Raw genomic sequence first — 64,676 nt, forward strand, 5'->3', positions numbered from 1 at the left:
CAATGTGCTTCTAGATGAGACTTGTGGACTTCTGTTCTGACAAAGAACTAGGCACAGTGACTTGTAATCGGTGAGTTTTTTAGCTTGCTCAGTGTCCACCATCCCCTTTTCATACACGAGACCCATTAAAGTAGATACTTGCACAATCAGACACAGGAGAACTTAAAATCTCCAACCTGGACTACTCTAGTGACTCTCATATGAAGAAGAAAAGAAACAGAGATGTCACATCCCAGAGAGTTACACTAGATTCTAAGTGAGTAGAAGCAGTTTGGTAGCAAATGTCACACAGTCACAGCATAGCCACCTACTGCAAAGATTTACTGGTCAGTAAGACTGAGAAAGTCTGCTCTGGCTCAAACTAAGCAAATTCTGTGGCCTTGACTCTTGACCAGCAGCAAGCACAGCTCTACTGGCGCCTTTCCTGAGACTGTTGTAATTTATTTGAGTTGTGCTCAGGCCACCACTGAACACTGACAGAGAACAAATATTCTATTTTGCTATTTAAACACCTTGGGCAGAGCATCCTGTTTACATAGAGGACTCATAAATAAGTGGCCCTGGATAGGAGGACTCTGGAAACTGTGTTAAGAAGGAGGACACCATAAGTCCTGTCCTGTCCTTTCTTACCACACCATGTGGAAGAACAGACAGGCTCAGCTGGGCCTTTTCTTAGTTCTTCTGGCCTTCCTGCCTTCTGCATCCTTTCTCAATGGAGAACCGTGAGTATCTCCAAAGCCCCTGTTCTCTTTCACCCCTCCTCCAGTCAACCCCATCCATTTCCTTTCACAGTCCCTTCCCCTGAAAACCTCCCTAAAATCTTTTTACTTTTTAATTAACAAATAATTGTATATATGTTGTCCAACCTTAATATTACGTGATTCTGGGTAATCTTTTTCCAACTCTAAAGCAATCAGTGTTACTAAACTGAGGGGTAGTGTGATTTAGAATAGTGTTTCCGTAATTACTGAACCAGTAGTGTCTCAAATCCCAACAGTTAGGGACATTCTCCAAATATTCTTAAATAGTTGAAACTATTTAATTGCTTTGAAAAACAAGCATTTAAATTGTTCTTATTCGTGGTTGGAAATGTGTAGCCTGTGGTTTAACTTTGAGACAGATAAGACTTCAGGCACATCAGAACCCTGTGGATGTTTGTGTCCTAAAACAATACATGTGTTAAGATAAAAGACGGATTAAACTACCAGTAGATATTATTTGGTGTCCAAAATAACCACCTAATTAGGATTATATTGTTGAGTGACTTGTTTTGTATCTATGATCAGAAAAATGTATTTAAGGTAGTAAAAATAAAAAGCAAGCTAGTGATATTTTTGCATATTGTGATATAGCAGTGACAGGCTAGATTTTGTTGGACAAAAATCTCTAATTATAGGAAAAGATAGAGAGTAATCCCTACAGATAGCCTTTGGCACTTGCTCAAGAATAACATAGGTGAATTATGCAAGTTTGAATTTCACAACCACATTATAAATCTTATGTTGAAGAGTAACAGAAAATGAAAACAGGATATTGAGCTATCTTTTAAGAATTAAAAATAGGTGCTAGAGAAATGGCTCAGTGCTTAAGAGTACTGACTGCTCTTCCAGGGATTCTGAATTCAATTCCAAGCAACCACATGCTCGCTCACCACTATCTATAATGGGATCCACTGCCCTCTTCTCATGTGTCTGAAGAGAGCAACAGTGTACACACATAAATAAATTGAATATATAAATTTTAAAAGGAGTTGGGGACACATTAGAGAGATGGCTCAATGGTTAAGAGCACTGACTGCTCTTCCAGAGGTCTTGAGTTCAATTTGCAGCAACCACATGGTGGTTAATGAGATTAATAATGAAATCTGAGGCCCTCTTCAGGTATGTCTGAAGATGTTTACAGTGTTTTCATACACATATAATAAATAAATAATTTTAAATAAAAGAATTAAAATGAAAAATAATCATGATAAATTTTTATGGAAAGAATAATTGTTCCACTCATATTTTCATTTAAAAAATAAGAACTTTCTAGAACTTGAGTGCTGGCTGCTTAGTGGAGAGAATACATGCTATTCTCACCTGCCTTGGCAGGTATCACTGCAGAAGCTGATAGTTGATGAGCTGATAATTGTCTTGCCACGCTGCTGTGTGGCAAGCTGTAACAGTGGTTACTGTGGTGAAAGTCCAGGTATAGACAATGTCATCTACTGGCCGGAACTCCTTCCTTTCCAGGAAGTACATGGTGCTGGTCCCTTCCCAGCTCTACACAGAGACCCCTGAGAAGATCTGCCTCCATCTCTACCATCTGAATGAGACAGTGACTGTCACAGCTTCCTTGATGTCTCATCAGGAAAGGAGAAAACTGTTTGATGAGCTTGTGGTTGACAAGGACATGTTCCAATGTGTTTCCTTCATTGTGAGTACTAGATGCCTGACCTGATTTGTTTTATATACTTATGAACATGTGAGGTAATGTGTATATATATTATCCATATACATTTCTAAAAAAAAGATTAATCTAGAAGCATATTGGTGAACTCAAAACAATAAGAAACTGAAAACATTTGCACAGTAAGCGGATAGCAGAGATCATGCCACCTCAAAATGAGATGAGCCAAAACTTGTTTGTACACTGCTTTCCCATGGAATCCCCTCAAAAAAGCCCACAGCCCAAAGAAAGGTTTGCAAATTCATTGTACTTTCTGCTGGTGGGTCAATAAACTTTCAAACACCAGTCCAGCTAATTAGGACCACATTGCCTATGCATAATCCTGATATCCTGAATAAGTGCTGGGTTTCTTGTCTGGGACCTTTGTCAAGACATAATTCCTACCACAATTAATACATCACCTTTCCCTCTACCTCAGTTTCAGAGATAAAGCTAATTTTCTTTCATTTCTTAGAGCTAATTTTCAATCAAGATTCTATTTACTCCATAAAAATGACTGTGCTTTTGTTGCTCACATAAACTCACACTGACTTACACAAAATGCTGTGTTTTCTTTTCATCCTTTTTTTTCCTGACACTGTTTTTTCCTCCATGTAATATTTAAACAGAAACCCATGAACCCTCCATCTCTTTCCTGTGTGGTGGAGGGAGAGAAGGTTAGTGAGGTAATCTAGGAAGTGCAGAGAGTCAGATGGTGAAGGGTCTCATGTGCTCCTGTTGTTCTCAGATCCCTAGATTCTCCCCTTCTGATGAGTCAGAGTCTCTCTATGTCGACATCAAAGGGCCAACACATACATTCAGCAAAAGGAGTTCAGTGCTTGTGAAGAACAAAGAAAGTGTTGTCTTTGTCCAGACAGACAAACCTGTGTACAAGCCAGGACAGACAGGTATGAAGCAACACAGTCAGCAAAGGAATTAAGATGCCATCCTGAACATGGCACGAAGAAGGCCTGGGCCCTTGGACCTCACTAGAAAAGTCTCTGTCTCTTTTCCCAGTTAAATTTCGGATAGTCTCTGTGGATAAAAAGCTACATCCCATGAATGAGTTGGTGAGTCTTTTACCTAAGGGTATTGGTGGGGTCTTCAAGACAAAATGTCTCTGTAATATTCAGAAGGATATCGATGAACTCAAAACAATAAGAAACTGAGAACATGTGCACAGTAAGCGGATAGCAGAGATCATGCCACCACAAAATGAGATGAGCTAAAACTTTTTTGTATACTGCTTTCCCATGGAATTCCCTCAAAAAACCCCACGGCCCAAAGAAAGGTTTGCCAATTCATTGTACTTTCCAGCCCCTTCTGAGGCATGAGTTTCTCTTGTTTTCTATTCTGGGAAGGGAGGTAGATCTGAAAGGGGTGAATATCATCAGGAAATACTGTACAAAATTCTCAAAGAAATACTTAAAAACTAAACAGAATATCATTCCGCTTTTACTTAATTTGTTCTTTACAAATAACAAATTACAATGGACAACATTTTATTGGAGAGTCGAAAAATTCTGTTTATCCCAATAATCCATTGTCTAATTGTATCAAGTATATGTTTACCTTTTTGCTATGATTTATTCTTCTCTCATACAAAACATCCTAACCAGAGCACTCCTTCCCTCTGCTCCTCCCAGTCACCCCACAACCTCCTCTTTCCTCCAGATCCACTTCCATTCAGTGGGATGGAGTGGATCAGCCCTCCCAGTGATATCAACTGAACACAGCACAACAAGATACAAGAAGACTAGGCATAAACCCTCACACAAAGGCTCGGCACAACAACACAGTAAGGGGGGAAAAGGTTCCAAGAGCAGGCAGAAGAGTCAAAGACACACCCACACACACTGTTTGATCTCCCAAAACAACATGGGCTAAACAAACACAGAATGCATGCCAACGCATAGCACAGACCCCAGCAGGCTCCCTGATTGTCACGTTAGTCTCTGTGAACTCCTGTGGGTCATGTTTTATTGATTCTGTGAGCTGTTTTCTCCTGATGTCCTTGACCACTCTGGCTCCTTTTTCCCCCCCACTGGCTCTTAAAATCCTTCCTCCCACTCTTCTTCAGCGTTTCCCAAGTTCTGTCTATTGTTTGGTTGTGGATCTCTGCACCTGCTCCCACAAGCTACTGGAGAAACCCTCGTTAATGAAGACCAGGCTGAGCACTGGTCCTATGAGTACAGCAGGCTATCATTAGGAATCATTTCAGTGACCTTTCCCCCTCAGTTAGTCATGTTTGGTTCTACACTAGATCTATGAGCCATCTAGCTTCTCATTCCTGGCCATCCAGGCAGTATGGGGGCATGGACTCCCTCTCATGGCTTGGGATTCAAATTAGACCAGTCATTGGTTGGCCACTCCCACAAGCTCTAAGGTAGCATTGCTTCTGCATGTCTTGCTGGTAGGACAGGTGTGGGTCAAAGGTTTTGTGGCTGGGTTGGTGTCCCAATCCCACCACTGGAAGCCTTACCTGGTTATAGAAGATGGCTCCATGTCCTCCATCACTAGGAGTCCTCACAAAGGTCACCCTCATAGATTACAATAGTTTCCACTGCACTAGTTTCCACATCACCCCCCAAATGTCTCCTATTCTGGTTATCTTGCCCCATACCTCGCTCCTTCCCTCCCTTCCTAAACTCATCCCTCCTGTTTCCATCCCCTCCCTCCCTGAGTCCACCTGTAAAATCTATTCTGTTTTCTCTTCCCAGGGAGATCCATGCTTCCTCTAGAGACCTCGTTGTTACTTAGCATGTCTGGGTTTGTTCATAGAAGTATGGTTCCCTGTTACTTTTTAGTTAATTACTTAATTTACATCCCAAGCACACTTCCCCCTCCCAGAGTCTCCCTCACATATTCCCTCCCTCAGTCTGCTCTCCTCTTCTTCTCTGAGAGGATGTGGCCTCCCTTGGGTATCCCCCCACCATGGCACATCAAGTCTCTGCCAGATTAAGTTCATCCTCTCCCACTGGGACCAGTCAAGGTAGCCATGATGACTCAGCTGCCTGTCTACTACATATGGGGGTAGAAGGGGCTCATTCCAGCCTATGAATGCTCTTTGGTTGGTGGCCCAGACTCTGAGAGCTCCCAGGGGTCCAGCTTTGTTGACTCTGTTGGTCTTTCTGTGGAGTTTGTACCCCTTTTGGGGCCTTCAATCCTTCCACCAACCCTTCCATAAGTGTTCCTGAACTCCATCCAATGTTTGGCTGTGGGTATCCGCATCTCTTTTATTCTGATGCTGGATATAACCTCTTAGAGGACAGAACTTCCAATTTTATTTAGGGTGAGCTCACTTCTATGAAGTAATCTTTTCAGAATTTCATCAACTGCTCCTGGATGTTTTGTATAAATTTTATATCGGGTACACTTCTACAATCAACCTTGTAAATTTGATTAATTGGTTAACAACATTTATATTGATTTGGAAAGAATATGAACCATTTAATAACAAACGTTTCTGTCTAGTGCATACATATCTACCCATTATTTTAGGTTTCTTTTTATATATTTCTAATGGTTTCTAATATTCTTCTTAGGCCTCCTGGATTTCTTAATTAAAATTAAGTTATTCCCCAAATCATAGTTTTCACGAATAAATGGAGTTTATTGAATTTATCATTATTTGCCTGCATTTTCAGTACAATTAAAATTTTTCTAAGTATCCCCTTATTTTTTATCATGTTAATCTTGCCGAATTCATGCGTGAAAATGACTTACTTAGATCCCAACAGTTTTTATGTCCTGGTTATAAAGTGCTCTTGCTACTACTCTTTAGGGTTCATTTCTCTGCCACTGAAAGAATTAAAAGTCAGGTGTTGAATTGGCTTACAATTGACTATGCTACTAGATATTGAGTTCATCACATTTTGGCTGAAACTCCCATTCTACATACATCCTATTCTGCAACTCTATTGCATTTGCTGTGTGTATGAAATTTCCGAATCAGTGGTTCTTGGTCTTCCTAATACAGTGACCCTTGAATGCAGTTGCTCATATTGTGGTGAACCACAACCCCAGTTTTTGTTGCTTTTGTTGCTACTTCATAACTGTAACTTGATAGTTATGAATCACAATGTAAATAATTTTGGGAACCAGTTTGCCAAAGGGGTTGTGACCTGATCTTCTAAACTAACATTGTTTTCCTTGTGTTTCAGTTTCCTCTGGTTTACATTGAGGTAAGAAACTTAAATGTTTTGTAATCAGAGAGAACTCAATCTTATGAAATAACCTGATATTGAAATGTTGTTTAACTACTGTGCAGGGATCAGCAGCCCTCTGCCATTTGAGATAACGGGCTTTGTTATTTCCCACATCACCTATATTTCTTCCCTCCATAAAAGAATATTACCAAGTTCCCAAATGCTTCCATCACCAACACTGTGATCCCAGGTGCATTATTGTACTTAATACTTTATTGATTTAGAAAGTTTACAACCTCTTTCACAGGATCCAAAAATGAACCGAATTATGCAGTGGCGGGATGTTAAGACAGCGAATGGGCTTCAGCAGATGTCCTTCAGCCTGGCAGCAGAGCCCATTCAGGGGCCCTACAAGATAGTGGTGCTCAAAGAGTCAGGGGCGAAGGAAGAGCACTCCTTCACCGTGATGAAATTCGGTATGAACTGAGAAAATCAAAAAGAGAAAGCAGGTGTCATAGGTTTCTGGTTATCATAGGAGGAATTATTTTGAACAAATTGAGTTCCATCTGACTCTAGCTAAGGCTGTCCATCTAGCAACATGGGTCTTCCAGAAAGTTCTGGGATTTTTTCAAAAGCATATTACTTGTTTTGATGTTTATTTGGTTTTCTTATTTAAGTAGATAGCTCTGTGGTTTTCAGGAAGTGATATAATGTATAACCATTCAACATTCTAACTTTATTTGAATGAGACATGCCTTAATAATATGAAATCACCATTTCTGGACAGAGACTGAGCATTTAGACAACTAGACAAGTCATTTGCGTCTGAGTGTCTCCTCTCTCTCCCAATAGTGCTTCCCAGATTTAATGTCGACGTGAAGGTCCCAAATGCCATCTCTGTGCACGATGAAATACTCAGTGTGACTGCATGTGGGAAGTGAGTTACCTGCTTCTGTCCTTCTATCCTTAAGAATGTACTCAGACACAGAAAATCCCTAGGATAATGTCTCATAGAATATGTAGCAATGCTATGGTCGTGTCCTTTTACCCCACTGGAATGTTTCTCCTGCGGTGTTCATTTGTGCCTCTTACTACTCTTCATTGATTACTTCACAGTCATTCAGTGCATACCTTGTTGATATCAATGGATAAAATCAGTTGTATGAGGCAGTAAAGAGTTCCTGCCTTTGCAGAAAGGAAGGGACCTAAAAAGATCCAGTGACCATGTGAAGAAAACACAGACACTAAATCAAGGCATCTCGCTGCCCTCTTATGGGCTGAGAGAAAGAGCAGAGAAACAAGAGCCCCCAGTCTGCCTCCAGCTCAAACCACTGCCACTCAAGGTTAACCTTGAGACACCTCTGTCTTCTGCTTGCATTTCTGTACCTGATAAGGCAGGACATTATACTGCACCAGCTAAAATTTCTATTTAAGTCTAGAACCATGCGAGAAGGAACTTGTAACATGTGCCTGAATCAAACAGAAGACACCTACCATAATTCACAGTTGCTTGTGATTACAATGGGTGTGCTCAAAAACTAAAATGATTGAACAAAGGCAAAGGACGGAGGAGGTTTGTTAGAATACCTCTGAGTCATTTCCCATGGTTCCCATTCAACTCATTCCAATAACTTAGTAGCTGAGGATCCTGGTTTGCTTACTTAATCTTTTTCAGAGCTACAAAAGGGAGAAAGTCATGTCTTCCATAGGTTCTTAATAGGGTTAATTTTTATTATTTATTAATTTATTTATAAGTTCTATTTTTGTATTATTTTATTTGATATATTTTTTATTTACATTTCAAATGATTTCCCCTTTCCTGGCTCCCTACTCCTCGAAAGTCCCATAAGCCCTCTTCCCACATCCGCCTCTTCCCACTTCCCTGTTCTGGTATTCCCCTATACTGCTGCACTGAGCCTTTCCAGAACCAGGGGCCACTCTTTGTTCTTCTTCAACATCATTTGATATATGGATTATGACTTGGGTAATCCAAGTTTCTAAGCTAATATCCACTTATCAGTGAGTGCATACCATGACTGATCTTTTGAGACTGGGTTACCTCACTTAGTTTGATGTTCTCCAGCTCCATCCATTTGTCTAAGAATTTCATGAATTCATTGTTTCTAATGGCTGAATAGTACTCCATTGTGTATATATACCACATTTTTGTATCCATTCCATATTGAGGGACACCTAGGTTCTTTCCAGATTCTGGCTATTATAAATAGGGCTGCTATGAACACAGTGGAGCATGTATCCTTATTGCATGCTGGGGAATCTTCTGGGTATATGCCTAGGGCTCGTCACTTCCGGAGGACCCTGCTACTTATAAGTTCTTAACATGTAGAGTTAGAAGGTACCAGGACGTAATAATAGTGTGTCATGTTTGTTGTCATTATGAAATTACACAGCATCAGTGAGAAGACAGTGGGTCTCTGCTTTAGACAGACCCTTGGTCTCTGTGAATTTATCTCGTGACAGATATACCTACGGGAAGCCTGTCCCAGGACATGTAAAGATAAGCATATGCCGGGAGAATCAGTTCTTTAGCTCTAAGACAGAGACTGGATGCAAAGAAGTCAACTCCATGGTGAGTGAATCTATTCAAAGGCCTGTTTTAAATGCCCAAGGTTAATGAAGAGAAAGGCTGACAGCAAAGATGAGAGGAAGCGCATACCCAGACATTGAAAGAGGATGTTCTGGGACCTGGACTGTAGCTCAGGGATGGAACACTAGCCAGGCATGTGTGCAATCCCCAGAAGGCCCTCACTGATAAAAGTGATAATCCTGGGACCCACTACTATTAAAGGGCTATTTCAACAACTTTACTTGGCCACCAAATTTATTTTGAGTATATATTCATTGTGTGAAATAGTAGGTTTATGACACTTCCATACACGCATGTCATATATTTCAACCATATCCCCCTGTCCCATTGCCACCTCTGCTCTCTTAGGTCCTCACTCTTATATGTCCTTCTGTCTTCCTATGTAACCACCACTACTTTCATGACTTATACACTATTCTTAGAAAGTATATTTCAATTAGCACATATAAAATATAAGTTAGTTTTTCAAAACAATAGACTTCGTTACGATGTATTCATTCATGTGCATTGTGTACTTGGTTGCCTCCTTCATGACCTACACCATTCTCTCCATCTCTCCTCCCGCCAGACCCTTCCTCTTCCCAAATGGAACAACGTCTACATTGTCTTTTGGTTCTGTTTTATTTTAACTCCCATAAGACAAATAACATGCATTGTTGTATGTGGGAATCTGTTATATTTTATAAAAAGAGATAATCTCCATACCCATAACATTTTCTTATTTGATTTTGATTATCAGTTTATCAGCTTGTGGACTCACTTGTCTATGACTCACATAAATGACAAGCCATGTATGGGAGCACATTTTGATATGTTGATATAGATCCCTTTTATAGATTCCTGACAGGTGATCATATGGTACATTGACCTTTCATTTTCTGAGGAGCTTCTATACTGATTTGGGTGGTGGCTGTGCTACATTGTAGTCTCACCCACAATATATGAAATGTAGAGGACATAAGGCTCTTGTGCTCACAGATAAGCATTAGAGATAACAGGAATCTTAAACACACAAGCTTGTCTCCTCAACAGAGGAGACAAGGCCACACCTGAATTGATTCCAGAGTCTTCCTTTCTGACATTTATCTTAAACAGGTTCCTGATCAATAAAATCAATTCTTATGGAAGAAGTCATTTGTACTTTACAATAGCCTGCATGACCTCTGTTATCTGTAAAGCCAGGCAACTCCTGACTCCCACAGACTTTTATATTCATCTCAGTCATTGTCAGCAGCTATTGGCTCCCTGTTGCTCTTGATCTAGGAGTGGGGCTTTGTAAAATTTCCCCTTTTCTCATAAGCAGGTTAACTTCTTTTACCATTATTTAAGTCTTGTTTAGGCAACCACATAGTTGGGACTTTATGGGTGTCTTTTCCCTGTTGTGTCTAAAACATTATTTTTGAAACAGGCATTCTGGTGGTCTTTTACAATTTTTCTGATCCTTGTCCAGTGATTTTCCCTGATCCTTCGATGTAGGGGTTGTTTTGGAGGTATATTATTGAGGTTAAGCAATCATAGTCAGTTCTCTGCATTTTGATGGCTTGTGGATCTCTATAAAGGTCTTCATCTCTTGAAAAATAAGGTTCTTTGATGCTGTGAGACCCACATGCATCTGTAGGGATAAGGACCAGTCTTTGGATACAGTAAGGAGCCTGTATGCAGAAGAATGCAAATTGATCCATCCTTGTCTCCTTGTACTAAGCTCAAATCCAAATGGATCAAGGACCTCCACATAAAGCCAGACACTCTGAGCTAATAGAAAAGAAACTGGGGAAGACCCTTGAGGACATCGGTATAGGGAGAAAGTAGTATGCTCTAAGATCAAGAATTGACAAATGGGACCTCATAAAATTACAAAGTTTCTGTATGGCAAAAGACACCATCAAAAGGACAAATCAGCAACCAACAAATTGGGAAAAGATCTTCACCAATCCTACATCAGATAGAGGGCTAATATCCAATATATATAAAGAACTCAAGAAGTTAGACTCCAGAAAACCGAACAACCATATTAAAAATGGGGTACAGAGTTAAACAAAGAATTCTCACCTTAAAAAATGCTCAACTTCATTAGTCATTAGGGAAATGCAAATCAAAAAACCCTGAGATTTCACCTCACACCAGTCAGAATGGCTAAGATTAAAAATTCAGGAGACAGCAAGTGTTGGCGAGGATGTGGAGAAAGAGGAACACTCCTCCACTGCTGGTGGAGTTGCAAATTGGTACAACCATTCTGGAAATCAGTCTGGCGGTTCCTCAGAAAACTGGGCACCTCACTTCTAGAAGATCCTGCTATACCACTCCTGGGCATATACCCCACCATGTAATAAGGATACATGCTCTACTATGTTCATAGCAGCCCTATTTATAATTGCCAGAAGTTGGAAAGAACCCAGGTATCCCTCAACAGAAGAGTGGATGCAAAAAATGTGGTATACCTCCACAATGGAGTACTATTCAGCCATTAGAAACAATGAATTCATGAAATTCTTAGGCAAATGGATGGAGCTAGAGAACGTCATACTAAGTGAGGTAACCCAGACTCAAAAGATGAATCATGGTATGCACTCACTAATAAGTGTTGAAGATAGTTGCTAGCCCTTTAAGTTGTAAATCCACTCTCATCAATGCTTATAATCCTTAGATTTGGCTTTCTCATTGTGTCCTGGATTTCCTGGATATTTTGGGTTACACGCTTTTTGCATTTTGCATTTTCTTTAACTGTTGAGTCCATGGTTTCTATGGTATCTTCGGCATCTGAGATTCTTTCTTCTATCTCTTGTATTCTGTTGTTGATATTTGCGTCTATGGTCCCTGATTTTTTCCCAAGGTTTTCTATCTCCAAAGTTGTCTCCCTTTGTGCTTTCTTAGTTGTTTCTACTTCTGTTTTTAGATCCTGGATGTTTTTGCTCAGTTCCGTCATTTGCTTGTTTGTGTTTTCCTCTAATTCTTTAAGAGATTTTTGTGTTCCTTCTTTCATGACTTCTGCCTGTTAATCAAAGTTCCCCTGATTTCTTTAAGTGATTTTTGCTTTTCCTCCTTATTGGCTATTGTATTCTCCTGAATTTCTTTCAATAATTTTTATGATTCCCTTGTAAGGGCTTCTAATATTTGATCCATTTTCTCCTGAATTTCTTTAAGTATGTCTTTCATGTGTTCCTGTACCAGCATCATGACCAGTGATTTTAAATCCAAATCTTGTTTTTCTGGTGTGTAGGTGTATCCAGGACTTGCTATTGTTGGAGAATTGGGTTCAGATGCTGCCATAATGCCTTGGTTTCTGTTAGTAACATTCCTACGGTTGCCTTTAGCCGTCTAGTTCTCCCATGTGTTAGATGGTCTTATTGTCACTGGCTGGTGCTTCAACCTACTATGGATCCTTAAGGTTATCTCTGCAACACTGGATGACTGGGTTTCCTCTGGAACAGATTACTGTTATGCTGCCTTCCTCTTTTGTGCCTTTGGAGCCCTGCTCAGTCTTGCCTCAAGCAATGTTATACTTAGGTTGTCAAGGTCAACTAGGTGTTTTCTGCTCTATTATGGAGCAAAGATGGTGCGGTGAGGGTCACTCCCTCTGTTGATTTTCACCTAGGACACAGGTCCTGCAATGGATAGGCTTGCAGATGACCCGCCTATGTGCTCAGTTCCTGAGTGCAGGCAGACCCCTGGACATTTGCACCCCCAGAGATCTAAAGCTCAGGGTGATCCAGTGCCTAGTGACGCTTTTCTGTCTCAGCAGGCAGTGAATATGCCACAGGGAATCTCTTCTTCTGCTGCTCTCTGGGCAGGACACAGGCCCCACGCATAGTACTCCATTGTGTAAATATACCACATTTTTTGTATCCATTCCTACATTGAGGGACACCTGGGTTCTTTCCAGCTTCTGGCTACTACAAATAGGGCTGCTATGAACATAGTGGAGCATGTGTCCTTATCGCATGCCAGGGAATCCTCTGGGTATATGCCCAGGAGTGGTACAGTAGGGTCCTCAGGAAGTGTCATGCCCAGATTTCTGAGGATCGGCCAGACTGATTTCCAAAGTGGTTGCACCATCTTGCAATCCCACCAGCAGTGGAGGAGTGTTCCTCTTTCTCCACATCCTCGCCAACACCTGCTGTCTCCTGAGTTTTTGACCTTAGCCATTCTGACTGGTGTGAGGTGAAATCTCAGGGTTGTTTTGATTTGTATTTCCCTAATGATTAATGATGTTGAACATTCCTTTAGGTGCTTCTCAGCCCTCCAAAGTTCTTCATGTGAAAATTCTTTATTTCGCTCTGTACTCCACTTTTTAATGGGGTTATTTGGTTCTCTTGGTTCTACCTTCTTGAGTTCTTTGTATATATTAGATATTAGCCCTCTGTCAGATTTAGGGTTGGTGAAGATCCTTTCCCAATTTGTTGGTTGACGTTTTGTCCTTTTAACAGTGTCCTTTGCCTTACAGAAACTTTGTAGTTTTATAAGGTACCATTTGAATATTCTTGATCTTAGAGCATAAGCTATTGGTGTTCTATTCATGAACTTTTCCCCTATGCCCATGTTCTCAAGCGTCTTCACCAGATTCTTTTCTATTAGTTTCAGTGTATCAGGTTTTATGTGGAGGTCCTTGATCCATTTGGAGTTGAGCTTAGTACAAGGAGATAAGAATGGATCAATTCACATTCTTCTGCATGCTGACCTCCAATTGAACCAGCACCATTTGTTGAAAAGGCTATCTTTTTTCCACTGGATGCTTTCAGCTCCTTTGTCCAAGATCAAGTAACCATAGGTGTGTGGGTTCATTTCTGGGTCTTCAATCCTATTCCACTGATCTGCTTGCCTGAAATTGTACAAATACCATGCAGTTTTTATCACTATTGCTCTGTAGTAAAGTTTGAAGTCTGGGATACTGAATCCCCTAGAAGTTCTTTAACTGTTGAGAATAATTTTAGCTATCCTGGGGTTTTTGTTATTCCAGATGAATTTGAAAATTGCTCTTTCTAGCTCTATGAAGAACTGAGTTGGGATTTTGATGGGGATTGCATTAAATCTGTAGATTGCCTTTAGCAAGATGGCCATTTTAACTATATTAATCCTGCCAATCCACGACCATGGAAGATTTTTCCATTTTCTGAGATTTTCTTGATTTCCTTCTTCAGAGATCTGAAGGTCTTGTCATATAGGTCTTTCACTTGTTTGGTTAGAGTCACACCAAGATACTTTATGCTGTTTGTGGCTATTATAAAGGGTGTCATTTCCCTAATTTCTTTCTCAGTCTGCTTATCCTTTGAGTATAGAAAGGCTACTGATTTGCTTGAGTTGATTTTGTACCCAGCCACTTTGCTGAAGTTGTTTATCAGCTGTAGGAGTTCTCTAGTAGAGTTTTTTTTTTTTTTTTTTTTTTGGATCACTTAAGTATACTATCATATCATCTGCAAATAGTGATAGTTTGACTTCTTCCTTTCCAATTTGTATACCATTGACCTCCTTATGTTGTCTAATTGCTCTATCTAGGACTTCAAGAACTATATTGAAAAGATATGGAGAGAGGGGGAAGCCTTGTCTAGCCCCTGATTTTAGTGGGATTGCTTCAAGTTTCTCTCTATTTGAAGCTAAAATGAGTATCTTGAAAATAACAAAAAGACTAATTTTGTTTTTTAACCTATTCAACTATCCTATGTCTTTTGATTGGAGAGTTGAAGCCATTGATATTTTATCACTGAAAGGGGTGTGTTGGTTGCTGTCATTTTACTTTTGATACTATTTGTTTTTAATCCTATTTTATGTTTCTTTAATTATAGTTTCATTTGTTTTCTTTCTGTAGCCTACTAGCTTTGCCTATTCCTCTCTTCAGTCCAAAGTATTGTTTTCAGTATTCTCTGTAGAGCTGGTTTGGGGAACATGAACCTTTCTAGCCTGTTTATAGCCTTGCAATTTTGTCAGTTTTAGGAACTTGTTCAACCTTGTCAGGTGTTCATGTCCTGAGCTTTATAAGTCTTGTATATATCCTGAGTCTTATTAAGCCAGAAAAACAAGGTTACTGAAAGACCTTTTATTTTGCCATCTGGAGTCCCATTTATTCCATTCACTTCCTATAACTCCTTTGGAGGACTCAGAGGGATGGTGTCTCCTCAACACTCAGTCACCATCTCAGAGATAACTAATTCCTGTGCTCACTTTCTGGGCTTTACACTCTCACTCTCCCATCTCCTCAGGACTGGCTGAAGTGGAAATGTTTAACTTCAGATTCTATACAACACGCTAACAATTATTATTTTTTGGCCAGATGATCAATTAATGAGTGTGTATTAGTAAAACCACCCATTATTATTGTACCTAGACCTATGTATCCATTGCTTAGTATTATTTTTGTTATGAAATGTGATGCATTTTCATGTTTATTCAGTATGGCTATTTTATTTCTTGTAACTAAATTTGGACAGATTAATTTTATCATATAAAAGTACTGATATTTCTGTTTCTTTTTAGCTTGGATTTTCTTGATCTGTTCCTTCCTATCCTCTCACTTGTGTGTGTGTGTGTGTGTGTGTGTGTGTGTGTGTGTGTGTGTTCTTTATGTCTAATTAACTAAATTAGCTAATCTTTTGAGCCATAAGGTGTGTTTTAATTTCATTAATCATACAAATAACCTTCTATAATACCACAGGACAAACTGAGTTCCCTGGGTGAGTTCACAGTGCAGTTTGCAGGTGACCCTTCTTTCACATCACAAGGGGATTGGGTGGGGAAATCTTCCTAGGCTTCTAGGAAATTTCACTCCTCTGTTCCTGTTCAATGGTCTCGTTGGTTGGCAGGGTGTTCTTCTGTTTCTCAGTTTTCTTCAGCTTGGCCTTATTGAAGCTGGTGATTTTCCCCATGGCTGGCTTGTCTGCCATTTTCTAACAAGTTGTGGAGTCTTGTCCCAAGCTGTGCTCCAGGTATTCCCACTGGCATTGCTGCAGCAAGAGACCTACCCAGTGTCTCTTAATTAGAGACTCAAAATCATTTATACTTAGGGGTATTATTGATATTTATGTGTTTATTCCTATGACTGTATTGGATGTTCTGGTTGGTTCACATACTATTTAACTTTTATTAACCATCGCATCTGTTGCTGATTTTCCCACTCTTGTTCTGAATTGATAATCTTCATATCTTCATCTGCTTGTTTAAATCCTCTTTGAAGCCAATAGTCATTTCCAAAACTAGACTATTAGATTATTTGTCCAACATTATGACAATTTGCATATCCTAGGATGCAGTTAGTGAAAAACTGTACCCATTGTACATGTCAGGCTTCCCTGCTTGTTCATGTTTCCTGTAGTTCTTTCCTTTAATTAAGCTATTTATTTACTTCATATCCTGTTTACAGCTTCCCCTCCCTTCTCTCCTCCCAGTCCCTACTCCTCACCTCTTCTCACCCTACCCACCCACCTCTCCTCCCCTTCTCCTAAGAAAGGGAAGGCCTCCAATTGGGTATCAATCAGCCTTGGCATATCAAGTTGCAGACTACGAATATCTTCTACTGAGGCTGGACAGCCAAGGCAGCCCAGAAAGGGGAAATGGATACAGACAAACTGACACAACAGAAAACCAAAGTTTTTAGTGCATTGCAATTTAAATGAAATAAAGTATACTAATAAGCCAATAATAATTGTAACAATGAAAAGGGCAAAAATAAAATAAATCAAGTTGTGAAGCTAAAACCTAATTAAGAACAAACTAATGATTCTGATGACTCTTTCACAGTTCATAATAATGTCAATTCTTTTTAAGAAGAGTTTTCTAAGGACCATTTTGCTCTGGAAATGGATTTCACTTTACTTACTGCCACTAGGTATCAAGCCAACAGTTTCATACCTGCTAGCAAAATGTACCATTGGGCCACGTCCATGCCTATGGTTACCGTTTTACCAATAGAAAGTAATTATTAAATTGTAATGGCATGCAAGTTAAGTGCTTCATACTTTATAATTATGAGTTTACTTAATAGTCCTAATAAATATCACTTAGTAAGTAATAGGTAATCACTATTTTTATAGATGACCAAGCCAGGACAACATTGTAACTGGTCATGATCATGGCACACAGCACCCTGGGGTTTGAGCTGAGTCCCATGCTTAAAACCAGAACACCACGCACTAAGTATACATTTTGTGAAAGAAGTCTTCATGTGTAGGTTTGAGTAGACCATCAATCTGAGCAGTGTGCCATGTTACCTTGCTTTTATCTTACATATCAGCTAGAAGACAATGGCTGCAGCACACAAGATGTCAACATCACTGAATTCCAATCAAAGGAAATACATCACAGAGACCCGCTTTTTCGTATAAATGCAACTGTTACAGAAGAAGGGACAGGTATGTGGGTAACCAAACAATATAGAAGATGAACTATGAAAACTGACACCTTTCCACATTGAGTTGGTGGTTCAAAGGATTCAGAAAGCAAGCAGCTCTCTAACCAGCTTGGGCTTTCAATGTCATCACAAATTTCTTCTTCAGGATTGGAGTTCAGTGGATCTGCAACAACGAAAATTGAAAGAATCACAAACAAGCTCATATTTGTGAAAGCAGATTCACACTTCAGACACGGGATTTCGTACTTTGTGAAAGTAAGGTGCATTTTGGTTCTTAGATGGTTACGCTGTAAGGTGGTACCTCAAAACCAAGGCCATTCTGCTTGATATTAAGTGTGTGTCTGGTATCATCGGTTGCAACATAAGAAGTGCAGCTTAGTAGTGGAGTTTGTACTTCCCATGCCCAAGTGTGTGAGTTCAATTCCCAGAACTAAACTGAAGACTGAGAAAAGTTATCAAGAGGTTCCAAATCTAAAACTTATGCTGCAAACTTTTTAATTTATAACTACTATTCCTGAAAACCTTAAACCCCAAAATGTCACTGTGTCTCAACGGTGAAGCATCATGTACCACAGACTCATAACAAATCCATGCTCTCCATTACCCTCTGCGCCCTCACAAGTTGTTCTTGTTACTGTGTCAGAGCATCTACTTCCTGTATTTTACACAATGGATTCATTGATCATTTCTTATGAATAATAGGAAAGTAGAAAACACTTATAAAGCATCAGTTATAAAGTTAATAATATGATACCCTCAGTCTCTATACTTTTTCATAGCACAGCTAGCTCTACAGGTATACATTTTTGGAAATCAGCTTTTGCATACTGAATTAATCGGTGCATCATTGGAATCTTTATATAATACTGGAACAGGGTTTTCTCTTACATTCTTGCCGTATTTCTGTGCCTAGACTATATTTTTCTTCCTTGTTCAATTTAGGTCCGCCTAATGGATATCAAGGGAGCTCCTGTTCCAAACGAACAGGTCTTCATCAAAGCAGAAGACATTAGCTACACCAATGCTACTACTACTGATCAGCATGGCCTGGCAAAATTCTCCATAGATACCACCGGCATCTCGGGCTATTCCCTCAGTATCAAAGTAAGTCAAACAAGAGCTGGGCATAGGATTCAAGGTGAGGCTTTGCAATAGCAAGAACTCAATAATGTTTAGAATAATAAAAAAAAATACTCCATGCCAAACTCTCTTATTTTAGGGCAAAATACAAAAAGTTTCTGATCATTAATAAAAGTATGAGCATATGTTGTGAACAAATTTTAACACAAGTTTTTCATAGTATCATTTATTTTATTTGTGTTTTAAATAACACAAGCTAGGAGATTCAAGTAAAAATGATTAAAAGTCAATTTTTATCTATTTAGTTCAGGATAGGTGCTGTGTATCCTCAAATTCATTACCAGTGTGCGATACCAATGTCTACATGCTTTGTCTTTTTTTATTGATATATTTTTTATTTACATTTCAAATGATTTCCCGTTTTCTGGGTCCCCACTCCCCATAAGTCCCATAAGCCCTCTTCCGTCCCCCTGTTCTTCCATCCACCCCTTCCCACTTCCCTGTTCTGGAATTCCCCTATACTCTTGCACTGAATCTTTCCAGAAACAGGGGCCACTCCTCCATTCTTTTTGGACATCATTTAATTTGTGGATTATGTCCTGGGTATTCAAAGTTTCTAGGCTAATATCCACTTATCAGTGAGTGCATACCATAATTGATCTTTTGAGACTGGGTTACCTCACTTAGTATGATGTTCTCCAGCTCCATCCATTTGTCTAAGAATTTCATGAATTCATTGTTTCTAATGGCTGAATAGTACTCCATTGTGTAAATATACCACATTTTTTTGTATCCATTCCTCTGTTGAAGGACACCTAGGTTCTTTCCAGCTTCTGGCTACTACAAATGGGGCTGCTATGAACATAGTGAAGCATGCGTCCTTATTGCATGCTGAAGAATCCTCTGGATATATGCCAGGAGTGGTATAACAGGGTCCTCAGGAAGTGACATGCCCAGTTTTCTGAGGAACCGCCAGATTGATTTCCAAAGTGGTTGCACCATCTTGCAATCTCACCTGCAGTGGAGGAGTGTTCCTCTTTCTCCACATCCTCTCCAACACCTGCTGTCTCCTGAGTTTTTGACCTTAGCCATTCTGACTGGTGTGAGGTGAAATCTCAGGGTTGTTTTGATTTGCATTTCCCTAATGATTAATGATGTTGAACATTTCTTAAGGTGTTTCTCAGCTCTCCGAAGTTCTTCATGTGAAAATTTTTTGTTTAGCTCCGTACCCCACTTTTTAATGGGGTTATTTGGTTCTCTGGGTTCTACTGTCTTGAGTTCTTTGTATATATTAGATATTAGCTCTCTGTCGGATTTAGGATTGGTGAAGATCCTTTCCCAGTCTGTTGGTTGGCGTTTTGTCCTTTTGACAGTGTCCTTTGCCTTACAGAAACTTTGTAGTTTTATGAGGTCCCATTTGTCAATTCTTGATCTTAGAGCATAAGCTATTGGTGTTCTATTCAGGAACTTTTCCCCTGTGCCCATGTCCTCCAGGATCTTCCCCAGTTTCTTTTTGATTAGTTTCAGTGTGTCAGGTTTTATGTGGAGGTCCTTGATCCATTTGGAGTTGAATTTAGTACAAGGAGATAAGAATGGATCGATGCGCATTCTTCTGCATGCTGACCTCCAATTGAACCAGCACCATTTGTTGAAAAGACTATCTTTTTTCCACTGGACACTTTCAGCTCCTTTGTCGAAGACCAAGTGACCATAGGTGTGTGGGTCCATTTCTGGGTCTTCAATCCTATTCCACTGATCCGCTTGCCTGAAATTGTACAAATACCATGCAGTTTTTATCACTATTGCTCTGTAGTAAAGTTTGAAGTCTGGGATACTGAATCCCCTAGAAGTTCTTTTACTGTTGAGAATAATTTTAGCTATCCTGGGTTTTGTTGTTATTCCAGATGAATTTGAGAATTGCTCTTTCTAGCTCTATGAAGAACTGAGTTGGGATTTTGATGGGGATTGCATTGATTCTGTAGATTGCCTTTGGCAAGATGGCCATTTTAACTATATTAATCCTGCCAATCCACGACCATGGAAGATTTTTCCATTTTCTGAGATTTTCTTGATTTCCTTCTTCAGAGATCTGAAGTTCTTGTCATATAGGTCTTTCATTTGTTTGGTTAGAGTCACCCCCAGATACTTTATGCTGTTTGTAGTTATTGTGAAGGGGGTCATTTCCCTAATTTCTTTCTCACTCTGCTTCTCCTTTGAATATATAAAGGCTACTGATTTGCTTGCATTGATTTTGTAGCCAGGCACTTTGCTGAAGTTGTTTATCAGTTGTAGGAGTTCTCTAGTAGAGTTTTTAGGGTCACTTAAGTATACGATCATATCATCTGCAAATAGTGATAGTTTGACTTCTTCCTTTCCAATTTGTATTCCTTTGACTTCCTTATGTTGTCTAATTGCTCTAGCTAGGACTTCAAGAAGTATATTGAACAGATATGGAGAACGGGGGCAGCCTTGTCTAGCCCCTGATTTTAGTGGGATTGCTTCAAGTTTCTCTCCATTTAATTTGATGTTGGCTACCAGTTTGCTGTATATTGCTTTTACTATGTTTAGATATGGGCCTTGAATTCCTGTCCTTTCCAAGACTTTTAGCATGAAAGGATGCTGAATTTTGTCAAATGCTTTTTCAGCATCTAATGAAATGATCATGTGTTTTTTTTCTTTGAGTTTGTTTATGTAGTGGATAGCATTTATGGATATCCTTATATTGAACCATCCCTGCATCCCTGGGAGGAAGCCTACTTGATCATAGTGGATGATCGTTTTGATGTGTTCTTGGATTCGGTGGGCAAGAATTTTATTTAGTATTTTTGCATCGATATTCATGAGGGAAATTGGCCTGAAATTCTCTTTCTTAGTTGGATCTTTGTGTTGTTTTGGTATCAGCGTAATAATGGCTTCGAAGAAGGAGCTGGGTTTCTTCTGTTTCTATTTTGTGGAAAAGTTTGAAGAGTATTGGTGTTAAGTCTTCCTTGAAGGTCTGATAGAATTCTGCACTGAAACCATCTGGTCCTGTGCTTTTTTAGGTCGGAAGCCTATCTATGACCCCCTCTATTTCTTTAGGGGTTAGGGTCTATTTAGATGGTCTATTTGATCCTGGTTTAATTTTGGTAATTGGTATCTGTCTGAGAAAATGTCTATTTCCTCCAGATCCTCCAGTTGTGTTGAGTACAGGTTTTTGTAGTAGGATCTGATGATTTTTTGAATTTCCTTGGTTTCTGTTGTAATATCTCCGTTTTCATTTCTAATTTTGTTAATTTGGATACTTTCTCTGTGCCCTTTGGTTAGTCTGGCTAAGGGTTTATCTATCTTGTTGATTTTTTCAAAGAACCAGCTTTTGGTCTTGTTGATTCTTTGTATGGTTCTCTTGGTTTCTACGTGATAGATTTCAGCCCTGAGTTTGATGATTTCCTGTCTTCTTCTCCTCCTGGGTGAATTAGCTTCTTGTTCCAGGGCTTTCAGTTGTTCGGTTAATCTTCTAGTGTGTGCTCTCTCGAATTTCTTTTTGGAGGCACTCAAAGCTATGAGTTTTCCTCTTAGCACTGCTTTCATTGTGTCCCATAGATTTGTGTATGTTGTGCCTTCATTTTCATTAAATTCTAAGAAATCTTTGATTTCTTTCTTTCTTTATTCCTTGACCAAGGTATCATTGAGTAGAATATTGTTCAGTTTCCATGTGTATGTGGGCTTTCTGTTGTTTTTACTGTTACTAAAGACCACTTTTACTCCGTAGTGAACTGATAGGAGGCATGGGATTATTTCAATCTTCTTATATTTGTTGAGGTCTGTCTTGTGACCAACAATATGATCGATTTTGGAGAAGGTACCATGAGGTGCTGAGAAAAAGGTATATTCTTTTGCTTTGGGATGAAAAGTTATATATATATATATATATATATATATATATATATATATATATATGCATATATATATATACTCCAATTGGTTCAAAGTTTCAATTAGTTTCATTGTCTCCCTGTTTAGTTTCTGTTTTCCTGATTGGTCCATTGGTGAGAGTGGAGTGTTGAAGTCACCCACAATTATTGTGTTAGGTGCAATGTGTACTTTGAGCTTTAGTAAAGTTTCTTTTATGAATGAGGGCACCCTTGTATTTGGGGCATAGATGTTCAGGATTGAGAGTTCTTCTTGTTGGATTTTTCCTTTGACCAGCAAGTAGTGAACTTCTATGTCTCTTTGGATGACATTAGGTTGAAAGTCACTTTTATCTTAAATTAGAATGGCAACTCCGGCTTGTTTCCTGGGACCATTTGCTTGTAGAATTGTCTTCCAGCCTTTTACTCTAAGGCAGTTTTTGTCTTTGACACTGAGGTGTGTTTCTTGTATGCAGCAAAATGTAGGGTCTTGTTTACTTAACCAGTCTGTTAGTCTATGTCTTTTTATTGGGGAATTGAGTCCATTGATGTTAAAAGATATCAAGGAGTAGTGGTTATTGCTTCCTTTCATTTTTGATTTTAATTTTATATGTGTGTGGTTATCTTCTTTGGGTTTGATGAAAGAAGCTTAATATCCTGCTCTTTTCAGGGTATAGTTTCCCTCACTGTAATGGTGTTTTCCCCCTATTATTCTTTGTAGGGCTGGGTTTGTAGAAAGATATTGTGTAAATTTGGTTTTGCCATGGAATATCTTGGTTTCTCCATCTATAGTAATTGAGAGTTTTGCTGGATATAGTAGTCTCAGCTGACATTTGTGTTCTCTTAGAGTCTGCATGAGCTCCGCCCAGGATCTTCTAGTTTTCATGGTCTCTGGTGAGAAATCTGGTGTAATTCTGATAGGTCTTCCTTTATATGTTACTTGCCCTTTTTCTCTTACTGCCCTAAGTATTCTTTCTTTGTTTAGTACATTTGGGATTTTGATTATTATGTGACGGGAGGTATTTCTGTTCTGGTCCAGTCTGTTTGGAGTTCTGTAGGCTTCTTGTATATTCATGGGATCTCTCTCTTTAGGTTAGGGAAGTTTTCTTCCATAATTTTGTTGAATATATTTGCTGGCCCTTTAAGTTGTAAATCTTCACTCTCATCAATGCCTATAATCCTTAGATTTGGCTTTCTCATTGTGTCCTGGATTTCCTAGATATTTTGGGTTACAAGCTTTTTGCATTTTGCATTTTCTTTAACTGTTGAGTCCATGGTTTCTATGGTATCTTCAGCACCTGAGATTCTTTCTTCTATCTCTTGTATTCTATTGTTGATATTGCGTCTATGGTCCCTGATTTCTTCCCAAGGTTTTCTATCTCCAAAGTTGTCTCCCTTTGTGCTTTCTTAGTTGTTTATACTACTGTTTTTAGGTCCTGGAAGTTTTTGCTCAGTTCTGTCATTTGCTTGTTTGTGTTTTCCTCTAATTCTTTAAGAGATTTTTGTGTTTCCTCTTTCATGACTTCTGCCTGTTGATCAAGGTTCTTCTGTATTTCTTTAAGTGATTTTTGCATTTCCTCCTCATTGGCTTTTGTATTTTCCTGAATTTCTTTCAATGATTTTTGTGTTTCCCTTGTAAGGGCCTCTAATTTTTGATCCATTTTCTCCTGAATTTCTTTAAGTATGTCCTTCATGTGTTCCTGTACCGGCATCATGATCAGTGATTTTAAATCCAAATCTTGTTTTTCTGGTGTGTTGGGGTATCCAGGACTTGCTAATGTTGGAGAGTTGGGTTCAGATGCTGCCATAATACCTTGGTTTCTGTTAGTAACATTCCTACGTTTGCCTTTAGCCATCTGGTTCTCCCAGGTGTTAGATGGTCTTATTGTCACTGGCTGGTGCTTCAACCTACTATGGATCTTTAAGGTTATCTCTGCAACACTGGATGACTGGGTTTCTTCTGGCAGAGATTACTGATATGCTGCCTTCCTCTTTTGTGCCTTTGGAGCCCTTCTCAGTTTTGCCTCAAGCAATGTTATACTTAGGTTGTCAAGGTCAACCAGGTTTTCTCTGCCTGCTCTATTATGGAGCGAATATGTTGTGGTGGGAGTCACTCCCTCTGTTGATTCTCACATAGGACACAGGCCCTGCGATGGACTGGCTTGCAGATGAACCACCTATGTGCTCAGTTCCTGAGTGCAGGCAGACTCCTGGGGGTTTGCACCACCAGAAATCTAAAGCTCAGGGTGATACAGTACCTAGTGATCCTTTTCTGTCCCGGCAGGCAGCAAATATCCATGCTTTGTCTTATAACTGTTTTCCAGAAGCTTTGAAAGTTGTGGCCATGATTTTTTAGGTTTTCCTTATTTATCACTCATTAAGTGTAATAATAAATTTTCATTATCTATAATCCCTGGTATTTGTCTTCCATTGTATCTAATCTTTTACCTTCTACTTAGTTTTTTATGTAGCCTTTTGATCTATTTATTTCTCAGATTTCCATTTTTTATTTTATTTCTTCAAGATTTTTTGTTTGCTGATTTCTTGCATAAAATCTATAATCTCTTCCTTACTAAATTGGGCTGTGTGTGTGTGTGTGTTCAATTTTGTCATTGATAATTTTTAAAATTAAACTTGTAAAATTATTTATATAAGATTTCATGTGCTTCAATAGCTTTAGTTCAGTTATTGGAAAATTAAGAGCTTTGGGGTAAGTTTTGTTGTTTTTTTTCATATTTCTTCTATTTTGATGTTGTAATTTATCCATCTGTAGTGATGGGTATAGAACTTCTGCTAATATAAGCATGCTTTCATGGTGAGTGGCCCTCTTTAAAGGCAAACCGCACAAATGTGGAGGACATTGCAATAAATGCATCAACACCAAAGCAAATCAGATGTATGGATATAATTATAAAAACAATTAAAAACAGCCACTATACCCCCAATTCCAATACATAGAAAGTGGAAAATACAATGTAAATTAAGTAGTTAAGTTTAAAAAAATATAAATAAACTTTATTACTAAAGTAGCAGAAAAGGAAGACTGAGAAAAAGAAAAAATTTGCACAGTCTACAAGGAATGAGATTCTACACTAAATAATCAGACAGATATCAAATAAATAATGTACCATACACTGTACCTCAAAATCATTAACACAACTAAAACAGGACAAATACAAGACTGATGAAAGGAAGGAAATAATAAATATGGCTGAGTTAATGATGGGGAGTAAAGGGAACAGTACAAAGGTCCAGTGAAACCAATGATGACTCTAAAATCACAAAGATATGTAAAACGGATTAACCCTCATCTAAACCTAAAGAGAGTCAAAACCCAAATTAGCCAATTAGAAAACTATTACAGCACATACTATGAAATCCATGAAGAGAATAATCTGAAAATTTTCATTCCAAATAAAAAATCCAGAAAAAACAAATGAATTTCTGGATATTTATATTCTTCCAAAAGTGAGCCAAAAGGATGTAAAAAACCTAAATGGATCCGCAATGAGAAATAGAATCAAAGAAATTATTAAAGGGACTCAAGAAAATAAGAGCTCACACTGGGAAGAACTCATAGCTGAATAGAACTGAACTTCCAAAAAGAAATATTATTATATAAAGTTTCAAAAGAAGGAATGCTTCCAGAGCTGTTCTATGAATCTAGAATAACCCTGAGACCACCACTAGATGAAGATACAGTGACAAGAAATCTTCAGACTAATTTACACAATGGGCATTAGAGGAAAGTCCACATTGAAATTCTTCCTTGCCAAATTCAACCACACATTAAGCAAATCATGTACCATGATCAAACTGATTTCATACTAAGAATGCATAAATGCTTTCACATTTGTAAGCTGACAACTGTAAAACAGCATTAAATAGAATCAAGAGTTAAAAATCACATGGCCATCTCAGTAGATCCAACAAAGAGTCTATTTTCAAGACACCAATTACAAATGGTCAATAAACACATGCAAAGACGCTCAACCAATTTGGGTCTCAATAAAATGCAGGCTGGCACTATATTGAAAGTTCATCTCACCCATCAAAATGGCTATCATCAGGAAAGCAAATGTTGGCAAGGCTGTGGGAACAAAGGAACCTATATACACAACTGGTGCAAAGGTAAATTAGTATGCTTGTTAAGCTCAGAGCTTCCACAAAAATCCATAGTGATACTAGTATACAGTGCAGGTACACCATGCCCATATACATGCCCATATCAATCATAGCTAAAGTATGAGAGAGACTTCTCCATCTCAATGGCAATCTCAACAGTTCTCAGCACAGTTGGGCAATGGAGCCAACTTTAATGCCTATTGGTGGATGAGTATTTACAAAGAATCTCTTGGGCAATGTATAGAAGCATCACATGTCAATAAGAGGCTGTTGGCCTATTAGCTTAGGCAAGAAATAGGGAGGTGGAAGTTCCAATACAGAGAAAATTTCTGGGATAGAGTCGGGCATGGGAGATTGAGAAGAGGTGACCAATAGAATAGAATAAACAGGATAATTACATTAGGAGCTAACAGGAGGAGCCAAAGCTTTTGGACTAGACAATTATTCATAATAATTCAGTGTTGGACTCATTATTTCATGAATCTGGGCAAAGGTGGAAAAGCCCACCATTACATGAGTAGACAGAGAAAATTGGAAATATGTGTACATTGAACTTTTACTCAGATATTTACAAGAGAGTCATCTTCTCTATACAGAAATGAATAATTTAAGAAAAGAGTATAAGAAGTATAAGAAAAGAGTATAAGATTATAAGAAAAGAGTATAAGAGTAGGAGAAATTGGCCCCCATATATCCCCCTATGTGGAATCTAGGGAAAGAACAGGAATGAGAGCAGAGAGTGTCTATTAAGGAAGAAGGGAGCCAGCGGGAAACATAGGATTGGGTAGTAAGGTAGATGAGTAAGCTCAGAGTACATTACATTAATATATGAAAATGTTTCCTTCAACCCATTATTTTGCACTCATTATGCACTAACATTATTATATGTTAAAAAATTTCCATTATATATTAGATGCACAATAAATGTTTCCTAGAGGAACACTCCTCCACTGCTGGTGGGATTGCAAGATGGTGCAACTACTTTGGAAATCAGTCTGGCGGTTCCTCAGAAAACTGGGCATGTCACTTCCTGAGGACCCTGTTATACCACTACTGGACATATATCCAGAGGATTCTTCAGCATGCAATAAGGACACATGCTTCACTATGTTCATAGCAGCCCTATTTGTAGTAGCCAGAAGCTGGAGAGAACCTAGGTGTCCTTCAACGGAGGAAAGGATACAACAAATGTGGTATATATGCACAATGGCGTGCTATTCAGCCATTAGAAACAATGAATTCATGAAATTCTTAGACAAATGGATGGAGCTTGAGAACATCATACTAAGTGAGGTAACCCAGTCTCAAAAAATCAATCATGGTATGCACTCACTGAAAAGTGGATATTAGCCTAGAAACTTTGAATACCCAGGACATAATCCACAAATTAAATGATGACCAAAAAGAATGGAGGAGTGGCCCCTGGTTCTGGAAAGACTCAGTGCAAGAGTATAGAGTAATTCCAGAACAGGGAAGTGGGAAGGGGTGGATGGAAGAATAGGGGGACGAAAGAGGGTTTATGGGACTTGCGGGGAGTGGGGACCCAGAAAAGGGGAAATCATTTGCAATGTAAATAAAAAATATATCATTAAAAAAAAGAAAAAAATACACTTCCCTTTTCTCTCTTCTCCAGTATAAATATTTGCCTTGATTCTGAAAATTCAGGGTGTTAGACATCAATCCATTTAATAAAATTCCCCTCCAGTTTTAATAAGATGTAAGAAATATTCGATCATTAAATGAGATGGGAAAATCCGCTGTTCATCACAGGAGAGAGAATCTGCCTGCTAGGCAATCTACAGCACAGCATTTTGTTGTTTCTCCAGGTCTACCACAAGGAGGAAAATTCCTGTTCCCATTCCCTCTGCATGGCAGAAAGACACGCAGAGGCAGAGCATGTGGCCTACGCTGTGTACTCCCTCAGCAAGAGCTACATCTCCATTGACACAGAGACCGACAGAGTTTTGCGCTGCAACCAGATTCACACAGTTCAGGCACATTTTATTCTGAATTGGAAGGTCTTGGGAGAGCTGAGAGAGCTCGTTTTCCACTACCTGGTGAGTTCTGGCTCCAAACTGAAGAAACAATCAAACGAACAAACAAAACACAAAAACAAAGAATGCTTTCCTCTCCTGACCTTGTCTCTCCTGAAACATTGGGTTCTAGGCTGGGTATTTCTGCCTGGAATACAATAGATTCATCTATTTCTTCTAGCATAGTTAGAAGAAAGCTTTGTAAAATAGAGATGTAAGCTTGGGAAATACTTTCCATTTTAGGTCATGGCCCAGGGCAGCATCATCCAGACTGGAAACCACACTCACCACGTGGAGCAGGAAGAATGTAAGTGCTTCGCCACACAGTAGCATTTCTCCAGCTGAGTGTCCACATGCTCACCAATGGAATCACACCTGTGAGCAGCTAGCAGTGCCATCATGGTTGTGTGTCCACATAGACATTCTCCACAGGAGGAACTCACGACCCTGCCTGTTAGGATTGTTGGCGGCTTCAGAAAGACCACACCAGGCCCAACAGTTCCATGTGAGGTTTATTGAGAGAGGAAAGGGCATGGAGGCAGCAGAATGAGAAAGGGTGGGGGAGAGAGGGAGAAAGAGAGAGAGGAATCTTTATATATGGAATGGTGATGTGGTCACAGGTAAAGGTGGAATGTGAGCCTAGTGGATTCTGGGAATATGGTGGCTGTTGACTTGGCAACAGGTGTGCAGGTCAAGCTGTCACCTATGTGACTTCACAGGTTTCAGAGGTCCTGATACCAACAATGTTGTCCAATCTAAGTTCTCACTCATACCATGATCTTCAGGAAAAAGTCTCAGAGTCCCAAACTGAGTATCATTCAATATGGTGAAGTATCTGTTCTGAATATGTAACACCAGAATACACAAAGTACTCCAAGAGACAACCTTCATGAGGAACCCATGCATTCACACACAGATTATCCCAACAAGGGACATGAGTTATCTTAGTGTCTGCCCCCCCCCCCAGGACCTCGCCCTCCCGCCCCAAAAAAATCTGGAGGGCATCAGCCTTGGTTTTTAACATTCAAGCTACACTGATTTTCATGTATTTGATTCATTTTTATTATTTTTAAATTATGTGTGAGGTGCTTGTGGGTAACTCTGTGCAAGTCAGTATAGGTCCTCTGAAAGCCAGCAGTATCAGATCCCCTGGATATCCTGGAGCTGGAATTGCAGAGCTCTGAGCAGCCTGGTGTAGGTGCTAGGAATAAAATCCAGGTCTTCTAGAAGAGCATCAAGTGATCTTAAAGTCTGAACTACCTCCCAGTCCTTTGTTCTTACTTTTAAAAACATTTTTTTATTCTTTGAAAGTTACATGCAATTTATTTTAATCATTCCCTCTCCCCACTAATCCACAACTTCTCCCTGCCTACCTCACCAGGCCCTGTCCCTATTTTGTCTGGTTTTTTTTTTTTTTAGCCTGTTGAGTTCAGTTAGTGCTGCTCATACATGATGAGGTATTGGGCCAGCCCCTGACACATGGACATTCTCCCAGGGGCCGCATCACTGAAGAGGTCTGACTCTTCCTCAGCAGCCATCGACTGTCAGTAGCTCCTCAGCTAAGAGTGGGGCTTCACAAACCCCTCCCCCTCCATGCTGGAATATTGACTGGCTTGCTGTTGGTAAGGTCTTGAACAGGGAATCATAGCTGCTGTGACATTATGAGTGAAGTCACCCTATCATCTCCTGGTGATATTTGCTCAGTTATACCAAAATGTGGAAACTTGTCAGTCCCTTAGTTGGGCCTCTTGCAAACAGCTCCTACTAAAACCCCATGTTCTCCCTGAATCCTGGTCATCTCCATGCTCTGTTTTTCCATTCTTGCCTTCCCAAAGAGAACTTAGCACATGGAAATACATGTTCCATAAATTCCCTTTTATTGTTCATTTCTCTCCATGGCCATATTGACTACATGGAACACATATTATTGACAGTAGCTAATAGTAAGTTTTAGATATAAATCTGATTGCTCCATACAGTCACATTTATCTGTCAAGTAATTTCTAGAAGTAGTACTCAGTGAATGCTCAACGAATTTGCTGAAAAGGGCTTCATTTTCAATTGATCAATTATAAAAACTATTTAGCCATTTAATAAATTTTGAAATTAGTTCTTCAACAAACACTAAGTGGGAGTCACAGCACCCATCTTGAGAAGGCTTATGAATCCCCTCAGGTTCAACAGAAACAATTAGAGAGACTTCAAAAATGTATAATTATCTCCCAAGAGATGTAAATACTGTACACATTGCACTGAGAAAAAGTTTAATACCAAGTATATGCTTAATATTGCCAAGTGTGGCTTGCTCCTCTGAGTTGATTATTAATTTTCAGTTCCCGAGTATCAGGTTTCCCTCTCTATTATTCTTCCTTTCATCTGAATAATAAATGAGACATCAGTCAAAGTTGTCTCATCCATTTTCATAACAGGAAATCTAACATGCTGTGTGGGATGCTAAGGTATAAAAGAGATAAGAGGTTAGTATATGATTAGCTATAAATAACCAACATAACTTTTGACAGTGAGCATCTTGGTGGAAGATATCTTTGTGATATTCTCCTGAGATCAATAGCATGCAAACAACTAACCACAGGACAGGAGGAATGTCTTCCTCATATAGACAGTTCTCCGAATTCCATGTTCACTTCTTTGTGTTTTCCTGTCAGTAGTCTAACCCATATCCATCTCTTCCCATTCCCTCCAGCTCCAATAAAAGGCAACTTTGCCTTGGAGATCCCTGTGGAGTTCAGCATGGCACCCGTGGTTAAAATGCTCATCTACACCATCTTGCCTGATGGAGAAGTGATTGCAGATTCTGTAAACTTTGAAGTTGAAAAGTGTCTTCGCAACAAAGTGAGGAATTTATTACCTAAAATTTCTATTTAAAAAGGGGGAGTCTTAAGGACAGAGATTTCAGATGAATAAGCTAAACCCCGTCAATGCTGTGTGCCTCAGGGGCAAAGATGTGGCCAGTGCCAGAGAGCCAGATTTCAATTCATGATCCCCACACCTGGTCAGAGATTTAAGAAAGAGGAAGCAAGGAAGTGGAGAACGGGAGAGAACAGAATCCTTAGTAACTAAAGTTGTGCAACTTACATTTTTATTGTACTGATCTGAGTGTGCACATGTGCACGTGAATGCACCCATGTGGAGGAAAGAGAACAAGTTTTAGAAGTCTGTGATTTCCTCCCTCATGAGTCTGAGAGGTCAAGCTCAGGTCAGCAGGGGACTTTACCCACTGAGCCATCTCATAGACCCTTCATGTCACATAATCTCATGCAAGACCAGTCATAGAATCCAGGCCTATCAATAGTTAATACATTTATTTTCCCTCCAGTTTCTCATTGTGATTTTTCTATATGGGTGATAGGAACACAAGACCCTTGCTAGTATTAAATTTTATGACATAGCATATTTAATGTGTGCTGAATCACAGCTCTTCGGCTCCTATTCACATTAGGCCATTGAAACTATGTCTGTTGATTAGCATCTAAGCTTTCCTTACTCTAGCGTAGTTAAGGACACCTCTGATCTGCTCCATCAGCCCCTTTCAATACAGCCCCGTCCACGGCAGTTTGCTTCACTGGAGGAAATGAATAGCAAGCATTGAGACATGAAGGTGATTGGCCGATGATCCGGTAGCCAGACAGAGAGGCAGATGTAGACATATTTCCAATTAGAATACTGATGTTTCCACCCCAGGTATAAGATTCATTGTGAAAAGGTCCTTTAAAATAAGTAACTTGGTTGGGTGAGTGTGACATTGACATTGAGCCTTTAATCCCAGCACTCGGGAGGCAGGTAGATCTCTGAATTTAAGGTCAACTTGATCTACAGAGTGAGTTCCAGGACAGCCAGGAAGGGCTACACAGAGAAACACTGTTTCAGAACACCTCACCAGAGAGAGAAGGAGAAGAAGGGAGGAGAGGGAGGGAGGGAGGGAGAGACAGCAAGAGAGACAGGGAGACAGAAAGGCAGAATGAGGTTGGAGGGAGGGAAAGAAAAAGAAAGAGAGAGACAGAGATGAAAGGAGGGGGGAGGAAAAGGGAAGATGGGGAGAGAGGGAAGGAGTGTAACTTCAGGGCTGCAGAGATGGCTCAAGTAGGTAACAGCATTTGCTGCACTGAATTCTGATTCCAGCACTCATGACGCCAAGCACAACACTGTGGGGGCTACAGGCAGGAGATTTGCTGGGACTTACCAGCTGCCAGTCTAGCTCCAGGATTATGAGGGACATTCTCCAAAGAATAAGGTAGAGAGAAGGAGCAGGGCTCCCACACCCTCTTCTGCCCTCTGCTGGGTACATGGGTACATGTACCTGCACATTCGTGTGCATTACACCGAAGTCACATACATATACACACTCACCAAAAAATGAGCTATTTGCAGGAATTTCATGGAGCCGGAGTAGTCTCTTGTTGCTTTGGAGTTTGACTGACACATTTCTTGTCTTCCTAAATCAATCCTGGGAAAGAAAGGGGAAGTAACTAAATTCAGTTGTGCTTCGGACACTATTTATAATCTGGAAAAATGTGTGTGCAGAGTTCCGGGGTGACTCCACGTGGCAGTTTACACGGCTGTAAGACCAGGAACCCCACCTCCACCCCACTCTCGACCCCCACCACACCCTAGATCCCCACCCCACCCTCGACCACTGCTAAACTTGATTTTCCTTCCCGCAGGTGGACCTGAGCTTCAGCTCATCCCAAAGTCTCCCCGCCTCACAAACCCGTCTGCGGGTCACAGCTTCTCCTCAGTCCCTCTGTGGCCTGAGAGCTGTGGACCAAAGTGTGCTGCTCCTGAAGCCCGAGGCTGAGCTCTCCCCTTCCTGGGTGAGTCCCTTCAGCTTTTGTCCAAGAGGTCAACAGAGAACACTCTGAGCCGGAAGTGACCCTAGTTGTGATGAAACCGTGATTGTTCACCCACTAGGGCTCTTAAAGGTAAAACTACTGCATTTAATGCTACAGCATCTGTAAGGGAGCTCTTCATTATAAAATCCTGAAGATCAGAAAGCTTTAGACAATAAATCGAAGACAAAGCAGGAAATAAGGCACTCTGTGAGTTGCAACACTGCCTTCTGTGCTCTTACCGCCCCTGTCCTACCCCAGGAGTGGCTTGTCCCCTTCAGATGCTCATGATGGAGCCTTTCAGAGTCACACTGCATGTGGAGCCAAACAAAACCGTTTATACAAACAGAATCTTGCACATCTAAAGAGTTCCCCAAATAAGAAAAAAAAAGATATGATTTAAAACTTTAAATTTTAAAATGCACGGTTCTTAACTTGTTTTGGAATTCTTTTTTTTCTCTTATTTTCTCTATTCTTGTTTACATTCCAGATGATTTCCCCTTTCCAAGTTTCCCCCTCCTCATAAGTCCCATAAGCCCTCTTCCTTCTGCCCAATCCCCAATCAACCCCCTCCCACTTCTCTGTCCTGGTAATCCCCTACATTGCTGCATCAAGCATTTCCAGGACCAGGGCCCTCTCCTTCTTGGGAATCATTTGATATGTTAATTGTGTCTTGGGTATTCAGAGCTTCTGAGCTAATATCACACTTATCAGTGACTACATTCCATGTGTGTTCTTTTGTGATTGGGTTACCTCACTTAGGATGATACTTTCCAGTTCCAACCATTTGACTAAGAATTTCATGAATTCATTGTTTTTTAATTGCTGAGTAGTATTCCATTGTGTAAATATACCACATTTTCTGTTTCCATTCCTCCATAGAGGGACATCTGAGTTCTTTCCAGCTTCTTGCTATTATAAATAAGGCTGCTATGGACATAATGAAGCATGTATCCTTATTGCATGCCAGGGAATCCTCTGGGTATATGCCCAGGAGTGATATAGCAGGGTCCTCCCTCCAGAAGTGTCATGCCCAGTTTTCTGAAGAACTGCCAGACTGATTTCCAGAGTGGTTGTACCAGAGTGGTTGCAATTCCACCAGATGCACAAAAAAACCCATACACTATTTACAGAAGTTTTTCCAAGATTATGATAGTAAAACTCTTCTTTATATTGAATTAAAAACAGGACATATTAGGAATAAGCATGTGATCACTCCAAAAATGTAAAATGGCATATTTTAGAATGCACAGTAAAGATGTAAATTTAAAAACAGAAAACTTTAGTCCAGATAATTCTGGGGATTTTCCAGTCTTAAACTAACCTGTAAATTAAACCAATATTTAATTCAAGTTTAATGATGAGATTTTATGATGCACGTGCAGAAAATGCTCTGGAAAGTATCCTGCTAAACTGTTTTTCTTTTTGATTTTTACTTTCCCCAAATCTATTTAGCAAGTGATTTCTTGAGCAGTTGTTTTTAGCTGACAAATACAGGCAATTCATTTAAAAACACAAGGGTTATTTAAAGGGGGGTGGAGGTTCCTTGCTCAACACCCCCTACCCCCTCCATGCACTGGGTGCCCGTACTTTCGATGAGGACAACTATTTCTTGAACATTCAGGTATCTGTAGTGATCACAGTGACTATCATTTTTTGTGTGAGTTTCTTCCAAGAAAGAGAGCCCTGCTGGAGCTGACCAGTTAACTCAGGAAACACAATGTCAGCCAAAGCTAACTCAGGACGTGCTCCCCACACACCCCCTCATCTCCGGTCTCTTACAGATATACAATCTGCCGGCTATGAAACACAGCAACATCATTCCAAGTTCTGAAGACGAAGAAAATTGTGTACCATACAGACAATGGGCCACTGCTGAGCAAACATACTCGGTACCATATGGACAAGAAAAGGACGTCTACAGATATGTGGAGGTGAGCCCTATTATCTATCCACATGCTGCTCTGTGAATTACTTAGGTTTAATGAAATGCTATATTAGTAAAGAATTTTAGGCTCAGGCCAGAGAAATGAGTCACTGGCAGACCACCCACCTTACATGTGGAAGTTCATGGGTTCAAATCCTAAGCATTCCAAAATCTACATCTTAGAAAGTGGCCAGTCTTGGCTCTTATTTCTCTCTATTGAGGAAATTGGCAGAGAGTGAGGGACTGACTGTTTTATTAATTTTATTATTATTATTATTATTATTATTATTATTATTCGTTTTTCAGACAGGCTTTCATTGTGTAGCTCTGGTTGTCCTGACTCTGTAGACTCTCGCAGGCTGGCCTCATGGTCACAGAGATCTGTCTGCCTCTGTCTCTCAAGTGCTGGGGTTGAAGGCATGCACCACCATGCATGGCTGTGAGTGACTTCTAAATATAACAGTGTTGTATCAGAAAGAAGGCCTGCACATGTGCCTCACTATAAATTCTATGTTCCTCACTGTACTCCCTAGCGAGTATGAGACACACAATTTGAATAGGAATTCTACTTGAACGTGTAAAACTATATGTGAAATATTTACTGCAATTTTTATACACACTTTTGTTTTTCAGAATTCTGAGGTACTTTGCTCAATTAATACTTTTCTTTCTAGGACATGGGTTTAAAGGCATTTACCAACTTGAAGATCAAGTATCCTGCACCTTGTGTGTACTTTTACAAGATTCTAAAGGAAGGTAAAATTAAAAAAATCAGTATTTTCAGGACAAATAATTGTGAATTACTTATCAAAGCTAATAAAACAAAATTGTATTGCATGTACAGTGTCCAAGTAAGAGAAAAAGTCTGCAAGCTTATCAGAACAAAATGTGCGCAGATGTATGCTGCTGCTACAGGGACGTTAAAGGCTGGAGGTCCTTCCTTCAATGTTTAAATAAGGCAAAATGCAATAGTTATTGGTATTCAGGATTGTTGTGTGAGGTAGGAAAGGGTGCATGCACACTCATATATTAACCAGTGAACCATTTACTCTTTCCCTCCTCCTCTTATCTGAGTCCCTTTCAGAGTGGCTGCACCATTTGCTTACCCACCAACAGTGAATGAGGGCTCCCTTTCCCTGTATCTTCTCCAGCACTTGTTGTCAGTTGTTTTGTTGACCTTAGCCATCCTGACTGGGGTGAAGTGAAATCTGGGTTGTTTTGATCTGCATTTCCTTAATTGCTAACATAACAAACATTGATAAAAGATATGTCTTAACCTTTTAAAATTTCTTTGGAAGCCACTGTTCAGGTCCACAGCTCAGTTTTTTAAGTCAGGCTGTTTGCTTTTTCGACTCTGTTTTTTTAGTTTTTTAGATAGTTGGGGTATCTATCCTCTATCAGATGTAGGCCTAGCAAAGATTTTCTCCCACTCTCTTAGCTTCCATTTCACTCAAATGATGTTCCCTAGTTGTGCAAAAAGCATTTCAGTTTTGTGAGTTTCCCATTTGTCTTGTATTTACCTTAATTTCTAAGTGAATGGGTCTCATTCACAGAGCCCTTTCCTATACATGTGTTTTGCAGAGTTGCTGCTTATGGTTCTTCCCCTAGCAGTTTCAGGTTTCATGTTGAGTCCTTGATCCATTTGGAGTTGATTTTTGGGCAGGGTCATAGACATAGGTCTACTTTCATTCTTCTATATGTGTGCATCCAGGTTTCCCAGGACCATTTGTTGGAGATGCTGTCTTTCCTCTGCTGTATGTTTTGGCATCTATGTCAACTATCAGATACCTGTGATTACATGAGTGTGTTTGGGTGTTGTATTTTGTTCCATTGATCTACATGTCTATTTTTGTGCCTTTACCATGCTAGTTTTATTACTTTACCTCTGTAATATAACTTGAAATCATGAAACCTTATCATTATTATTATTTATATTCTAAATACCAAAAATTATTTTTATATCTATATTAACATAAAATAAAACATTATCCTGACTGGACTATATTAATTTTCCACATACTGATTTGAAAGGAAATTGAAATATCTTCACAAGTTTCTAAAATCACAGGTCCTGAGTCACTGTGAGTACTCTAGACAATGGAATAATTGGGCAACTATCCCTGTAGCTGTTAAGGTAATGGGTGAAGAACATAAAACACTAGAAAATCTTAGTTCTTGAAGGCAAATATAAAGACCAAGGTCAGATTACAGATTGTGACTATCACAGGGATGGAACTATATGAATGATAGGTCTCTCTCTCTCTCTCTCTCTCTCTCTCTCTCTCTCTCTCTCTCTCTCTGTGTGTGTGTGTGTGTGTGTGTGTGTGTGTGTGTGTGTGAATTAAAAAACTGGGAGAGATTTTTTATGCTTAGAAGTCTGTTAGAAAATACTCAGGTGAAGCCCTAACTAAATCTGCATGTAAACTTGTCCTTGAAAATAAGCAGAGTACAGACCTTTCATCGCCAACTTTAAATCCTACATTTCTTGCCAGTACAAACCCAAGCCAGTGCTATGATTCTTGGATAGTAAACTTCTTATTTCTAACCCAAAAGTTTATATTTATACGTCTTACAGTTTTTATGCAAATTGAAAACCTATTACACTATTGGATGGATGTGCAGATCTTAAGAAAGAGCAAACATTGCAAGAACATCTCTGCCAATAATCTACACACCACTCAGCTCTTGCCTGGAGTGATTCTCATTGTAGGCACAAGATCTGTTACCTAGGACTGTCCTTCCTCCTGGGGGGCACATTGTATCTGTAAGCATTCACTAACTATCCAATATTTATTCCAAGAAAATATGCATCGTGGTTCCTTCCAACTTCAACTAATCTAGGTGAGGTTTCACCGTTGACAAAGATGTTACCCCATCTCCTCCAAAATAAGTGATTCAATGCTTTATTTCCAGTATAACCATTATAGTGTTTAACAGTCAAGAAGAAACTGAAAATTAAGCTATATTTACACTGCACCATTGTGTCCATTATATTCAAGTACTATGTTTATTTCTTCCATTGTAACTTCACAGCACCTGCTGTGGAATTTGTTTCTTCTGGAAGTTTGCACTCAGGAGCAAATGAAAAACCGCCACTTAAAGAGCCACTACATGAAGATCCACCACCTAAAGATCCACTTACTGAGACCATTCGAAAATATTTTCCTGAAACCTGGGTCTGGGATATAGTCACAGTAAAGTAAGTGATTTCCATTTGTATGATATGGGCTGGGTATAAAATTTTTCTTTGTCTTCTTGTATTTCTTTAATTAATTTTTATCACAAACAAAGGAAATGCATGTATTTCCATCGCTCCCAGAACATGCACCTAAAAACTATCACATACCTGCCTGATTCAGTATTCAGGTCCACCATAACTGAGTAGTAGATGAGGCAGTCTTACATGGAGCAGACAATGGGAGTAGACCATATAAGTCATAAGACTGTTGTATGATATTTTGAAGATGGGAATTCAGAGAAAACTTCAAATCTATGTTCAGATTTCCAGTGACATATGAACTTTGAGATGTTGTGGGGCTATGACTTGAGTTGGAAAAAACAAGATTACTAACATCCTTTTATTTTGCCTTCTGGAGTCCCATTTGCTCTGTTTGCTTCCTCTTACTCCTTTGGAGGACTCAGAGGGATGGTGTCTCCTCACACTCAGTCACCATCTCAGAGATAACTAATTCCTGTACTCACTTTCTGGGCTTTACACTTTCACTCTCCCAGCTCCTCCGGCATGGTCGAAGTAGAGACAACAGTCCCTGACACCATCACTGAATGGAGAGCCGGGGCCCTCTGCCTGTCCAATGACACAGGCCTTGGCCTCTCTTCTGTGGTTCCTCTCCAAGCCTTCCAGCCCTTCTTTGTGGAGGTCACGTTGCCCTACTCCGTGATCCGTGGAGAAGCCTTCATGCTCAAAGCAACTGTGCTGAACTACCTCCCTACAAGCATGCGGGTGAACACCTTTCTGAATTAAGCATGACCAGAGGGAAAGAGAGCAAATAGTATGTGTAAACTATAACTAAGACTTAAATAAAAAGAAGAAAAAAGGGGGGAAGAGATTGTACAATTCCCAGACTCTAGGTACATATATACAGAAAAGGGTTGTTTAACAATATGGGCAGGACATAAAATTAGGTGATGTTGCCAGTATTTAAACAGCACATTCTGCTGACAGAAATAGGATATTCCATGTAGCCTCTGTATACAATTAAAGGACCTGGTCCACATACATGTATGAGGTTGTTGTTAGGATAAGAGGGCATGTTGTTTTACAATGGATTTTGCTTTTTCTAGAGGTAAGTGTATACTTCAAAATAGTAGTTAAAAATCTAGTTTAGTAAATGTAATTCTGCCATCAAAATAAAACAAATATAAGTACACACATATATAATTATCTCCTTAATGGTTTGTGTAGATAATACATAGATGGTAGCTAAATAAAGTTCTAGAGATGTATGTGGGGATGAAATCTAGGCAATCCTTCTGTGTCAACTTACATGACATTTTAGACGTGCTTTCTAATGCATCCCCTCCTGGTCTTTATCTAACACAAATCCCCTTCAGACTTTTGCCTACCTACTCCCATGCATTATACGTTGTCTTTCCATGGTGACATCTTTCTTTTCATTTATTTATTTTGCTATTTGTTTTTTCCTGTGGGGCCACAGATAGCTGTGCAGCTGGAAGCCTCTCCTGATTTCACAGCTGTCCCAGTGGGAAAAGACCAAGATTCTTATTGCCTTGGTGCCAATGGGAGGCACACCTCATCCTGGTTGGTAACTCCCAAATCTTTAGGTGAGTGAAAAATTTGTAAGGGGTCTCTACCCAGAAAAGGTGAGTGGAGGAAGTGTTTCTTCAGTTACTTTCTTCTCATTTGGGTCCCCAAGAGGAAGCTCTCAGTCATTACTGCTTCTGGTGTGTGCTTACCTCCTTCTTAAATACAAGACAAGCTCTTGAACCACTCCTAGAACCTAGGATACCCTGCAGATCTTGGGACTTCAGTAGATGCCAGGTTCCTGGCAGATCTTAGCTTAGCTCTCTGGACTGTTTGTTTCAGGGAATGTGAATTTCTCTGTGTCTGCGGAAGCACAACAGTCCCCAGAGCCCTGTGGTTCTGAGGTGGCCACAGTTCCTGAGACTGGGAGAAAGGATACAGTAGTCAAAGTCCTGATAGTTGAGGTGAGTAAACCTTCTTAGCCAGCAGTGTGCTACATCCAGAAAATGGAGCAATGTTGACTATATTTAGAAGAAAAAAATAATAGATAATAATCTACAACCTTGAGATAGTTCACAGCTGGCAAGCCCATGCTTTTAAACCCATATGTGTTCTGCTTTTTCCCCCTTTCTAGTTTTTTACCTGAAGCTTGGGGGCAGGGAGATCATCTAAGCCAGTTTGTCCTCTTTAGGGTATACCTCTTTCTTCCGATTATGCTCTGCCCATTTTTCTTTATTATCTTTCCCTATTGCCTTCTTTTTGATCTATCAAATTCTCACATCCTGAAGCCATTCCAGCCCATGGCCTCACAAGTAAAGCTGTCTCTCAAAAGACAAAACAAAACAAAACTCCCTCCAGCAATGTTGTGCTTGCATAGTCAGTGTTTGCACACTTGGTGTTTGATTTCTCATGTCTGAATTTCCTATCTTTTTGTCAAAGCCTGAAGGAATCAAGAAAGAGCATACCTTCACCTCACTGCTCTGTGAATCAGGTGAGAACCTTTCAAAACATCAGTGAGACAGTAACGTAGGTTACTTACTCAGAGATCTTGCAATATTCCTATTGCAAGAATACTGAATACCTTATAACCCCTCAAACACTAACAAAACTGAGTCGTGTAAATTAAGATCATCACTTACCTGATGCAGCTCTCAAGAGTATAATTTCCCTGGGAGTTCATGGTTCACTGTAGCCCTTTTTATTTTTAGAATACAGAAGCCTCTTCGCCCATTTCAATACATAGAAAGTTATAGATAGGGAATGACTGAGAAGAGCTCACAATTGAAATTTTCTTTAGTGGGGGAGTGGGAATATGGAGAATATCTTGGGAAGTACCATATGTGTTTTGTGTTAGAACATAGATAAAAACAAAGATTTATATGGCTGAAAAATTTCATACATAGGCCAAGCTAAATCATGGCGTGTACTTAGCATAACACTTTTCTCTACCGGTTGTTTTTACGAATTGCTCTTTTATGGACCTCCTCCTCACTGGAAGCTAACTATTGCAGAGAAAATACAACTTATCACACAAGAGGAAGCTCACTGTCCCCTAGGAGGACAAGCATAAGGTCAGCAACTGTCCACTCACAATAATGATGACATTGTCGGCACCTCTGTTAGCGGGTGCTTGTAGTGTCTACTCAAGACATATTTGTCAAAAAGAAGAAAGAAATTAGAATAATAACTTTAATGTAAAATCCATTATTATATGAAAGTTAACAAAAGAGATGAAATAAAGCAAATCTCTTTGTGAAGCAGGTAAACTAATGTAGCAATTCCTAATACAGCAAGTGAAAGAAAATCATCATAGAATACTAAAATCCTTTAAATGTTTTCCATGAAAAAAGAGCAGGAAGGGGGTCACTGGAGATAATTTTAAAAAAAAAAGCCAAGGATAGGATATCAAAATCCCTATTCTTTCCACCAGCCAAGTTTGCTTCCCCTCATAGTTACTGATGACAATGTAATCTACCCATCATCCCTGCATTAGGAAAGATGTTCATTATATCTACATAGGAGATATTGGAGAACCTCCCAAGCAACTCAGGGAACCAGGAAGACAAAAGCCAGCTCAGGATTTCTCCATTCACTTATTCTGACAAATTGGATGTTTATTCACACATTGATTTGGTTTAGGATTCCATCCTTGAGATAAAACACCATGACCGAAAGCAACACAGATCAGCTAACACAGTATGTCACAATCCACCATGAAGAGAAGTCAGGGCAGGAATCTGGAAGCAGGAACTGAAGCGGGAGCTGTGGAGGGGGGCAGCTTCCTAGCTTGCTCTGCCCTTGCTCACTTTGTTTTCTTATACACCACAGATGGCATACACTGGGCCAGGACTTACCACATCTATTTTTAAAAAAGAAAAGCTTCAAGACTGGCTATAGCCTAGTGTTAGTTATAGAGGCATTTCTCAATTGAGGATCCCCATTCCCAGAAAACACTAACTTATGTCAAAGTTCACACACACAGAGACACACACACACAAAGCAGGATTTTCCTACACCAAAATTCAGTTAATAACCCATTTTCCTGTGTATATTAAAACTAATTAGGAAATTGATAGAAGTAGAACACAGATCCCAGAGGCTCAGACATTACATTTTGGACAGACGCTTTGCTTCAAAGCAGTGGGTGATAAAAGAGAAGGCAATGGAGCTTGACAGGCCTGTGGTACCTGGAAATGTGTGTTTATGATATTTACCTCAAGATCATTTTTCTAGAGAGTCAAGAACTCAAAGCTTATGACACAGTTCTGAAGCCACTGATCTTAGGGCACTTTAAATATGCAGAGGTGATCACCTATTTGTCTGTTTTGCTTATCAAGATGCTGAGGTATCAGAAAAATTGTCCCTGGTGCTCCCACCAACAGTAGTGAAAGATTCATCCCGAGCCCATTTCTCTGTGATGGGTGAGTCAATCCATCCCTGGTGGACTAGGAACAATACTCACTACCCCTGCCCTGCACCCACCATGATTCCAAATGTACCTTCTAAACTGCTTCACTTGATTTCTTTAACGTCTTCCTTCTGTCTTTATCCCCTCCATTCCCCCCGGTTTCCAGCACATGTCACCCAGAAAATTGCCTCACATCACTGAGAAGTAATTCTATTAACGGCATTATTTTGTTCTTGAAGATAATGGCTATTCTGATGTCATGCCTCTCACTTCCAGGTGATATCTTGAGTTCAGCTATAAAAAACACACAAAATCTTCTCCATATGCCCTATGGCTGTGGGGAACAGAACATGGTCCTTTTCGCTCCCAACATCTATGTACTGAAATATCTAAATGAAACCCAACAGCTGACTCAGAAGATCAAGTCCAAGGCCCTTGACTTCCTCAGAGCTGGTCAGTAAGGCTCAGAAACTCCACCTTGTTCTTGTAAATATTCTCTCTACAAATGTCTAGAAATGGGCTTAGCATTGAGGGGAGAACTGAGCAGTGTTGGTGGTCAGTACTATAAGCCATGATATGTGTGTGAGGGCCTCTCTGACATCAGATGTACAGCCTAGCATTCTCTGATGTATCCGTTTCTTCAGCACACACCCAAAGCCTTCTATTCCAGGCTATCAGAGGGAACTGAACTACAAACACAAGGATGGCTCCTACAGCGCCTTCGGGGATGAAGATGAAGATGAGGAGAATCAAGGAAACACTTGGTAAGAAGAGTCCACTGTGTGCCAGGCCTGGCTCAGCTCTTGTTCCTCACAGCAGCTACACAGCATCTTATTTCATGGAAGTCTAGAGGATGCCTGGGCCAGAGAGGGATGTGTCTGAGGTAGAGCAGATCATGAATTGCAGAACTCAGATTGCCTCGCAGTTCACCTGCTTTGACTCTGACTCATGAGCTTTACTGACTTCAGGAAGCAGACGTTTTCATTTTGATGCAAGACCATTCATCAGTAAATGCCTGGCAGCCATTGGCTGAGCTTCTAAAGATGCTCATAACTGAGACTTAAAAACTGTTGCCATTTTTTCATGTGACCTTACATTATATAAGAATGTATTATTGGGGGCTGGAGAGATGGCTCAGTGGGTAAGAGCACTGGCTTCTCTTTCAGAGGTCCTGAGTTCAATTCTCAGCAACCACAGGGTGGCTCTCAACCATCTGTAATGGGATCCGATGCTCTCCACTGGTGTGTCTGAAGACAGCAACCGTCTACTCACATACATAAAATAAACAAACCCATCTTTTAAAAAAAAATACTCACTTAAAAACAAAACAGAAAAAACAAAACAAAAAGACTATGTGATTGAGATACAACACACAGACAAACGACCAACAGATGAGGAAGGAAGGAGACAGGCATAAACCAGAGATACACCAAGAACAGGGAGCTATTTTTTTGAGGCAGAAAACATGTAGCTGGGATTTTTAAGAAAGGAGAATATTCTTCTCTACAAAAGAAGTCATGATAAGTGGGGGGAAGCCTAGGATAAGCATGCAGGTGTGATAGATAAACACCAGAGGAAGCAAGATAGAAACAATTAGAAAGGAAAGCAGGAAGGGCCTGAAACTAAACCTAGTGCCTGCCCATCCAAGTGGACCAAGGAATGGAAGACTACTTTGGAGTATCCAGAGACACTGTCCAGATGCTCTGCTCAGAGACCCTTAGGGATTGCTCATGACTGCGGACCGGGCCCCTGGACACCCATGTGAGGAAGTGCTGCCTCAGAACAAAAGCTTCATCTCCACACTCTCCCTTCCCCATCAGGCTCACAGCCTTTGTGCTCAAGTCTTTTGCCCAAGCTCGAGCCTTCATCTTCATCGATGAGTCGCACATCACCCACGCTTTCACATGGCTCTCCCAGCAGCAGATGGGCAATGGCTGCTTCTGGAGCTCTGGATCACTGTTCAACAATGCCATGAAGGTGACCTTTTCTGAACTGCTTATAAGCACGGTAACCTGAGAACACCTTAAAGTCAGGTCATACTATTTACCACTGAGAGGAATAAGCCTATAAGTTGGGAATGTACTTTTTCATAATGGGGATATGAATGGGAAACTCCATTGAATACATGGATTGGACACGAGCCGGGAAGGCATCTTTGATGGATAGCTTGCAGTACATTCTGTTGATCTCACTCCTTCTTCTTTGCAGGGGGGAGTAGATGATGACATAACCCTCTCTGCCTACATAACCATCGCTCTTCTGGAGAGTTCACTCCCAGACGCGGTAGGGGCCAGCATCCCAGACTGGTGTAAAGCCTGTGGCTTTCAACCACCTTTGAAGTCAAGTGGCAGCTTTCTTTTTTAACAATGCTTTGCATTCGTCAGATTCCATTCATGAGCATCTGCTTGATCAATGAAATCCTGGATATATTTCAAAAATCAACCTGAAAACACATCCCTATTAGTCTGTATCTTAAATGGAATGTAGTTTATAAAAAGACATGGCTCCCAAAAGATAGAGCAGAGAGAGGGTAACCAGATAATCAGTAACAGGAAGAAAATAGGGGAAAAAATAGATGAAAGGAAGAAGGAAAGAGGGGGAAGAGACGAAGGGAGAAAGAAGGAATGGAGAGAGAAGAGGGAGAAAAGGGGCGAGGGAAGAGAGAAGGAGGGAGGGTGGGAGAGGGAAAGAGGGAGAGGGAGGAGGAAAGAGGAGCCGAGGGAAGAGAGGGAGGGAGGATTGATTTGAAAAGCATGATCCCCTATAGCCTCCATACTTGTCCTGGGACTTGCTAGGATGCTTCTTTTCCACATAACTCCATTTTCCTTGTGCTGCCAACAGCATCTTGTTGTCGCCAAGGCCCTGAGATGCCTAGAGTCATCCTGGAAGACCATAGAGCAAGGAGGAAAGGGCAGCTTTGTGTACACCAAGGCACTGATGGCCTATGCTTTCGCTCTGGCGGGGAACCAGGAGAAGAGAAGTGAAATCCTGAAGTCACTTGATAAGGAAGCTATAAAAGAAGGTGAGAATGTGTGTTCTCATCTTTGCCTCCATCCAGCTCTGGTGAGATGTACGGGAGCAGTTGGAGCCTGGAAAGACCTGTTAGTCCCGCCTCTATGGCACACTGAGGTTTCTCCTTGGACTGCCCCATTAAGAAATGAGTCTTCCTTCTATGTAACAGCCTTCTGTTTGGTGTTTTCTGATAATGTGACCAAAATCACCAAATATCATATCACAGTACAATGCACACAGTTCTAACCAGGTTACAGAGGTGAATGTAGTTAAAGCTTAGCTTCTCTCTGATGCACACATTCCTACCAGGACCAGCAAAGGCCATGAAGTGGAAAGGTGCATTGAGGGTTTGCTGTTTCAATTGCAACTCTGAACCCACTGGGAAAGTTTCCTAAGTGATTTGGTTTGAACACTGAACAAGCGATGTCTTGTTGGGTGTGAGGAAGATAATGAGTAAAAGCGTCATGTCTGCTGTTGTCTCCTCAGCAGCTCTGCTAGACCACACTGAGGATGTAATTTAGTTAATAACTTCTACATTTCTGTGCTCAGTCTTTCTCAATCACAACCCATAGCACCAACTGCAGATTTTTGCTGTGGATTAGTCAATCTGGTCCATATTGAGAGTGAAGTTTTTAAAACCTTCTACAAACTTTAATAGTTCCTTCTATATATATATGGACATGCAGTCTTGGACCACTCAGACTTTAAAATAAGGAAGATTTATTTATTTATTTTATGTATATGAGTACACTGTAGCTGATTTCAGACACACCAGAAGAGAGCATCGGATTCCATTACAGATGGTTGTGAGCCACCATATGGTTGCTGGGAATTGAACTCAGGACATCTGGAAGAGCAGTCAGTGCTCTTCACCACTGAGCCATCTCTCTAGCCCCAATCCCTTTTAATTATTTCTCTATTTTTACCCTAAGACAATTCCATCCACTGGGAGAGACCTGAGAAACCCAGGAAATCAGAGCCTTATTTGTACAAGCCCCAAGCTTCCTCTGCTGAAGTAGAGATGAGCGCCTATGTGGTCCTGGCTAGGCTCACAGCCCAGCCAGGCCCCACCCCTGAGGACCTGGCTTTGTCAATGAGCACCATCAAGTGGCTCACAAAGCAGCAGAACTCCCATGGCGGCTTCTCCTCCACACAGGTTGGTGGTTTTCCTTCAGAGTCCCCATGGGGTTAGGGGATTTGAACAAGAGATGCAGGAACCATCAAAGAGTGAAGAGGAAAGAAAGATCAAGGAAATCTTACTCCTGGATATTATCTGTAGGAAGTGTGGGATGATATATCCCATAATAAATTGCCTTAGTTCCTGTCTCCAACCACAGTTCTCTTCATACCACCATTAGTGAAATGGGCCAGTGTTGCTGAGAATTTCTAACCCAGATCCAACCCTTAATATAAAATAATGGGAAAAATCTTGGAATATCTAGAATACTAGACATAGCTCCCTCATCCTGTAAAAGCATGTCAAGACCTAAGACCAAATCACCGTGCCCATTTCACTACTGACCTGAGGTACAGCTGTTTCCCTTCTCCTGACAGACTCTCCTAATCTTATGTGGATAGGTTACCCTCAGTCTTTCTCCAAACAAGCAGGAGGTCCTGCTGCCCCACTTTACCTCTTGATACTTGGGAACAATCAGGACTGTAAACTGTTCACTTTATCATCTAGTCAGAACTCTCAGGAGGCAATAATATCTCCCCTTTCCAAAATACACATCTACCATAATAACCATAATTTATTTTTTTATTCGATATATTCTTTATTTACATTTCAAATGATTTCCCCTTTCCTGGAGTCCCCCTCCCTGAAAGTCCCATAAGCCCTCTTCCCTCCCCTGTTCCCTCATCCACCCCTTCCCAAATCCCTGTACTGGTATTCCCCTACACTGCTGCACTGAGCCTTTCCAGAGCCAGGGGCCACTCCTTCCTTCTTCTTGGACATCGTTTGATATGTGGATTGTGTCTTGGGTATTCCAAGCTTCTAGGCTAATATCTGCTTATCAGTGAGTGCATACCATGAGTATTCTTTTGAGACTGGGTTACCTCACTTAGGATGATGTTCTCCAGTTCCATCCATTTGTCTAAGAATTTCATTAATTCATTGTTTCTAATAGCTGAATAGTACTCCATTGTGTATACATACTACATTTATTGTATCCATTCCTCTGTTGAGAGACATTTGGCTTCTTTCCAGCTTCTGGCTATTATAAATAGGGCTTCTCTATTTATAATTGCCAGATGCTGGAAAGAACCCAGGTATCCCTCAACAGAAGAGTGGATGCAAAAAATGTGGTACATCTACACAATGGAGTACTATTCAACCATTAGAAACAATGAATTCATGAAATTCTTAGGCAAATGGATGGAGCTAGAGAACATCATACTAAGTGAGGTAACCCAGACACAAAAGGTGAATCATGGTATACACTCACTAATAAGTGAATATTAACCTAGAAACCTGGAATACCCAAAACATAATCTACACATCAAATGAGGTACAAGAAGAAAGGAAGAGTGGCCCCTTGTTCTGGAAAGACTCAGTGAAGCAGTATTCAGCAAAACCAGAACGGGGAAGTGGGAAGGGGTGGGTGGGAGGACAGGGGGAGAGAAGGGGGCTTACGGGACTTTCTGGGAGGGGGGGCTAGGAAAGGGGAAATCATTTGAAATGTAAATAAAAAATATATCGAAAAAAAGAAAAATAAATAAATAAATAAATAAATAGGGCTGCTATGAACATATTGGAGCCTATATCCTTATTACTTGCTGGGGAATCCTCTGGGTATATGCCCAGGAGTGGTATAGCAGGGTACTCTGGAAGTGTTCTGCCCAGTTTTCTGAGGAACTGCAAGACTGATTTCCACAGTGCTTGTACCAGCTTGCAATCCCACCAGCAGTGGAGGAGTGTTCTTCTTCCTTCACAGGAGTATAGCGAGAGGGTAGGTTCCTCTAAATGAGAAATAGAATGTTCGAAAAGAAAATTTCCATGATTCTAGCCTGAACTGCTTTGCAGTTCAGTTCTTTTCCCTCTCTCCTTTCTATAAACAGTCCCTGTTGTGACAGTAAAACCATCGCTGCATGCTTCTGCCCTCTTGTTGGGCTCTGTTCTCAAGGTGGCACTAGAGCTCTGGGGATCAGGAAGGATCCTGTGACAGTCATCCTTTCTGGTCATGAAGTACTCTTCCCCAGACTGTGCCACTAAGGAGCCAGGCGGTGAAGGACAACACTAGAGAGTAATTTTTTCTGTTTAGTAAGACTAAATCAGGACAGGCACTTGGCATGTCTCGATGGCTCTGCAAGGGCAGAAGCAATTTGTCGATGGGATTAGGGCATAACCATGGGAATCGGGGACAAAGGAAGAAAAAGAATAAGTGATGAAAGCAAAATCTAATTTGTATTTGTATTTTCTGCTGGATGGAGGGCATTTGCTTATGCTAGGACACATTAAGGAAAACCATGTGAATGTTTTTGACTCTCAGAAGTATTCTATATTGAAGTCTGAAATAAAATCTAGACTTCAAATAATTAGAGACAAAATTTCATAACAGTTTGTCACAGCTTGAACGACCTTTGGGACAAGCTCAACACCTTCCAAATGAATGCTATCCTGAACGTTTTTATTCATTCCTATCAGGACACTGTGGTGGCCCTCGATGCGCTGTCCAAATATGGAGCAGTTACTTTTTCCAGAAGCCAGAAATCTTCTTTGGTGACCATCCAGTCTTCAGACCTATTTTCCCACAAGTTCCAAGTAGAGAACAGTAATCGCCTGTTGCTGCAACAGGTTCCATTGCCATTTATTCCTGGGAACTACACCATCACTGTGTCAGGGGGAGGATGTGTGTATGCTCAGGTAAGATACTTGGAAGTTGTGGTTGTGCCGCTGGGAGCCTCCTTCCCCAAATTGGAAAGTCTGACTTTGCCTACCTGCACACATTATGCTCAAATTGGGAAAAACTGACCCAAGGACACAGTGCAATGGAGGTGAAATATTTCTGTTTTCTACTTCTCAGACTACACTGAGATACAACATACACTTGGAGAAGCAACAGTCTGCATTTGCTCTACAGGTACAGACAGTACCTCTAACTTGTAATAACCCCAAAGGCCAAAACAGCTTCCAGATCTCACTTGAAATCAGGTATGAGATGGGCATGAGTCTCTGTCTCTGCATGAGCATCTGTCTCTGTCCCTGTCTCTGTCTCTCTCTGTCTCTCTGTCTCTGTCTCTGTCTCTCTCTCTCTCTCTCTCTCATCAACTATAAAGCTGCCTTCCTAGAATTCTTCATGCAAGATGCTCAAAGATATCTAAAATGGGTGTCTTCATTAACATTTTGTTTGTATGTAAAAAATGAGTAAAAATACTGGACTTCAACAAAGTGAACAATGAAGAATAATAGAATTATAATTTCTAATTAGTCTACTTTTAGGGTTTCTTTCTTGCCCACTATCATAACAAAATAATACATTATTCTTTTCCATGAGTAAATAACATGGGTTATTCTTCTTCATCAACAAAGAATAGCCTTCCTGGTCCTTTAAGATTCCATTTTTCTAGAAGAAAAAAGATTTTCAGTTCTTCTGACACTCGTCAAAAGCTTCACACAAAATAAAACCAACAACAGGGTATAACTATAGAAACCAAAGGGATCTTGGATGGAAAGAATACATAAATACCATGACATATTGTCATATTCATCTGTGTGTGTGTGCACATGCACACACACACACACACACACACACACACACACACACACACGCACGCACACATGAACCAACACATGTGTGTGTGACAAAAGACAATGCCAGCCATCAGCCCTCAGGTTCCAGTCATACTTGTTTTTGATCTTAGGTCTCTTACTGGCTCAGCAGACTCTGCTGGCTCACCAGCAGACCTGGCAGATACAGCCGTTTTAATGCACTCTACAGATGATATTGTTATGCAGTCTGTATTCAAAACTATTTATATTGACAATGAAGGCCCTATATTTTAAGATATGGAAAAATAACACAGGCTATATCAGGAATTACTGAGGACCTCAAAGGAGACAAGAGTCAGAATATTGAAATGATTCCTGTCCACTTCTCTGGTCTTCAGTTACACAGGGAGCCGTCCAGCCTCCAACATGGTGATTGTCGATGTGAAGATGGTATCTGGTTTCATCCCATTGAAACCAACAGTGAAAAAGGTAAGCAGGCAAAGACAAGATGTTTGGATTCTCTGAATTCTTGGACTAGGAGCTTACCAACAACAGCATAATTATGTCAACCCATGACAAAGCAAAGTTAGCACTAATTTAACACACTTGGATTTTGTTAAAATGCTAATATAGCTATGGATTGTGATAGAAGCCAGCACAAGAAGCATAAGAAAGGTTTCTGAGTTCATTGAGTCCACAATATAGCTAACAATAACTTTTAAAGTGTAATGAACCTGGACAATAAGGATTCAGGGGAAAATATTAAATTCCAGAAACATAGATGTAGTTTTAGATGTTTTGAAAACTATGAAAATTAACAGCAAACTAAGGTGGATAGCAGAGCACACAGAATATGAGCTAAGTATTACCAAATGGGTGACTATTTTTATGGTCAAACAAAAGTCAAAAAGAAACCTACTACGACATCAGGTTGTATTCTGTCCAGCCTTTAGTAGAGTAGCATTCACAATTTTTTAAACGTATTTTCATTCTTATTGGAAAAGTTTCCTCCCATTCATTTGAATAAATTCAATAACATCACCTTTCTGTCACCTTCAGTCCCACAGCTCATTTACCTCTCTCACCCACAAGGCCTTGGCTTTTTCAGTAACGTGGGGGTTTTCTCTCATTTTCAGCTTGAAAGATTAGAGCCCGTGAGCAGAACAGAAGTGAGCAACATCAATGTCCTGTTATATCTGGATCAGGTGCGATTCCTTCCCGCCTCCCTAGACATGACGAGGTGGATAGTCCTCGATCTATGTAGGTCAGGAGATGGTGCTTCCCGGGTCCCTAGCCTTGCTGAGGTGGACAGTCTTTCTTGATTCTAAAGGAAGCCTTTAGTATTAGAAGCTTGTCACCTCATCTGACATGATACTTTGAGTTCTTTTCCCCTCTCCTGGAGACATGACTCAACAGTTAAGGACACGTACTGCTCTTGCAGAAGACCAGAATTCAGTTCACAGAAGCCCTACCTCTCAACAACAAAAGAAGTTCTGGGGGAATCAGTATCCCTGACCTCAAGCAATACTACAGAGCAATAGTGTTAAAAACTGCATGGTATTGGTACAGTGACAGGCAGGCAGATCAATGGAACAGGATTGAAGATCCAGAAATGAACCCACACACCTATGGCTACTTGATCCTCCACAAAGGGACTGAAAACACACAATGGAAAAAGATAGCCTTTTCAACAAATGGTGTTGGCTCAACTGGAGGTCAGCATGCAGAAGAATGTGAATTGATCCATCCTTATCTCCTTGTACTAAGCTCAACTCCAAATGGATCAAGGACCTCCACATAAAGCCAGACACTCTGAAGTTAATAGAAAAGAAACTGGGGAAGACCCTTGAGGACATCGGTACAAGGGGAAAGTTCCTGAACAGAACACCAATAGCTTATGCTCTAAGATCAAGAATTGACAAATGGGACCTCATAAAATTACAAAGTTTTTGTAAGGCAAAGGACACCATCAAAAGGACAAATCGGCAACCAACAAATTGGGAAAAGATCTTCACCAATCCTACATCAGATAAATGCCTAATATCCAACATATACAAAGAACACAAGAAGTTAGACCCCAGAAAACCAAATAACCCTATTAAAAAATGGGGTACAGAGTTAAACAAAGAATTCTCACCTGAAGAACTTTGGATGGCGGAGAAGCATCTTAAAAAATGCTCAACTTCATTAGTCTTTAGGGAAATGCAAATCAAAACAACCCTGAGATTTCACCTTACACCAGTCAGAATGGCTAAGATTCAAAACTCAGGAGACAGCAGGTGTTGGCAAGGATGTGGAGAAAGAGGAACACTCCTCCACTGCTGGTAGGGTTGCAAATTGGTACAACCACTCTGGAAATCAGTCTGGCGGTTCCTCCGAAAACTGGGCACCTCACTCCCAGAAGATCCTGCTATACCTCTCCTGGGCATATACCCAGAGGCTTCCCCAGCATGTAACAAGGATACATGCTCCACTATGTTCATGGCAGCCCTATTTATAATAGCCAGAAGGTGGAAAGAACCCAGGTATACCTCAAAAGAAGACTGGATGCAAAAAATGTGGTATATATACACAATGGAGTACTATTCAGCCACTAGAAACAATGAATTCATGAAATTCTTAGGCAAATGGATGGAGCTGGAGAACATCATACTAAGTGAGGTAACCCAGTCTCAAAAGATCAATAATGGCATGCACTCACTAATAAGTGGATATTAGCCTGGAAAACTGGAATACCCAAAACATAATCCACATATCAAATGAGGTACATGAAGAACAGAGGAGTGGCCCCTGGATCTGGAAAGACTCAGTGTAGCAGTATAGGGCAATACCAGAACAGGGAAGTGAGAAGGGGTGGGTGGGAGAACAGGGGAAGGGGAGGGGGCTATGTGACTTTTGGGAAGTAGGGGGCCAGAAAAGGGGAAATCATTTGAAATGTAAATAAAAAAATATATCGAATGATAATAAAAATAAGAAAAGAAAAAAAAAGCTGTACCAACACAAAACTGCCTGTAACTCCAGTTCCAGGCTATCTGATGCCCTCTCCTGGACTCCATCAGTACACATACATACACCACACACAAACACATACACACACACAGACACACAAATAATAATAATAATAATAATTAATAATAATAATCGTCACATGATCTTTCCTCACTTCTGGTTTCCTGGGACTCCATTGCTGACTCAAGTCAGCAAGTCAAAGGATTTAATGCCTCTCACAATGGACAAAATCAAATATCATACATTGAGGAGGAATATGGATTTTTGGAATGTTTCATAGACTGGTAAAGCTTCATGTACTCCCAAGAGCCTCTACCTCAGTTTCTCAAGTCCCCAGTCTAAAGTCCCTATCACCACTTCACCATCCACATAGGTAGGCAGTTACAGAAGACCTTGACTGTGAGGTTAGCTGCTATCCAACAATAACCGAGTCGTGCTGAAGAAAAGCCCTGGCCCCTCTCCTGAGTCTGGATCATTTTTCTCTCTTTCCCAGGTGACCAATCAAAAACTGACCTTCTCCTTCATCATTCAACAAGACATCCCAGTAAAGAACCTGCAGCCTGCCATCGTGAAAGTCTATGACTACTATGAGACAGGTGAGCAAGAGACAGTGGTGGACCCAAAAGAGACTTGTTGTTTTTGTCATTGTTTTGTTTTTTTTTTTTACACTATGTAGCGCAGGCTAGCCCAAATTCTTAGTCCTCCTGACTCAGCCTCACAAAAGCTTATATTATAGGCATATGCCTATAATATACATATTATATCCACTACTAAAAACAATTGCTTTTCAGACACTGACCCATTATGTAGGCCAGACAACCATTTATAAATTTTCAGTTTATTCAGCCACTGATGCCTTGTTCTTGTTTGTCCAAGCAATCACGTGGGATCAAACATGTCCACATAACCCAAGTGATCCAACATTTTACAAAGTAGGGTCCCGATGTTGAAAGACACACAATTCTTCTTATGAATACAGCAATGGGAAGATGATGACTTGTACAAATAATTACAGTAGGAATCAAAAGGGGAGAGAGATCTGTAGTCTGTGTATACAGTGATGGCCAAAGAAAGAGAACAAAGTCAGAGCTGGGGAATTAAATGGGGGTTTTTCTGTCAAGTGAAGAGATATACCAAATGTTTCAGACTAGAATTCAAGAAATATTGAAGGAAAACAGAAACAGCACAGAACCTGAAAGGCTACATGTCTACAGGGATCACGGCCTGTACTCTGCTTACACAGTGTAGGAGAAGCACACTTTGACTTTCCCCCACAGGGTAAATGATTCCGGTACTGGTGTACATTAGTTTCTTTATTTTGTGAGAGGCTGGCACATCATGGTGCCTGTGGATGTCAGCAGGCCCTTTGGGGAAATGGGTTTTCTCCTTCTCTCCTGAAGACTGAACTCACTAAGGTTGTTGGGCAAGGCAGCCAGCACCTTTCCTCACTGAGCCATCTTGTTGGCCCAGGATAACAGTGTCAACCAGTGGCTTCAAGGGCAGAAAATCCTTCCTTTGGTTTGTCTGATGATCTTTCAGCAATCATCCATGTCCTGACTGAGGAAAGTGGTCAGTCCCGAGACATCACGCACCCTCCACAAAATCCTCTCTCAAAAACTCCAGTTCTCACATTTGAATCCCATGTCTTTCAGATGAAGTGGCATTCGCTGAATACAGCAGCCCCTGCAGCTCAGGTGAGCACCCAGCACTCCTCACACAAGCCTTCCTCTGACCTCCTTCCCCTCAAAACTACCCCGACCTTTCCTTAGATGAGCTAAGACAATTCTCACTGACTGAAACCAAAGAAATGTGCACCATTGGGTTGTCATACTAACCCTGGAAGAGTGCTCTAACTTCCTTTCCAAACGGTACAGTAGCTTATGGTAGAAAATCTGAAACTATGCGCACCTTTGGATTGGCGTACTAACCCCAGAAGAGTCCTCTAGCTTCCTAACCAAAGGGTATGGCTGCTTATGGTAGAATATATGAAGGATCCCATTCTCCACCATGACCGGTTTGCTTTCCTGCTGAGAACCCTGCTCACTGTACCCAGTTATATTACACTCACTACATGTGAGGTTTTCTTCTCTTCCCCTACACAGACAAACAGAATGCTTGAAACTCCTCCTATCTGTGGACAAGGCATCACTGGAATCCCCAGACCAGGGAACCTTTAAAATGGTGATTTGGGTTTGTCTCTGAAATACAAACACTGAACAATCTTGATAAATAAATGCATAATTCAGGCTGGAGAAATGGCTCAGCGATTAAGAGCACTGACTGCTCTTCCAGAGGTACTGAGTTCAAATCCCAGCAACCACATGGTGGCTCACAACCTTAATGAGATCTGACACCCTCTTCTGGTGTGTCCGATGACAACTTCAGTGTACTTACATATAATAATAAATAAATCAATAAAAAACAAAAGTAAATGCATAGTTCTCAAGAGCCTCTATTTGTGATTATTTCTTCACTTAATGCAAATTACTCTGTGTTTAGTTAGCATTTTGCCCTATACCCCACATTTGAGGTGAACAGAAATGACATTTAAACAGAAGATCATGCAAATTTACTTAGACTCCATTTAGGTAAGGAAACAGGATGGAAAATATGTTTCCAGAGTCATTGTATATCTTTGTATTATTATTAATCATTTTATACATTTACATTTCAAATGATATTGCCTTTCCAGGTTACCCCTCCACAAACTCTACATCCCATCCCCCCATCTCCCTCCTCCCATTTGCCTCTATGAGGGTGATCCTCTGCCCACTCACCCAGTCCCACCTCACCCCTCTCTCATCCCCTTTTGCTGGGGCATCAAGCCTTCTTCCCTCCAACTGATGTCAGATAAGGCCATCCTCTGCTACATATGTATCTGGAATCCTCCATGTGTACTGTTTGGTTGGTGGTTTAGTGCCTGGGAGCTGGGTGATCTTGTTAGCTGATATTGTTCTTCAGATGGGGTTGCAATCCCCTTCAGCTCCTTCTGACCTTCCTCCAGCTCTTCTACTAGGTTCCTCCAGCTCAGTCCAATGGTTGGCTATGAGTATCGGCATCTGTATTGGACAGGTGCTGGTAGAACTTCTCAGGGGACAGCCATATCAGGCTCCTATTAGCAAGTACTCTTGGCGTCAGCAATAGTGTGGGGATTTGGTGTCTGCAGATGGGATGGATCCCTAGATGGTGCATATCTTATTTTCAAATGGAATTGGGAGTGGGAGTTTATTCAAATTAGATTAGGTGCAGATTAGTGGTGTTTTAAAGCATAAATAATATTATGAGAAATGACATATGCTGGATGCGGGTCTCATATTCTGTGTGCCATTGTTTGTTATTTAATGCGTGTTCCCTATGTTCTGCTCAGAAGCAGCTGAAACTTTCTGCCATGGCCCCCCAAATACAGTAAAGACTCAAGTGTTACAATGGATTTGCTTTTGTTAGAGGTAGGTGTATACTTCAAAATAGTAGTTAAAAATCTAGTATAGTAAACATATATCTACCATCAAAATATCAAAATGAAAAAAGTTCCACATACCTATGGCCACTTGATCCTCGACAAAGAGGCTGAAAACATCCAATGGAAAAAAGATAGCCTTTTAAACAAATGGTGCTGGTTCAACTGGAGGTCAGCATGCAGAAAAATGCGAATTGATCCATCCTTGTCTCCTTGTACTAAGCTCAAATCCAAATGGATCAAGAACCACCACATAAAGCCAGACACTCTGAAGTTAATAGAAAAGAAACTGGGGAAGACCCTTGAGGACATCGGTACAGGGAGAAAGTTTCTGAACAGAACACCAATAGTGTATGCTCTAAGAGCAAGAATTGACCAATGGGACCTCATGAAATTACAAAGTTTCTGTAAGGCAAAGGATACCATCAAGAGGACAAATCGGCAACCAACAAATTGGGAAAAGATCTTCACCAATCCTACATCAGATAGAGGGCTAATATCCAATATATATAAAGAACTCAAGAAGTTAGACTCCAGAAAACCAAACAACCCTATTAAAAAAATGGGGTACAGAGTTAAACAAAGAATTCTCACCTGAAGAACATCGGATGGCGGAGAAGCATCTTAAAAAATGCTCAACTTCATTGGTCATTAGGGAAATGCAAATCAAAACAACCCTGAGATTTCACCTTACACCAGTCAGAATGGCTAAGATTAAAAATTCCGGAGATAGCAGATGTTGGAGAGGGTGCTGAGAAAGAGGAACACTCCTCCACTGCTGGTGGGGTTGCAAATTGGTACAACCACTCTGGAAATCAGTCTGGTGGTTCCTCCGAAAACTGGGCACCTCACTTCCAGAAGATCCTGCTATACCACTCCTGGGCATATACCCAGAGGAATCCCCACCATGTAATAAGGATACATGCTCTACTATGTTCATAGCAGCCCTATTTATAATTGCCAGATGCTGGAAAGAACCCAGGTATCCCTCAACAGAAGAATGGATGCAAAAAATGTGGTATATCTACACAATGGAGTACTATTCAGCCATTAGAAACAATGAATTCATGAAATTCTTAGGCAAATGGATGGAGCTAGAGAACATCATACTAAGTGAGGTAACCCAGACTCAAAAGATGAATCATGGTATGCACTCACTAATAAGTGGATATTAACCTAGAAACCTGGAATACCCAAAACATAATCTACACATCAAATGAGGTACAAGAAGAAAGGAAGAGTGGCCCCTTGTTCTGGAAAGACTCAATGAAGCAGTATTCAGCAAAACCAGAACGGGGAAGTGGGAAGGGGTGGGTGGGAGGACAGGGGGAGAGAAGGGGGCTTACGGGACTTTTTGGGAGTCGGGGGGGGGGCTAGGAAAGGGGAAATCATTTGAAATGTAAATAAAAAATATACCGAATAAAAAAAAATTTTAAAAAAATGAAAAAAGTTATATTTTTATATATAACAAACATAAATAGACACATGTCTAATCATCTCCTTAATGTTCTGTGTAATAATACATACACAATAGCTGAATAAAGTTCTAAACATGGTGGCAGCAAAAGTTAAAAACGTAAGTACTGACATTTTATTAAAACCATGCAAAAATAAGAAATTAGGAACATACTCCAGTGGGCTCCCCTATACCACATGCAGACAGACAACTCTAATTGGACACAGTACATAACAAAGAAGGAAGAATAGAAAGATAAAGTTGGGAGAGGAACATGAGGTGGACAAGATGATCAAAGAATGAATGAAATTAAATGGCTAAAAGATACCATGCAGAAAACTGGGCATGACACTTCCTGAGGACCCTGCTATACGACTCATGGGCATATACCCAGAGGATTCTTCAGCATGCAATAAAGACACATGCTCCACTATGTTCATTGCAGCCCTATTTGGAGTAGCCAGAAGCTGGAAAGAACCCAGGTATCCTTCAATGGAGGAATGGATACAAAAAATGTGGTATATTTACACAATGGAGTACTATTCAGCCATTAAAAACAATGAAATTCATGAAATTCTTAGGCAAATGGATGGAGCTGGAGAACATCATACTAAGTGAGGTAACCCAGTCTCAAAAGATCAATCATGGTATGCACTCACTTATAAGTGGATATTAGCCTAGAAACTTTGAATACCCAAGACATAATCCACATATTAAATGATGTCCAAAAAGAATGGAGGAGTGGCCCCTGGTTCTGGAAAGACTCAGTGCAACAGTATAGGGGAATTCCAGAACAGGGAAGTGGGAAGGGGTAGATGGAGGAACAGGGGGAGGGAAGAGGGCTTATGGGACTTGCAGGGAGTGGGGACCCAGAAAAGGGGAAATCATTTGAAATGTAAATAAAAAATATATCAATAAAGAAAAATGGCTAAAAAAAAAGAGAGAATGGGAGAAAGGAAAATAACTGTGGGGAGGTAAAATGGTAAAATAAAATAATAACATCAAAAAGTTCTTGGGGAAGCGGCGGTGGCGGCAGTGCAGCAGTGGCTGGTCCAGCCGAAGGGCCATCAGCAGAGGAACCAAGGCGACACAGGGTCCAGTTAGGCCCTGCGCCCACGAACACTGACCTTCGCTGGCCAGCCTGGCTGCAAGCAGCTGCGGATTTACGGTGCCTTTCATTGCACAGAAGCCACTTCAGAACTCTGCCTTCCGCCAGTCAGGAGAGACTCACCTCCATCTTGGTTTCGGACTCCAGAGAGATCGGACAGACTGAAGTACACAAACATAACCCGAGGCCAACATCACGGAGGTCTAAGCCCGACGGGTGTTGGCCTGCACCTAGGCCCTGGGCTGTTCAAGGGGCCATCGGGGTGCCAACCCAGCCAGGAGGTTTTTTTGCTCGCGCAAGCGCGCGCGCCGACATTTTGCCTACAGGACGCCAGAGAGCTCTAGCAGGCAAAGCCGGTAACAGGCATAGCCTGAGGCTAACAAAGCGGGGGTCTAGGCCCCAACAGGCCCTGGACTGACCCCAAGAACTGGGCGACGTGGTGGGCCATCTGTGTGTCAACCCGCCCAGGAATTTGTTAGCCCAGCAGACTCTCCCAGCACTTTCAGGGAGCACCAGAGCACACGCCCGACATTCTGGCCACCTGACAGACCCAATTAACAGTCATAGCCCGAGGGGAATTTTGCTCGAACCTTGGCCTCCAAGGCTTTTACCTGGACCCAGGGCCTGAGCAGCCAGGCTAACCTTGTGTGCACCAACCCGGTTGGGAGATCGGCTGCCCAGCAGAGTGATCAGCAGGCGGAAAAGGTCCCGGCAGCATACACCATCAGCACTCCCTGAAGGTGCAAACGGGCTCCATCTGGTTCACAAACACAATCTGGGGCAAAGCACACTAGAGCTGCAAGGGCACCCAAGAGGAAGACAGCACATCAGCAATTAGCTACACGGGAAACCCAGCCATATAGTGTTGCAGTAATAGCCCCAGAGCACTTCAGGAGGCCCAACCACCAGCCAGGGACAAGACCAACTAACTCCAGAGAACAAGATGGCAAAGGGCAAACGCAGGAACGCTACTAACAGAAATCTAGGCAATATGGCAGCATCTGAACCAAACTCTCCAACATCAGCAAGTCCTGGTTATGCCAACTCACCAGAGAAACAAGATTTGGATTTAAAATAACTGATCATGATGCTGCTAGAAGAACACAAAATGGACATAAATGAATCTCTTAAAGAAATACAGGGGAACATGAATAAGATAGAAACCCGTATAATGGAAAGAGAAAAATCACTTAAAGAAATGCAGGAGAATAAGGCTCAAGAGATAGAAGCCAATAAAGAAGAAACGTAAAAAAAACTTAAAGAAATGCAGGAGAACTTGAGTCAAGAGGCAGAAGTCATGAAAGAGGAAACACAAAAATCTCTTAAAGAATTACAGGAAAACACAAACAAACAAATGATGGAACTGAGCAAAACCATCCTGGATCTAAAAACAGAAGTAGAAACAACTAAGAAATCACAAAGGGAGACAATTTTAGAGATAGAAAACCTTGAGAAGAAATCAGGGGCCATAGATGCAAATATAAACAACAGAATACAAGAGATGGAAGAAAGAATTTCAGATGCCAAAGATACCATAGAAACCATTGACTCAACAGTCAAAGAAAATGCAAAATGCAAAAAGCTTGTATCCCAGAACATCCAGGAAATCCAGGATACAATGAGAAGACCAAACCTAAGGATTATAGGTATAGATGAGAGTGAAGATTTACAACTGAAAGGGCCAGAAAATATCTTTAACAAAATTATGGAAGAAAACGTTCCCAACTTAAAGAGAGAGATACCTATGAATATACAAGAAGCCTACAGAACTCCAAACAGACTGGATCTGAGCAGAAATACTTCTCACCACATAATAATTAAAACCCTAAATGCACTAAACAAAGAAAGAATATTAAAGGCAGTAAGAGAAAAAGGCCAAGTAACATATAAAGGAAGACCTATCAGAATCACACCAGAATTCTCACCAGAGACCATGAAAGCTAGAAGATCCTAGGCAGATCTCATGCAGACTCTAAGAGAACACAAATGTCAGCCAAGACTACTATACCCAGCAAAACTCTCAATCACAATAGATGGAGAAACCAAGACATTCCATGACAAAACCAAATTTACACAATATCTTTCCACAAACCCAGCTCTACAAAGAATAATAGGAGGAAAACTCCAATACAAGGAGGGAAACTACACCCCAGAAAAAGTAAGATAGTAACCTCCCTTCATCAAACCCAAAAGAAGATAATCACTCAAATATAAGAATAACATCAAAAGTGACAGGAAGTAATAATCACTATTCCTTAATATCTCTTAACAACAATGGACTCAATTACCCAATAAAACGACATAGACTAACAGACTGGATAAGAAAACAGGGCCCTACATTTTGCTGCATACAGGAAACACACCTAAATGTAAAAGACAAAACCTACCTTAGAGTAAAAGGCTGGAAGACAATTTTACAAGCCAATGGTCTCGGGAAACGAGCCGGAGTAGCCACTCTAATATCAGATAAAATTGACTTTCAACCTAAAGTCATCAAAAGAGACACAGAAGGACACTTCTTGCTGGTCAAAGGAAAAAGCCACCAAGAAGAACTTTCAATTCTGAACATCTATGCTCCAAATACAAGGGCACCCTCATTCGTAAAAGAAACGTTACTAAAGCTCAAAGCACACATTGCACCTAACACAATAATTGTGGGGGACTTCAACACTCAACTCTCCTCAATGGACCAATCGGAAAACAGAAACTAAACAGGGACACAGTAAAACTAATTGAAGCTTTGGACCGATTGGATTTGACTGATATTTATAGAACATTTCACCCTAAAGCAAAAGAATATACCTTTTTCTCAGCACCTCATGGGACCTTCTCCAAAATTGACCATATAATTGGTCACAAGACAGACCTCAACAAATACAAGAAGATCGAACTAATCCCATGCCTCCTATCAGATCACTATGGTGTAAGAGTGGTTTTCAATAGCAACAAAAACAACAGAAAGCCCACATACACATGGAGGCTAAACAATACTCTACTCAATGACACCTTGGTCAAAGAAGAAATAAAGAAAGAAATCAGAGACTTTTTAGAATTAATGAAAATGAAGGCACAACATACCCAAATATTTGGGACACAATGAAAGCAGTGCTAAGAAGAAAACTCATAGCCCTCAGTGCCTCCAAAAAGAAAATGGAGAGAGCATATACTAGCAGCTTAATGACACACCTGAAAGCCCTGGAACAAAAAGAAGCTATGGAACAAAAAGAAGCTATTTCACTCAGGAGGAGCAGAAGACAAGAAATCATCAAACTCGGGGCTGAAATCAATCAAGTGGAAACAAAGAGAACCAAACAAAGAATCAACGAGTCCAGGAGCTGGTTCTTTGAGAAAATCAACAAGATAGATAAACCCTTAGCCAGACTGACCAAAGGGCACAGAGAAAGTATCCAAATTAACAAAATTAGAAATGAAAAGAGAGATATTACAACAGAAACTGAGGAAATCCAAAAAATCATCAGATCCTACTACAAAAGCCTGTACTCAACACAACTGGAGAATCTGGAGGAAATGGACAATTTCCTAGACAGATACCAAATACCAAAATTAAATCAGGACCAAATAGATCATCTAAACAGTCCCATAACCCCTAAAGAAATAGAAGGAGTCATAGAAAGTCTTCCAACCAAAAAAACACAGGACCAGATGGTTTCAGTGCAGAATTCTATCAGATCTTCAAAGAAGACCTAACACCAATACTCTTCAAACTATTCCACAAAATAGAAACAGAAGGAACCCTACCCAATTCCTTCTACGAAGCCAGAATTATGCTGATACCAAAACCACACAAAGATCCAACAAAGAGAGAAAACTTCAGACCAATCTCCCTTATGAACATCGATGCAAAAATACTCAATAAAATTCTTGCCAACCGAATCCAAGAACACATAAAAATGATCATCCACCATGATCAAGTAGGCTTTATCCCAGGGATGCAGGGTTGGTTCAATATACAGAAATCCATCAATGCAATCCACTACATAAACAAACTCAAAGAAAAAAACCACATGGTCATTTCATTGGATGCTGAAAAAGCATTTGACAAAATTCAGCATCCTTTCATGCTTAAAGTCTTGGAGAGAACAGGAATTCAAGGCCCATACCTAAACATAGTAAAAGCAATATACAGCAAACTGGTAGCCAGCATCAAACTAAATGGAGAGAAACTTGAAGCAATCCCACTAAAATCAGGGACTAGACATGGCTGCCCCCTTTCTCCTTATCTTTTCAATATTGTACTTGAGGTACTAGCTCGGGCAATTCGACAACATAAGGAGGTCAGAGGGATACAAATTGGAAAGGAAGAAGTCAAACTATCATTATTTGCAGATGACATGATAGTCTACCTAAGTGACCCAAAAAACTCCACTAGAGAGCTCCTACAGCTGATAAACAACTTCTGCAAAGTGGCAGGTTATAAAATCAACTCAAGAAAATCAGTGGCCTTCCTATACTCAAAGGATAAACAGGCTGAGAAAGAAATTAGGTAAATGACCCCCTTCACAATAGCCACAAACAGTATAAAGTATCTTGGGGTGACTCTTACCAAACATGTGAAAGAACTGTATGACAAGAACTTCAAGACCCTGAAGAAGGAAATGGAAGAAGACCTCAAAAAATGGGAAAACCTGCCGATCATGGATCGGCAGGATCAATGTAGTTAAAATGACCATCTTGCCAAAAGCAATCTACAGATTCAATGCAATACCCATCAAAATCCCAACTCAATTCTTCACAGAGTTAGAAAAAGCAATTAACAAATTCATCTGGAATAACAAAAAACCCAGGATAGCTAAAACTATTCTCAGCAACAAAAGAAATTCTGGGGGAATCAGTATCCCTGACCTCAAGCAA

The 64,676-nt window shown here is 40.5% G+C and overlaps 1 protein-coding gene and 1 pseudogene across 1 annotated transcript; one reads left to right on the forward strand and one right to left on the reverse strand.

The window, feature by feature from the left end:
* Positions 1–636: 636 nt before the first annotated feature.
* On the forward strand, positions 637–55,515 carry LOC127677616 (murinoglobulin-2-like; annotated as a pseudogene).
* On the reverse strand, positions 15,927–16,058 carry LOC127677617 (thymosin beta-10-like). Its single transcript, XM_052172658.1, has one exon. It carries the CDS (start codon positions 16,056–16,058, stop codon positions 15,927–15,929), a length of 132 nt encoding a protein of 43 aa, XP_052028618.1.
* Positions 55,516–64,676: the final 9,161 nt, after the last annotated feature.

Source organism: Apodemus sylvaticus, chromosome 2, assembly GCF_947179515.1.
Source record: "Apodemus sylvaticus chromosome 2, mApoSyl1.1, whole genome shotgun sequence".
NCBI lineage: Eukaryota > Metazoa > Chordata > Mammalia > Rodentia > Muridae > Apodemus > Apodemus sylvaticus.

Excerpts from the sequence above, each read along its gene's own strand:
- LOC127677617 (XM_052172658.1), bottom strand. The coding sequence starts at position 16,058 with ATGGCAGACAAGCCAGCCATGGGGAAAATCACCAGCTTCAATAAGGCC.